The sequence below is a fragment of the Copadichromis virginalis genome, linkage group LG3 (genome assembly GCF_057382275.1).
Source record: "Copadichromis virginalis isolate Kocher_CV1m ecotype Utaka linkage group LG3, C_Virginalis_male_GT1.1, whole genome shotgun sequence".
Taxonomy (NCBI): Eukaryota; Metazoa; Chordata; class Actinopteri; order Cichliformes; family Cichlidae; genus Copadichromis; species Copadichromis virginalis.
The window spans coordinates 5,282,382-5,352,549 of record NC_140620.1 but is presented as its reverse complement, the minus strand read 5'-3'; the positions used below and the strand labels follow the sequence as shown (position 1 = coordinate 5,352,549).

The following is a 70,168-nucleotide window of genomic DNA, read 5'->3' as shown; positions in this document are numbered from 1 at the left end:
ACTGCAGCGTGTGAGAAGCTGCTGAGGGTTCAGACCTTTTCTTCTGCAGCAACACGATGCTGTGATAACTGTTTGCACTGCTGTGCACGGAGGAACAGCTGGGCCTCACCACTGACACGAGCACATTAGTTTTAATGACGTCCATGGTAGGAAGTAGGATCCCGCACAGTCTGCGTCAGGACTGTTTATCACGCCATCGATCTCTGCAGCCCGAGCTTCACACGAACGCCGACCCTGCAGTCTGTTCCATCCTGCAGGTCCAAACGAATAGAAACACAGATGTTCTGGGTCAGTTTGGTCCTCTTTGCTGTAACGTGTTCGGTGCGTCTCAGCACACACTGGCAGCTTTGTTCAACCGTTTCTTTCACTCGGTCAAAGGCAGCAGGTGGCAGGAAGAGCTAATCACGTCTCTGTGCAGAGTCTGTTCCAGCCTGTACACGTCCTCCCCCACTTGGGGTCACTGCTGTGTGATCACTTTTCCTGGTAAAACATTTTTGCTGTCGTTTGAAATCGACTGAAAACAAAAGCAGTGACTTATTTACAGTTACGGACACAAACAGTCTAAAGATGGAGAACGTGTCAGAGCGATTCCCCGTGTGTGTGAAACAGATGTTTCTGTGCACGTGTTGCTGCAGGACATCACAGGTGAGTGTAAGGCACAAGAAAAGGTGATCTGACAGGAAGTCCCGAGACAGTCTGTGTGCATGCCTCTCAGGCTGATCGGTTTTCTCATGGTTTCATTAGTGGCTGCATGTCGTGGCTGCTGTGGTAAAGCTATGAGGAGATGGGTTAGCAGGCAGAGGGTGCCACTGGACAGGCCTGACACATTCAGACCTGCAAGCAGCGTCATTCTATGGGCAGAAATCTGAAACTGAATTTGAATAAGTTAGATTTGAATTTGAATTCATGGCTTGAAAATGATCATCACTAAATTGAAATTGCATTTTATCCTTTAAAAATTCAGCTCTCGAATAATTTCAGTTTCACTTCTCACCGTTCAGTTTGGAATTTAAATTGATGGATTTAAATCCTTGTCGTCTTTTCCTCCTCAAGCTCATCTTAAGCTCTCAGAGGACCATATGACCCCAAACACAGCAGCTGCTACTCGTGGTCCCTCGGATATTTCTCTGAATAGAAACCAGAGCCTTTTGTAAGGTAAAGACCCTGAAGTAACACTGGTGTGTGAAGAAGAAACACCCTATGTCTATTGCAGCATAACTAAGGGAGGATTCAGGGTCACCTGGTCCAGCCCTAACTATATGCTTTAGCAAAAAGGAAAGTTTGAAGCCTAATCTTAAAAGTAGAGATCGTGTCTGTCTCCTGAATCCAAACTGGAAGCTGGTTCCACAGAAGAGGGGCCTGAAAACTGAAGGCTCTCCCTCCCATTCTACTTTTAAATACTCTAGGAACAACAAGTAGGCCTGCAGAGCGAGAGCGAAGTGCTCTAATAGGGTGATATGGTACTACAAGGTCATTAAGATAAGATGGGGCCTGATTATTTAAGACCTTGTATGTGAGGAGCAGGATTTTGAATTCTGGATTTAACAGGAAGCCAAAACAGGAGAAATCTGCTCTCTCTTTCTAGTCTCTCTCAGGACTCTTGCTGCAGCATTTTGGATCAGCTGAAGGCTTTTCAGGGAGTTTTTAGGACATCCTGATAATAATGAATTACAGTCGTCCAGCCTGGAAGTAATAAATGCATGAACTAGTTTTTCAGCGTCACTCTGAGACAGGATATTTCTAACTTTAGAGATGTTGCACAAATGGAAGAAAGCAGTCTTACATATTTGTTTAATATGTGCATTGAAGGACATGTCCTGGTCAAACATGACTCCAAGGTTCCTCACAGCGTTACTGGAGGCCAAGGTAATGCCATCCAGAGTAAGAATGGTTAGATTCTTACTCTGAGTCAGATGTACAGTGAGAGTAGAAGAAAGAAAGAAAGAAAGAAAGAAAGGAGAGGCCCTGGTCCATAAGATGTTCAGTTCCCACATGCAGCAGAACATCGACACCATCTCTGGTGCCCGTGGGTCAGAGTGGACCCTGTTCTGTGCCTCCATTGTTGAAGCAGCTGCATGTGGTCATAAGGTGGAGATGATAATCCCTGGAGCACATGGTGGACACTGGAGGTGAAACAGGAGATCAGTCAGGTTGGGTTAAGGCGGCTGACAGGTACCAACCTGTGGGAGGGTTTGCTGAGTCAGCGATTATGTCAGGTGACTCAGAGGCAAAGCAGTATTGCTCACATGGTGTGGATGGGTGCTGCGGACTGAGGACACAGTCAGGTGATGGAGGGAATACTTCTACATCAGCGGCCCCCAACCCCTGGGTCACGGAGCGGGATAGGTCCGTGAGTCGCTTGGTTGAGGCTCGGGTGTAAAATATATGGTTTTCAGGGTTTTCTTGTTATTTTTTGTCATTTTCCTCGTTGATCTGGTTTCCCTGGGTCTTTTCTCGTGTGTTATGAATAAATCTTTTTGGTTGTCGTGGTTCACACTGCTATGTAACGTCACATGGAGCTGGGCTGTGTTGGCAGACTAATGATAGAACTGTTATATAGCCAGAATCTGATGCGTCAGTCGATAGAAAATGAAGCTGCGCTTGCAGAAGCTGCAGCAGGTTTAGAACCTCTGCTCACTATAAAGCACCTGAGTCCCTGTCCCCTGCAAAGACTGTGAGTCACCATCTTCCACATCACCGCACACAGAGATAATGCTGCCTGCACTCGTCCAGGCCACAGTGCTAACGGAGCATCGTTGTATATCTTGCCCTCTGGTTGTTTCGGCGGCTAAACTAAACGGTGAGTGAATTTGAAATTTAGGAAAGGGGACAAACTCCTCTGATGAAAGGAGCCCGTTTACACAAACTATTTAGTCACATTTCCAAGGATCCCAATAAACCAGCGAAGAAACTGACTCGCTGTCCTGTGTCTGCTGGAACTACATGGTTGTGTCGTCTGTGTGGGAGGCTGGATAGGTGACCAAATCCAAACACACACATGTCAGCGTGCAAGGAGAGACTCAGACAACACAAGATAAGAAAGGGGGAAAATCCTGTGCAGGCCTGCAGTTCCCCCAGGCCTCTGCACCACAAACATCAGAGCTTCTAGCCTGCAGTGCCGCCTGTGTTGTCCCCGTGAAGGAGCGTATGAATGGTGGACTCTGTCTCGTTCAGCTGCTCCCAGCACATCAGTCTGAGTCAGTAGGATCAGGCTGCACTTTGCACTGATCTCCTGTAGAAAACTGTTTCCTTTCTGTCTGCTTTCAGTTTGACACTCTCTTCATACCCATCAACACTACTCACATACTCTTTCTTCAACATCACCACAGCTTCACTTCACTCCCATCTATACCAACTTGAATCCACATCCGTTGCTCCTGACCTTGCTTTGGTCTCACACACACAACATATGGCTGTTGTCCTTCTTTCTACCATATCCCAACACTCCTGCCTCTCCGCTCGTCCCTCTTCTCTCGTCTTTCAGCAACACTGACGCTCCAGCACTGGAGCTCATCACTGTAAAACCGGAGCCTGAATACAAACAGACAGGACAGAAATAATAAAGAAACATACGTTGGCATCAATCTGCAGTTTCAGAAGCTCTCAAACGCTGAACGCTTGTGGCTTTATATATAAAATCCTGCTTTATTTTTCCATTTCCTGTCCTGCTAAATGGTGAACACCATCAGGTTATTGTGGTCATGATAACAAAAGGCAGCTCTGACACGCCTGATTCACTTATTATCGAGCTTCCTGTGGGAGAGGAAAACGTAAGAGAAAAAGGGTTTTAAACCAAGAATTAGGGGGCGGTTGTGTACAGCGCTGAGCTGGTTTCAGAAAACCCTTAGCCCAGACCAGGGGTGTCAAACATAAGGCCCGGGGGCCAGCATTGGCCTGGTGAAGGCTTTTCCTTTTGATAAAGATAATAATTACCTAACAGACAAAGAATTAAAGACAAGAAAGTTCCTGTTTTTCCTCTATAACTGGGTCCACAGGGAATGAACTAAATTGTGTATAAATGTATATCTAGAATTAAAGGACGGTCCGTCCAGTTACCTTTTCTGTAACTTCACACATTTATCATGTATTTCCACTGGTCAGAGCGGGCTGTGAAAAACTAGCTATAAGTTATAAATTCCCTTAAATAATTAACGAGTGCGTTACATGAACTTTGTGTTAAAATGACACTTCAGTTTTAGGAGCTGTGTTACTTTTAAAAACACTTCCAGGATTCGTGCAAACAAAGCTCACAGCTCCGTGACTCGTGGTTTTGCACACAGATCAGTAATCATCTACATCACAGCGTGTGAGGCTGACCACATGTGCCACTGTTATAACCTGTTACATCTGTATGTGATGGTGACGGCTGTAAAAGCGTTTGAACTTGTGACCACAGTGAAACACACAGCTACACACTGTGACATGTCCGTGTTGTAGTAGCTATTTATTTCGGGGTCCATATGTTCCCCCACACTGACTGAATACATACATGATTATTCATTCTTATTTTGCAACGTGACAGGAAATGTTAGAAAAATGTTCTCAAATTCCACAGTGTCCACTGACTTTGTCTCTGCAAGGCCCACACAGGAAACCAGTCTGTGACCAGCTTAAACATTTTGCTTCATGCAGCTTGGTGAAAAACAAGTTTGGCACAGTTTAAAGATACAGATAGATATACAAGCACTGCATCATGGGACATACACACTCAACAGAGCCATGCAAAGAAAAGTTTTCTGAGGATTAGTGTCCATACAGGGAGTACAGTTAGCTTTATTCATGAAGCAGTGTTTACGTGATACTGTGTTTTTTGCAAAAGTCATCAGGCTCACCTTAAAAGATGCGCACACACACACACACACGCACACACACACACACACACTCACACACACACACACACTTGCAAAAAGCTCTTCGTTTGAGTTCATCTGTGCGAGAAAAGAAAAACTCCTATTGAGAAAAAAGACTTTTTGAATCATGGCGTGATCTGAGATAATGAAGGAAGCACTTTAATCTAGTCATAGTTGTAAATGCCCAGCTTGAAGGGTGCTCTTCGGTTAGCTTAATGAAGGCTGCTATTGCTAACGTCGGTCCTGGGATGGGTCCGGATGGATAGCTTCTCTCCGTGCACGTTCTCCCCACGACTGAACCAGCCGGAGGCTAAAACTGGGACGTCTCCGTGAAGGAGATCGCATCCGTCTTGTCAACCGTGAAGCCTCCGTTCACGTAGGACTTCTTCTCACACTCCTCGTCATCCAAAGCGGCTTCCAGGGCAAAAGGGTTGGCGACATCCATGTCTGATGTCAGGTCCATCCGTTCTAGTTCCCTCTTGGAGAGTTTCTGGACAATGCCAGCTCCGTACGCATCGCCAAGGACGTTGATCATAGTGCGGAACCGATCCCTGAAACACGACAGTCACAGTGAGTCTACAGCAGTTTCCACAAAGACAGAAGAAAGTCAGCACAAAAACACAATAGACAAAAGCTCACAGTAGCCAATCGACTGCAACGATCAGAGTGACATCACTTGCAGGTAAGCCAACAGCTGTTAAAACTATCACCATGGTGACAAGCCCAGCGTTAGGCACTCCTGCTGCTCCAATGCTGGCAACTGTGGCTGTTATACTGAAACACAAAGACACAATGTAACAATTATTCTTCATAAAGCACAAAAACATCTTCCAATCAAAAGGTGATATAAAGCCACGCCCATTCAGGGTTAAAGGGATAAAAAGAAATGATGGCTTTCTTTGCTCGTGTGCTGGGTTTGGACACACAGCGACATGAACATGAAATCTAAGCATTCTGGGTCCGTGTTTGTGAGCGAAGCAGGTGATGAACAGCCACACTGATAGATGCTGTGGTGAGCACAATATGAAAGCAAAGCTGCTGATTTACTGGCCTGGCTATAATCATACCTTCACCTGTGGCCATTAGTGTGAGTAATGACCAGAAGCACAAGATTATGGTGACAAGTGGCAGAAACGAGCTTCCTCTGTGTGGCCTCTAGGCTCAGCCTTAGAGTCCGGCTGATTGGTCCTTCAGGAGAGGCTCAAAGTGGAGCCACTGCTCCTTCACATGATTTGGACATTGAGCAAGGCAGTCACCTAAGAGGCAGACTGGATGCCTCCTTCAAAGCAACTGATGCACAGCTGCAGTTCAAAAAGTGGGAAGAAAATGCTGCATAATTCACCTTTGTAGGAAACGTTGAGGTCAACAATCAGTAGCCTGGATTTTCTGGATTTCCTTTTTGTCTCACGAAGCTTTGAATCTGGTACATTTTTCTCCTATGAGGAGTTGGAGTGAAACCAATCCATGACACTCGTGTCCACTGTCAGTTCAATTCAACTGATGTCACACCAGAAAACTGTTGCCTCAAACCCTACAATAATTCAAAGACAGCAGATAAAAGCCCAGCAATCAGGTGATCTCCTTTGAGCCCTTTAGCGACAGTGGGAATGAAAAACTCCCTTTTAACAGGAAGAAACCTCCGGCAGGCCCAGGGAGGGGCGGGGCCATCTGCTGCGACCGGTTGGGCCTACACCTACTGCAGCATAACGAAGGGAGGATTCAGGGTCACCTGGTCCAGCCCTCCTGTAAGCATGTATAGTGTAAACAGAATCGGTCCTAGCACTGAGCCCTGTGGAACTCCATCCTTAACCTCAGCGTGTGAAGAAGACTCCATTTACATGAAAAGCAGGATATTATCGAGTCCTTTTTGAAATGCAGGTTAACCAGCAGTTTTCCTTCAGAATGCTAATGTTAAAACTATCTCTATAAAGTTGTCTTTAAAGCTACGCGAGCAGCAGTAACAGTGTCGTACCTGATGGTAACAATCTGGCCTACATCCAGAGCGTAATCATTCAGCTGGGCGATGAAGATAGCAGCCACCGCCTCGTACAGCGCTGTGCCGTCCATGTTAATGGTGGCGCCAACCGGGAGCACAAAGCGGGTGATCCTCTTGTCGATGCAGTTGTTTTCCTCAGCACATCGAAAGGTGACAGGCAGGGTTGCCGAGCTGGCAGACACAAGCAGAGGCAGTAAGTATTCTGTGGTCAGACACTATAGAGCATAGGTGTCAAACTCTGGCCCGCGGGCCAAATTTGGCCCGCAGCCTAATTACATTTGGCCCGCGAAGCCATACCAAATTACTATTAGAGCTGGCCTACTGGTATTATACAGCTAATATATATATTGTTTAGAATTAAGCTTTGCTTGTTCCATATTCAGTTTTCCAGCAAAACATATTTGAGTCCATAAGAAAAGATTCATATATCTGGAGGAAGATTTTTTTTTCAATAAATATTAATGTTAGCGCGCAACTTTGTTCCAGTTTTGAATTTTGGCCCACTGTGTATTTGAGTTTGACACCCCTGCTATAGAGCTTTAGATTCATTAAAATAAAACATCCCTGTGCCCTGAAAACGTTTGGGAAGCTGTTTAGTCCAATCACAGAAATATGAAAGATTCGACTCTGACCTGGAGGAGATCATGAGCGCCGTCACCAGGGCCTGAGCCATTCCTAGAGTGAACGTATACGGATTCTTCCTCACAATGACGAAGAAGATGAGGGGCAGACAGACGGTGGCGTGGATAGCTAGACTGAGGGACAAAACACACAGCGTTATCGAGCCGTAAAGGGAATTACAAAAATATTAGAAGAAGAAATGTGAAGAAGACTCGCAGGACTCTGTCGGACTCAGAGTTGTTTAGTTTCACCTGTGTTTAATTATTGACACTGTTCTAAGCGAGTCGTGTTCTTTCTATCATTTGTAAATTTTAACATGTAGCTTATTCTAAATATTTTACTGAAGAAATACACTTCAGTCAGTCTTTTTGTGAATTCAAAATGCTTCAGTGGGCTGAATGATGAGGGAAGTAGCTGCAGGTGGCTCTTTGAAGTCTCCACAGTCATAATTCAATTTAATTCAACTTTGTCATCTTGTCATTTCAAGACGCTTTGTAATATGTAATGATGTAGTCAGAGAGCCCCGGTGAGTAGGTTGGATGCCTCAGGGCCACTTCCAATTTCCTTTGGCTGCTCCGCTCACACAGTGGCTCAGCTATGCTCCAATCACATGCGAGGATATAGGATAATATCATTGTGTGAAAAACAGAGAGGGTGATGGACGCGACAGTCAAGTGGAGCGTGCGTCTGTCCTCTCAGTGAGTGAGACAGTAACAGCGGTGAGGACGGCTGTGCGAGTGCAAAAACACAAATATGCCTGAGACCCGTAAACGAAGCAGCATCTGGCTGCAGTTTAAAGACTTTTTGGTCTCGGTCTTGATACCCTCTGGTCTTGGTGTTGTCTCGGTCTTGACTACAAGTCTACAGATGAGCCAACGAGCATACAGGAGAGCTGAACTGAATCTGTATGAGCATGAAGACGTAACGCTACGACTCTCCCATCTGTCTTTGACCAGGATGTGTCCGTTCTCCCAGAGTCTCCCAGCATCACATCTTTGAGATCTCATCTTGTTATCCCCACAGCCCGCTACACTCTGGGAGGTCAGGCTGACCTGTGGCTCCTAGAATTCCTGAATGGGAGCCGGAGCGTTGAACTGTGGGGACCAGCTGCTCGTTGACTTCTGGAGACAGACGCTCGCTCTGCTTTCATGATTTTTGCTCAAAGGGTTTCTGGTTAAAAGAGCCGAGGTTCTGTCTTTAGTATCACATGGCTGTCACAGAGTGCTTTGAAATGAACTCTGTTATCTTTACATAAACCTGTGCTAAACTGCTCCGACAGGTTTAGCTTCAACCATAACTGACGTAATGTGATCTGAGTACAGCGTGAACATTATTCACACGCGTAATTATTCTCTGCAGACATGCTTCTATCAGCTACAAGCCCCGAGTGCTACTCCTCTTTATAAGTGATGCATTTCCTTCATACTGGAACATAATCTTGTGATATTTCTTTTTTGCCCAATGTGCACACTGCACCTCTCACAGACTCGATATCATGCTGTGACTGATACACACTCACAGCACGCTGATGAAGGCTTTGAATGAAGGAATACAGTTCAAATGCTCATTTTGACACAAATAAACAGGCAGGTAGAGGACTGTCCCAGCCCCACTGTCAGTCTGCCCCCGCTGGCCGTGACACTGTCCCAGCCTCACGGTTCCACACGGTGACGAGTTTTCTTCTGCTGCATTTGGAGCCACAGGATGAACCTTGTGGGTTAACTGAGAGGATGTTTTATGTTACAGTCGTTAATTGTGCCTCGTACATTTAGAGGCGTGAGTGAAGCTTTCATTACTGCATTCTTGCAGGTTGAGCAGTTTTAAATGTCCTTCGCCCTTATCAGTGCTCACACAGAGCTCAGCTTTTATCGTACACAGGAGGGGGAATCGGTCCAAATGTCAGCCATAAAGCCCGGAGTGTGGAACGGCCGGATGGAGAGTAATGGGAAAGCTTACCCGCTCAGCACCGTCACCATATAAAGACCCATCTTCCTGAAGATCTCCCAGTCTTCTACCTCGATGATCTTTGCAGCAATAAGAAACAGGATCCCTACGGGCATGTAGCTGAAAAGACAAAGGTGCTTCAGTTCCACGATGAACACATCCTCCTCAGACACGCGGCAATAACAAAGGTGACCTGCAGGTAGAAGTTAATGATTTGAAAATGATGGAGTTCCTACTGAAATGTAGTTAATCTAGCAGGTTTACACAAACAACGAATGCTACACGTTTCAGTCAGAGTGCATCATGTCAAACCCCTGCAACACTGAGCTGGTCAGTTAGCAGCACAGGGGGTCGGCTTCATAATGTTCAGCCTTTTTCAGCTTTATTGACAGATACAGAGAAGAAACGACAGCAGAGAGAGGGAGAGAGGGAGGGGGGAGAGAGGGAGGGAGGGAGGGGGGAGAGAGGCAGGGGGGAGATCAGCTGTGGATCAGCCTCGAACCTGATGAAATGAACAACACAGGAGGGGCCAAACAAGCCAACACTACAGAGGTGTTTGTAACATTGTCCTCGTCTCCTCTGTTTTTGCACCTTTTTCACTGGTTTGGTGTCACTATGAGGACAAGGTCCAACTATCACTGCCGTTACCAGAAGGTTTACTGCGTCTCCCAGCACAGTGAGCATGCAGGAGATTCAGGACACAGTCGCTGCAGACGGTCCTTCAGACATCAGCGGGACTGGCATCTGCTCCTTTGTGCAAGCAGGACCAGGAGGAGCACTGACAGAGCCCTAAAGAGTGAACTCTGTTCGGCCGCTGATGTGAACGTCTCTGACCAATCAGAAACAAACTTCATGAGAGTGGCCTATAGTAGGCCCTATGACTGTAATTTGCCATAGAGCACCAGAACTGGCAGGTCCATCAAGTTTTGGCTTCCACAGATGAGAGCAAGTTTACCTCGAGCACGTGGGACAGATGTGACAGATGTGACAGATGTGTGTGGGTGTGGAGCGGCCGTGGACATTGGCGTGCTGCCTGTAATCGTTCAGCATGGCTGGTTTGGTGGGTTAATGATGGCTGAGCGACGGCCCCCCGACTGCCATCAGGTACAGGAATGAAATCCTTGGACAGCCTCGACTAACTGGGTCGGATGAAGTAATAAAATTATACAGGAACATTTACACCACCCGATCATCAGTTTTCTTAACTGCTTATCCAAAGAAAGCTTCCTCTGTGAACCTGAACCGCAAAAGTGATCAGGAACGGTGGTTTCACCGTTTCACCGTGTAGTTTTAGGGTGTAGTTTACACACCGGTTTACAAACTGGTGTAGTTTACATACCACATAATTATCTGGACCAGTTTCATTGTTGCTTCATTTAAGGCATCAAAAAAGTCCAGCAGGATCCGACCCTTTTCTCCCATCTTCCCAATGACGAGGCCGAACGCAACACAGAACACGATGAGCCCCAACACATTGATCCCATCGGAGTACGTGCCGACGATCTTGTAGTCCTTTGTGATGTTCTGCCGAGAGAAGGGAAAGACCATTCATGAAAGCTGCCTCCACAGACACACAGATCCACTCATGAGCTCTGCAAATGTCATGTCAGCACCACAGCTGCCTGAGCTCAGCCTGCTTATAACTCGTTATTGAGCCAATCCATTAAACGAGACACTGGCTGCCAGCTGCCGACACATGAGACTAATGTCACCACAGTGGAACGAGCACACCTACCTCCATCACAGTCATGATCGTGGTCGTGAGAGGGGGCACGGTGCTGCTGTTCACTGGAAGCTTTTCAGGCTCCAGTTCTTTGCGTTTTGTTTTGTACTAGAGTGGAATTGGACACAGTGTCAGAATCACACGATGACAAGCACCAGAATCGAAGGTAGGCCAGAATAACAGGATGTGTGGTCGTCTTACCTGCTGAAAACAAGCCTGCACCAGATTTTCAGGAAACATGTTTCTGTCAGTGGAAAGCACAAAGCTGCAGGTGAGCAGCAGAACGGATGCATCTCTGTGGCAACTCTGAAGTTAAATATCTAGCAAAGCATACTTTTCATGAATGCAGCTATCAAACAAAGACCATGCCTCAAATATAAACTCTCATAGTGTGCATTAAAGATCTTTTTTAAGTCCATGCTTTTCTTCTTGCACGACTCTGTCATAGTTGAGCCACATCAGTAACAGTAATGTCAGAATTAGTCATAACTTACCAAGCATGTCAAAGACAGGGCAGCGTAGCGCTGCAGTGACTCGTCCTACATGTTTACCTGAGATGTAACCTGACACCAATAAAGGATGCTAGTACGACGCTACCCGAACCAACTAAACAGTGTTTGTTGGGATATTGTATGATGAAAGTTTCCATTTCAGGCCATCTAAGAAAGATGCAACTCTTTTCTTCCATCCTGATATTCCCGAAACATTTCCACTAGAAACTCACCTGAGCAGGTCCAACAGTGTGTCGACTGTGGTGACATTAGGAGGAGTCCCAGCTCTGTCGATGTGCTCAGCTGTCTGAGACACGCCCGGTTTGATGGTCATCACTAGAATAATTCCTGTCAACAAAGATGCCACTTAGTAGCTATATTTATATAAAAACATCAACCATTCGTTTTATACACTGCATATAAAATGAATTATTAATTCAAATGGGACTCACCAAGAACAACTGCAATGATAGTTGTTGAGAAGTAATAAACGACAGCTCGCAGACCGATCTTTCCTGACACCTCGGAGTCTAAGGCTGCAACACCTGTTGGTAAGAAACACATTCAGTGTATTTAAAACACAGGCTCAGCCCACACATCAGGGTCCAGGCTGATCCAGGTAGCTGCAGGGTGAACTCGGGGGTACTACAAAGCTGGTTCGGTTCTTACCAGGATGAATCACAGTGAGTGACTAAGACAAAGGCCTTTGCTTAGGCAGAGGTTGTCCTTCTCTCCTGGATCGGCTGCAGCTTTCTTTAGGAGCCGTCCCAGCTGTGACAAACGTCCAGCTGTGATAACCACATTTACTCAGGGCCTTCCTGATGTTCTTCTGCCTCCCTGGCTGCTGTGTCAGTGGGGATGGTGTTCGCTCTGTGTGGTAGCGTCCTGATGACGCCCAGTTTGTGCTCCGGAGGATGATGAGAGTCAAACCTTAGATACTGATCCAAATTTGTTGGCTCTTGATAAATATTGACTTTTTATGTCGCCCATCCCTGATGAAACTTTTAGTCTAAGAAAGCAGTTATTTTTATATCCTCCCTGATGAACTTCACGTGTTTGTTAACCCTAGTGTGGTGTTCATATTTTTGTTACTCAGCCAGTGTTCATGGGTCTGGTGGACCCGCAAGAGTTTTGGCTTTCCAAATTAACTCTATCAAACAATTTTATGTTAAATTACTCAACAGATGTTTACTTCATCCCAATTACAAGCCATATGAACAGCAAACATGGTTAATTTTTTCCCTTTACCTTTGTTAGATCACATTTATGAATTAATGTGCTTCTCGTTTTTTTTTATAAAATGTTATAAAAAAATAAATCAGTTATAATCAAGTGGAGTGAGTGGAAAGACACAACACATTTACACGTGAAGCAATATGTTTCACAACTAAATGACATCAGCTGCACATCAATGGTGACATTAGGCCCAGGGTTGTAAAACAGGGGGAGGTGGTGCACACACTTATCCCACACTGTCCTGATGGCAGCTAGCTTGTCTCACTGCCGTCGAGCTGGTCTGTCGTCTCGGTTATCAAAACGGATAATCCTGGAAATTTTGTGGAAGTTTTCCAGAGACATTGATGCACGGAAAGGTTCGTGCCGGTTTCTGCATCCCACAAGATTCTGTGGATTCCCCTTTGGACCTGAAAACTCCTGCAAGGATAAGAACCCCAAAGTAGGCCTGTAGATCAATTTGGTCCATCTCCTTCCACCTCTCTCCAAAAACACACCTTCATTCTAGATTACTGCAAACTAGAGATGGACCGATCCGATATTACGTATCGGTATCGGTCTGCAAATCGGTATCATGCTTGATCGTGCTGCAATCGGTATCGGTCTGTAAACCAGACCAGAATCATTTTCTGGATGGAATCTGTGATGAAAAGCTCAATGAAGACTTGATGTCCTGCACATGAGTAACTGCCAGCCGTGTTGGCCCTGGCTTATCACAGTAACAGCTCTGCAGGGTGGCTCATTTCTTGGGCAAGAAGACCATTCAATTTCACCAGTTATTGACGTCCATATTTCTTCACTTGCTGTCTGGTGGGCTTGTTCTGGTCCTGGAGCTGGCTGCTGATGGGGTGCTCGTCTTCGTTTTGTTACTAAACGGTGCTCAACCTCATCCTCTTCTTCAAAGTCACTGTCAGACTCTGAATTTTCAGAAATGTGAAATATTCTGAAACCTCTTTGTCAACATCATCATCCAAAGCTCCTCTCTCTTCCAAAATCAGTTGGATGGCCCTCGCAGCAGATAATCTTTTGCCATCTTGATCAGTTGTGATAAGGAACCACACTGGCAAAGTCTTATTTATAGTATTATGCCCCTAATTTGCAGGTGGGACAGGGTATGAGAAAATAAAATTTGGATCCCTCAAGAAAGAGGGTAAAATGTGCAGGAATGTAAGAGCAGACGGTGTTGATAGTTGAATTTTCAACAATGTTGCAACTTTGTGCGGGAGCAGGAGGGGAAGAAAACACTATCAGCAGCACCAGAAAGGAGGAAGACAGAGTGTGGGAACACAGGACCTGCACTTTCAACACTTTTATTAGACCTGGGTCCAGTGGACCCGAACACCTTGTATGTAATGTAAATGCGTGGGGGGAGGTACAGTATGAGGTCATTGAAAATTAGTCCGGATTTATGTTCTTCACAGAAAATAAGCCAAAGCCAATGAATTTCAGGTTGAAAAAATAATTAATTGTTTCATTTTTCTTTTGAGAAAAACTGAAAACGGGTCTCACAGACCCGAACACCATACAAGGGTTAATGTGATCAGTGAATTGCAGTGCACCCTGAGCCTACACAGCCATAAACATGCTGACATCTGATTTTCACCCAGGTGTTCTCTACATCAGCTTTCTGCTGTTCCATGATTGGACAACAGATCTTTTTCAGTTCCTCCAGTAAAAACTGGCCACAGCTGATGAAGCTGGGAACCCACGTTCTTTCTGTAGGACTGACCCTGTATGTGAAGACACAGTTCAAACACACTTGGTCGGTGCTGAGAGCGGTCCTGCTGCTGAGGTTGGGCTCATCCTGCCATCTCTTACCAACTACCTCCAACACTTCTTTTTGTCTTTACACATTTGAGTTATTTAAACAGTGATTGTTAAGATAACATAGAAAAATGTTTCAGAGGACCTGACTGGTCTGACAGGTGCATTAAATTCCACAGAGCAATAGAGTTTCGTAGATTTTATTCTGTCGGCAAACTAGATTTGATCCATTTTGGATTGTTGGGAGTCATTTCATCTCAACACCTTCTGTAGTTGTAAACATTCGATCACGTACAATTTGTTATTTTACATGTTTTATCCTTCCAAACATTCGCCCAAAACCTCGTCTTCTGTGACTGCTTTCAGGTGTGCTCCCTGGTGTTTCCCATGTTCCCGTCATCTTGCTCATAGTCTTGGCCTCCCCACACTTCTCTGTCATCTCATACCGTTTGGAATCTGTTTCCTTTCAGTTATTTGGTTTGATATGTGTTTCAGGTCAGCAGAGCAAACACTTCTCCATCACAGCAGCTGCCCAGCGGTCAGGCCTCACTACAGCAGCAGCAGCTGGGTGAGTGCAGCTCTGGTTGGTAGAAAGGCAGTCAGACGGTCCAAACCTGCCTTGTTGACTGAACCGGAGTCATTTCTCACTGCTTGCACATGAGCGACAGTCAGAGGGTCTGATCTCCATCTTCACAGCTGCTCACCTGCTGAGCCTTCAGGTTCTGCATCCTCCATCTGCTGCTCTTAGCAGGATCCAAACGTGGCACCTGGACACCTTCATGGCCCCTTAGATTCTCCGTCTCTGCTGAGCCCACACAGCCACCCGACCACCCTGAACTGTTGCCTTTCTGCAGGTTCCTGGGCAGAACCCCGGAGCTGTCCCTGATGTTTGGAAATGTTTTGTTCCCTAGTTTTCTGCACCCAGGCTCCTCCCCCCGCCCTGGTCATGAGACAAGAAACATCGAGGAAACAAATGAAACTCTACAACTAGAACTAAATTACAACCAACTCTGACCAACTCTCCATCACAGAACGAGGGGGAGAAACCAGACAGACATGCTGGGAAACAGGAAACTGGGGACAAAAGACTTCACAGGGAGGACACACAACCAGGACACGAAAGGGACCAGAGCAAATGAAACTCAGAACAAGAACAACAAGCGATGACACTAAGAGGCACAAGAACACTAAACAATGACAACATAACAACAATAAACGAGGTCCAAAAACCAGACCAGCAGGTACCCGAACACCAACCCTGTCAGTGACATCTATTAACTTACAAAGTCCAAAAGAAGGTACACAGGCGACAAACCTCGGGAGAAATGCAAGAGGCAAATCTAGAAACAACAACAGGCAGCTCAGTAACTAATGAACAGTGGATATTTGAAGATGCAAAGTGTGATCGTCATAAGCAGCTGTGCTCAGCTGAAATCACTGTTTCAGAGGCAAAACCAATCGAACAGAGCTGAGAAATATTTTGTCTTCATTCATTTCACGTCTGAGCGACAAGACGGAGCTATTTACTTATCCACTGCAGCAGGGAGCCGTGATATGACGAACACAGAGAGAGATCAGTCAGAGGACTCGTTCTGCTACAGTCAGCAGGGTTTCTGACTGAGGAGTTAGGGGAGGGGGACAGGACAAAGACATGCTGTGAAAGAGAGCCAAAATGAATAATAACCAATGATTAAATGCAGAGTGGTGTATAAACACAGTGAAGGCATCATGTCCCCAGCAGCCTACACCAGCGTCACCTGATCCTGCCCCAACTATAACCTTTATCCAAACAGAGGGCGTGTCTCCCAGCTGAGCTTTGAAGTACTTGTTTGATTATTGCCACCGTACAGGTCTGAGGTACGTCCCCCTTAATACAGACAGGCTGATCAATGTAAAACAGTTATTGATGGTAAGCCTTTGGAGGAAGTGATTACTGAAGTTACCTTGGAAACAGGAGTCAAACCCCCACATTACAGTCAGCAGTAGCACTGCAGTGACAGACATCCTGTCAGAGGCTACCGGTGCGGTTATGACACTCAGTTAGCTGAGGGCAACTGCTCTTTAAGACTGTGATAACAGGAAGGTGGGCCTGTAGCTCTGAGAGCCAAGTCATGGCTGTTTAAGTCTCCTCAAAGGCCTGTGAGGAGTAACAGAGTTAGCTCGATCATAATTAAGACTGAAGCATTAATTAATGGCAGGACTTCTTTGAGTGTGTGAAGATGCAACAGGATTCATGATAATCAGCCTTTATAGGAACAGAGCAATACACACACGAGGGAACAGAGGAGGGAGACACAGCTGAACCCAATTAAACATGACAAGACAGGGAGGAAGCAAACGAATACAAGACATGGACCTTCAAAGTAAAACAGGAAACACAGAACACAGAGAACACCGAGCACAAGGACCAAAACCTGAGAACTAGGAATGCAAAACAGAAGCACGACACTAGCAGTGAAACCAAAGATGAACACAAAGATCAATGATATAAAACACTGGGTCACCCACCCAGGACTGTGACACAATGAATCAACCAGCAGATTGTAGACACCACCTGCGCTTCAACCTAAGACACAGCAGACTTGTTCCCACAGTCAGAGGACAGAGCAGAGTTTGTTATGGAGAGCACAGAGCCAACCTCTAGTGAAAGGATAGGACAGGTGTTTCACTATAGATGCAGACTGAGCTCAGACTCAGGAACTCTCCCACCCTCCTAGTTTAGAAGAAGCTTCTACGTTTGAGGCTCAGCCCGTTACAGGACAGGACAGACAACCTTACAAATTCTATACATGGCAAATGAAAACTTATCATTTCAAGTTGATTTCCAGACACAGACAAGAACAGGAAGACACCACAGTCATGAGCAGCATGAAAAGATGGACTGGGTTTCTCCACAACAGCTGCCCACAGTGATCTTATCACAGCCTGAAGGTTTCAGCCACCCTCCAGTCTGACCTCATAATACAGGAAACGCAGGCTCCTCTCGACAACAGCACCCCACAGACAACTACACAACAACAAAGTCATCAGTTACCGCCCTACGGGACACCGTCTGTACCCCGGGGGTGCTGCTTCCACAAAGAAGCAGCCCCACTCAGACCCACTGTCAGCAGCACCATCCAGCTGTCCCTGTGGGGAACACGCTCACATCAAAAACTCCACCGACTTCACCAACAAGCTCCAGAAACACCAGATCCAGATGAAACCACCGACAACCGAGACAGTCAGAAAACAACTACAGCAGGACGGTTACCGAGGAAACAGAAGCAGCTTTACCCCAATTGGATCTGGAGGATGCCAGCATTTGAAAGAGGACTGAAAGTATCCGAATACTTTACTAATCCCTGAGGAAATGATCTACAGCTGCTCCTTCCGAGCTTCTTAGATATGGCTCAGCAAGCTGCGTATAACACAGCCCAGCAGACACTCTATGCTGCACTTCAGACATGTTTTACTTTTATTCCTTCATCTGCAGACGGTTTGAGGGTTCTGGTTAAACCTTCCTGATGAACTCTGATCTGTGAACATGACCTGCTCCTTAACAGGTTAGTAAGAAGGGAACCAGCTTTGTAGTACAGAAGGGTTAACCTCAGAGTTACCTGGATGGGACGAACTGCACCGGCAGGCCTCTGTTACCTGTTATCATGCTTGAAATGATCAGAGGAAGAATGACCAGCTTCAGCATTCGCATCAGGATCTCTCCTGGGAAGCCAAAGTACTGCTTGTAGAGATGCGACAGGGATGCGTACTCTCTGACCACAACACCCAGACTGATCCCTGCAAGAGCCAGAGACACGGTAAACTCCACTTCACCTGAAAGAAAACTTTCCAAAGAGCACCAAGCACTGAACAAACACTCGTGCTGGTTTACATGTGTGACATGAAACAGGCCAGACAAGCACATCCAATCAGGACATTTCAGCTGATGCTTTGTCATCTAAACGGATACAGAATTGCAACGACTTTCATCATCGTGTGCGTCAAATCCTTCACACGGGAAACAGGGTGTGTAGTTTGTCCCGACCCTGACAATGGGCTTCCCGGTTTTTACGTTTAATTTGCTTTAACGTTTAATTCTTCGTCCTCTTTCAGGGCTCAAAGATGTGTGTGAATACTGCCAGCTCTGTCTGCGCCCCAGATGCTCCACCTGTGGCTTTACAAAGACCTCCACCTTCTTCCAGACGGCCTTAGTCAAAAGTATCGCCCTTCACTTTGTCATCGGTCTGTATCGTGGCCCTGCCTACACGTCCTATTCTGGTGTTGTGCCTGAAAGTGATTTCTGGCATTTAAACTGTTGTAAAGACTTGTTGGCCTAAAACCTGTCAAACTTATTTCTCATGAACATTTCTATCACAAGCTGCAGTCGCATGTTGGTGAAGTGACTCTTTTAAACCTGTCCAGTCCTTCTGGACTTACCTGGTCTCACCTCGTGTGTTATATTCCTACCTGTGATCAAACCTCTCTGTAACACATCTGCCTTTAAGTCCCGTCCTGTGTTCGAGTCCATCTTGAGATAAGCCTTGAAGCAGAGTGACATCTTAGCTCCCATACAGGAGCTGTTATGAGTCCAAAGGGACACCTAATAACATCTTAGTATCTGTGTTTCCTGGTTGGGAATCCAGCTGCTGCAGACGGATGATTATACTGTTTATTTTATTTGGATGTTCATGTTGCCTCATATATCTGCTAGTTGCTGTGTGGCTGTGTTAACAAAGGCTCAGCTGTCGTCTCCCTCTGCCTGAACACAACCCTCAGACGGCGCAGTGCACACTTAAAGCTCTAAGGTGTAATTAATGACACAGGAAATGTGTTTAATATTAGCTAACACATGCACATTTGATCTGAAGTGGGTCAGCAGGCTGATATGAAGCAAAGCGCTCATTCCACGGTGCACAGTGCTGCCTCAGCGTGGACAGCCTCCACAGCCGCTGTGTCACCTCAGTCTGGTCACGTTTGACGGAGACACAGACAGATGGATGTCCCCACAGTGAAGCATCCTCCAGTCTGGACATCAAATGAAAACGCATGCACCCCCTGCTGAGCCAAACCAGCGAATGCACAACAGCGTTGGAGTAACGAGCAAATAGAAAACAATAACCGGACGGCAGTCAGCAGAAGCTTGCACGTACCGAGCACCACCGATACAATCGTAGACATCAGGAGCCAGTTCCTCTTCAGCACGGCTTTGATGTTCAGCACCCGCCGCTGCTTGTTGCCCATCATATCCATGCTGCTGCTTTGTGTTTGATTGTTCTGGAAGAAACACCGATGCTCGGCTGCAGACACAAACCACTCCTCTAAATGTCAGCTGGAGGAATAGCAGGACGGACGCGCAGCTGAAGGATGCAGCCGTCAGACGCTGCTGATGCTGTGAGAGAGGGTGGTGTGATACAGGCGGAGAGGGGGTACGCGCTCTCCCTCCATCACCCTTCCCCCATTTGTTCTTCTTTTCACGCGAGTGCCGGCTAGATTAAAGCCCCTAATGTGGACACGGTGCACCCAGAGCAGGGATTTTACTGCACGGCTGCAGAGAGATGTTTAAAAACACTCTGCAGGAGGCTTGGCTGTGGCGGGTAATTATTAGTTACACGGCACAGACGCCCCCAGCTTAAACATGTAAATTACAAATACACGGCTGATCACAAACACGGACACAGATGTGACGCTTCATGTTCAGCGCCACCTTCCGTCGGTGCGGAACCTGGCGTCACGTGATTGAGTGGTTAGTTTACGTTTGTTAACTAGTCACGGGGTCATAACTCAGAGCCCACGAGGACTGTGGGGAGCCTGTCCTGTCAGGAACTCTCGTTTCTGCATCCTCGCTGTCTTTACGTACATCAGGCCTCAGCAGGGGCGGGGCCTTGTTTTGTGTTGTCAGGGGCAACACACACGTGATCAAAACACAAACGTGACCCCGGTAAACAGAGTTTACGTCTTTATATTTCCGAGTTATCGATTCCGTCACTAGTGAGCGAACGAGCTACTGCACGGCTGTTAGCCAACCACGTGACGTCAGGTCCGCGCAGACGCCAGATGTTGTTCAACCTTTAAGCACGTATTTGTTTAACCCGGGTTAACATGGCTGGTTCGGGTTAGGGGCAGATGTTCACAGACAGTTGCATCCGTGTGCGTTGCTGAGAGCAGGGCTCCGTGACGTAAACTGTCATTTTGTGAAGAACAACCCTCAGTGTGCGCTGATGTGTCACGTGTCTGCGGCCTGTTGTGACTCTACTAACGGCTCAGTCGCCTTCACCTACGGGCCTGGAAAGACACCGGCATCTTACAACTTTGTTTTAAAACAAACAGCAAACAGTTTCATAAGTCTTTGATCATACTCAGAGACAGCTGCTCTGCTTTTGCTTCTCACTCTTTATGATTGATCTTTCATGTGATAGCAGCACGTTTACACACAGCACATCAAACAAAGTGTTAACCATTCCTCGCCGTCAGTCCCCTGACCGTGGTCGGGAGACACGAGGGGAGATGCTTCCTCCAGGGCCGAAGTTTGTCCTCCTTCGGGGTTAACTCCCTTCACTTTTGTGGAGTAGTGAGGCAGACAGAAATCAGCCGAGGCACCGGAGAGCACTGAAGAGACGAGGCTTTAATAACAGTACTGCACACTTTGGAAACACACTGCATAGCCTGTAGCCCGTTAGAGCGCTGCTCCCGGTCGCCCTCTCTACCCACGACACACTCTCTCACTCTCCTTTTCCTCTTTCGCTCCCCGCGTTTCCTTCACGCGCATGCTCACACACACATCACATGCACTCCTTACTGCACCCAGTCACACACAAGACAGCAATTCCCGCAACAAAAGTATTGAGAACCAGCTCGATTGGTCCCTTTTTCCCATCACTACAAAATACTGACCTTGCAAGTCCATTATGTGAGTATGCTGCCATCTACTGTCACCAACTCACTCAGTTCATATTCACACTCTCAGCCACTTTAACAGGCTCAAGTGTTTTTGAGCAGGTGTGTATATATCTATATCTATATTGTAAGGAAGTGGACTCCCTTATCATTTGTATTATAACAGCACTTTAGGAGCATCCTGGCACTTTATTAAAAGCACTTTAACTAGCACTTTGTTTAGCGTCACACTTTAAGCATAGAGTTGCACATCAATAACATTTGCACACAAGATGATTAATTGTTGTGGTTTAAAATGTTTTTATATATTTATTTAGTAAAATGGTTTAGTCCAGGGGTGTCGAACTCCAGATGTGTCCTTGATCCATCACAGCTGATTTAAAAGCCTAAATGACCTCCTCAACATGTCTTGGAGTTCTCCAGAGGTAATGGTAATGAGCTCATCATTGAAAATACAGGGTGACGTCACAGAATAGATGTGGTAAACTGAAAAGAGAGGGCGGAGCCTGTAATCTCATATAGGCAAGGCAAAACGCCTTTAGAAGAGCGTATATAGCTATGAACAGAAGTTCAAACCCTTCAACAAAGTGACTGTAAATTCTCAACTAAGAAATACAAATTCAAACATAAAGATAACACAGCCACGAGTCATCTGATAAATGCCACAGCAAACACTGTGAGGCTGAACGTTCCTGAACGTTACAAAAACTACATTACTAAAGAACAGTGGCAGAAATTTCAGGCAGCTCACCCAGATCTATACCCTCTATAGATTCAATATGCACACACACCCGTTCTCTGCTAGCCATCGGGGCGGGGGGGCTGGGAGGAGATGTTGGCTGTCCGATTGGCCTCCCTGCTGCTGCGGAGCCTGGGACGGTCTGCTTGCCTCCACCCCGGGGGGAAGGGTAACATCTCTTGGGTCTGGGTGCTGTTTCCCCCTCTGGGGGCGAGGGTACCTGGACCCGGGGTATAGAGTATGTTTGGGGAGTGTGATTGTGTGTACATGTCCATTTATGTCAATCCTTACGTTGGGTGAGTGCTGAGTGTTTGTATATGTGTGCATGAGGGTGGGATGCATGTTTGTGTCTGTGTGTGCCTGTTTGTCTGTGTCTGTATGTCAGGTCGGGTCTTAGACTCCACCTCTCTGGGAACTCCCAGGCCCTCCAAGGCCTGTCTCCCCTCACCACACTCCCTGCCGGTGACTGATGCCCTCAGGGGTCGGTGCGTTGGTGGTTCTTGGTGTCCAGGGCTGGGCGCTCAGGTATGTACCAGCTCACTCCCGGTGGCTACCTGGTGGGGCCTGGTGCCTGTTGCTCGGTCAGGCCTCTTCCGGGGTGCAGGGGGCCCTCCAGCCTCTGGGCCTGCAGCTCGGTTCACTCTGGCACAGCTGACTGCCGGCAGAGCCGGCGGGCACGCCACTGCAGCCCCCTCTAGCTTCTGCTCAGTGGCTACTGGGTGACGCCTCGTCTGGGGATCCTCAGCTCTTCCCATGAGGGTGGCACGGATGCCCCTCTGGTGGTCCTCCTTGGGCTCTCGCACTCTGGGGCCTCTGGATGTCTGGGGCCTGGATCTCCTCCATGCCTGCTTCATGCCCTGGGGGACGGGGCTATGGCTCGCTACACCCTCTCAGACCATTACATGTGGAAACCATTTGAATACAAGCGCGCTGATCCACAGGTGTGCACACGCGTGTTCACTGCTCGTAGACTTAAATTACACCTTTCTTGGCTGCTACTTCAAAGCACATTGTGCGCTGTCGGTCCTGCGTGCTGCACAACAACATTGAATATTCAGTATTTACTGCTGTTTACACTTAGCTAGATTAATGTGATGGCGTTGTGTTTAGTATGTTGCTTTGGTTTTGTTTGTTTTTTGCTTGTTTTCTATTCTTCTTCTCTCAACAGGTGATCCAGGAGATTTTTCTTTCTCCCCCCCCTCTCTCACTGTCCCTCTCCCCTTCTGTTTTTCTTTTCCTTCCTCTTCCTCTCTCCCTTTCCTATCCCTCACTCATGTCTGTCCCGTCTGTAACATCTGAAAATAAAATATAATAAATAATAAAAACAAAGGTCGATCAAATGGACCAATACGGCAATGCCACGATGATCCATTTGGCAAAGTAAATCCGTTGGGTATCCTTGTTGGTCTTCAGACAACAATTCTGACGGCTAAAGAACCAAATGGGACAGGCCAAAAAAAAAATAGATTCAATATGCAACATGTTGGACCTGTGCTCGGATTTGGCAGGTGTAGCACTGAGGCCTGCCCAGGAAACAACCCCCCATAAACCAGTGGCCCTCCCTGCTAAAACCTGTCACTGCAAGGGACATATGCCCCGAAAATATAACAACATGAGGAAATTACCTTGCTTTAACGATTGGAGCCTGATTCCCATAAATATCCACCCAAAAGCAAAAGAAGACAACAAGACTGCCTCGAGTAATCCAGACCCTGTCAGCAGTGATGACACAGCAACCTCTACAGAAGTCACAGCACAAAACATCAAAAATGGGGGATCAGTCATTGTGAACAAAGGGTTAACCAATTTAATATCTATCAACTAGAACTGCAAAAATACTGATTTTTGGTGGGAAACTGTCTGGAAGAACTTGCTATGCGGGTTGTAAAAAAGTCAGGCCAGGTTATTAGTCAGGACAGTTTCTGCCATCACCAACAACCCAAATCTGTGCTGAACTCACGATGAATCTTATAAAATCACCTTAGAGAAGTTCAAAAACTCCCACAAGGGGATTTTCAAAGCCCTCTGTAAAAGGTGGAAACATGCAAAAAGAATTCTGGAATTCATGGAATTGGATTGTCCAGACCACAGCATCACAATCGTAACATTTTCATAGACGAGGCAGCCAAACCATCTAAAAAGTCCCATACCTTGTTTTTTCGCATTTACAGGCCGAATGTTCACCAGGAAACGAAATAAGGTTTCTGTAATGTAGGGAGATCTTGATATAGACTCAAAACATGTTTATAAAACTAATTAGAGACTTTAAATTGGCTGGTTATAAATCATGATAGCTCTTTAATCCAGTCATTTCTGAAAACCATGACAGGTTGCAGCAGATGGCCCCGCCCCTCCCTGGTTCTGCTGAAGGTTTGTTCCTGTCAAAAGAGAGTTTTTCCTTCCCACTGTCGCCATGTGCTCGCTCAGAGGGGTTCGTCTGTTGGGTTTTCTTTTAATACTGAGGCAACAAACTCACAGTAATACATAAAGTTGTTACCTTACAGTATGAAGCGCCTTAAAAAGACCATCATTTCATTTCCTTTGGCGTGATACAGTTTGAAGTGAATTGAACTACCAACATAACTGATTCAGCACTTCAAGTTAAAATCAATAGAAAAAGGAAGATTTTTCGCCTGATTTCTGTTCGTTTTTATTTCTTGTGTGTTGAATTTGTGCTATTTAACCTACTTCCTGTTTCCTGCTAACGTGTAACCTTTTTTGAACTCTTTAAACACACTAAACATGGCAGAATACATACACAGATACATTTAATAAAGGAGAATGTGACAGTTTGTTTCAAAACACACTCTCGTTTATGTGTTAATGTTTTTTAAAAAAGAGGGAAAAGAAACGAGCCATGTCATGTTTGGGCTGTGTGCAGGCAGGAGAAAAACGCAAAAACAAAACTCACCACACAGGAATTAAACTCAAAAAGCTGCTTTATTGCAGAACGGCACAAAAACATCAAACTAAACTGGGACACAGGGAAACACAGCCATGAGGGAGACTACGACACTGACAAAGAGAAACACAGGGCTTAAATACAGGGATGAGACACAGAAGGAGAGCACAGCTGGGAGTGATCAGGCTGGACGAGACGAGGGAAGCAAAACTAGACTGAACTACCTTCAAAGTAAAACAGGAAACACACTGACTGAACTATAGACATGCAAACTGAGCAGCAACTGGGGAGACAGAACATAGGAAGCTGAAACATGGGACAGAAAGGCGCAGTAGACACAGCATGGAACACAGGGAAGCCACATTATAAAACCTAAGAACTAAACCTGTGATAACCAGAACTGAAACCACAGGGAAATAACAAACACAGTACAAAGGACTCAAAACATAAACCATCAGAAAGACCCAGAACTGTGAGAAGCCAGCAGAGTTTATTACTGTTATCAGACAAGAATATAACCAATTTTTAAATGTTTATATAAGAAATGTTGTCATTTGACAAGGTGATTAAGTTAAATGTTTTGGGTTTACTCAGCTTTAAACGAGACAATTTCCTCAAATTAAGATGTGATAAAGATAAATGCTAAACATCGACATGGAAGAGAAGGATACAGGATGCAGCTCCTTTGGAACTTCACAGCCACCTTAATAAGGCTGCTGCCCCTCACTGGCCCACAGGACACTGATCCATGTCTCAGCCTTGGCTCTTTCTCACTCCCCCTGAAGGGGTCAGGGAATGTTCAGGGTCGCTCAGAAGGATGCAGGAGATGTCTCCTGTGATGTCTCCTGTGATGTCTCCTGTGGGGAAGCTGTGGGGATGGAGCAGAAGAGGTAGGCAGAAGGTGGAGGGGGCAGAGCCACAGAAATAGTGGAGGTGGAGGGTGCAGCAGCAACTCCAGGAGTGTAAAGATCACCCAAGTGCAGAGAACAACAAGCAAAAAGGCCAGAGCACAAGGTGGAACTCAACACTTACATATACAAACAGTTAAACATGTACAGTAACATATGCATCACTTATAACACTGATTAAAGTGAGTCAGAACTGATTCATACTCACATTCATACTCTGATGCGTTCATGTGTGAATGTGTGTGAATGTAGATTAGTTTGCACTTGGGTTTAGAAGTGCTTGTATGAGTGGGTGTGATTGGGTGAATGAGGCATGTTGCATAGAGCGCTTTGAGTAAAAAGCGCTGTACAAGAATCAGTCCATTTACCATTTAACTAGAAGAGCATCTTTTGGTGCAGATGCCCATAAACTGTGCTGGGGGTAACATTTTTTCAAATGGTGATCATTTCAAGTGCAAAGTTCGTCAGCACAGTGGCACAGTGGTTAGCGCTGTTGCTGCACAGCAAGCAGGTCCTGAGTTCAATTCCACCATCAGGCCAGAGCCTGTCTGCGTGGAGTTTGCATGTTCTCCTCATGTTTGCGTGGGTTCCTTCTGGGTACTCCAGAGACATGCAGTTTGTAGGGATGGGTTAATTGATTGTGTGTGAATGGTTGTCTGTCTCTGTGTGTTAGCGACACACTAGCAACCTTTCCAGGGTGTACCTTGCCTCTCGCTCTATGACAGCTGGGATAGGCTCCAGCACCTTGAAAAGGATAAGTGGAAGCAAATGGATGAAGTTTCTCTCAGAGCAACAAATACTGGCAAGTATTTGTGTTTTGACAAAGTGTTTCTGTACAGACTTTTAATCTGATTTAGTTCTGAGCTCAGATAAAATAATTATTGTGGGTGATTTTAACATCCATGTAGATGCTAAAAATGACAGCCTCAACATGGCATTTAATCTGTTATTAGACTCAATTGGTTTCTCTCAAAATGTAAAAGAACCCACCCACCACTTTAATCACACTCTAGATCTTGTTTTAACATATGGCGTAGAAACTGAACATTTAACAGTGTTTCCTGAAAACCCTCTCCTGTCTGATCATTTCCTGATAACATTTACATTTACAATAATTGATTACACAGCAGTAAAGAGTATACTTTATCAAAGTAGATGTCTTTCTGAAAGCGCTGTAGCTAAATTTAAGAATATAATCCACCCACTGTTATCATCTCCAATGCCCTGTACCAACACAGAGCAGAGAAGCTATCTGAACGCTACCCCAACAGAGGTCGATTGTCTTCTTCTTCTTCACACACTGAGGTTAATTATGGAGTTCCACAGGGTTCAGTGCTAGGACCAATTCTGTTTACATTATACATGCTTCCCTTAGGCAGCATCATTAAAAGACATAGCATACATTTTCACTGCTATGCAGATGACACCCAGCTCTATCTGTCCATGAAGCCAGATAACACACACCAATTAGTTAAACTGCAGGAATGTCTTAAAGACATAAAGACCTGGATGGCCGCTAACTTTCTGCTTCTTAATTCAGATCAAACTGAGGTTATTGTACTCGGCCCTGAAAAGCCTAGAAATATGGTATCTAACCAGATTCTTACTCTGGATGGCATTACCTTGGCCTCCAGTAACACTGTGAGGAACCTTGGAGTCATTTTTGACCAGGACATGTCCTTCAATGCACATATTAAACAAATATGTAAGACTGCTTTCTTCCATTTGTGCAACATCTCTAAAGTTAGAAATATCCTGTCTCAGAGTGACGCTGAAAAACTAGTTCATGCATTTATTACTTCCAGGCTGGACGACTGTAATTCATTATTATCAGGATGTCCAAAAAACTCACTGAAAAGCCTTCAGCTAATCCAAAATGCTGCAGCAAGAGTCCTGACAGGGACTAGAAAGAGAGAGCATATTTCTCCTGTTTTGGCTTCCCTTCATTGGCTTCCTGTTAAATCCAGAATTGAATTCAAAATCCTGCTCCTCACATACAAGGTCTTAAATAATCAGGCCCCATCTTATCTTAATGACCTTGTAGTACCATATCACCCTATTAGAGCACTTCGCTCTCGCTCTGCAGGCCTACTTGTTGTTCCTAGAGTATTTAAAAGTAGAATGGGAGGCAGAGCCTTCAGTTTTCAGGCCCCTCTTCTGTGGAACCAGCTTCCAGTTTGGATTCAGGAGACAGACACTATCTCTACTTTTAAGATTAGGCTTAAAACTTTCCTTTTTGCTAAAGCATATAGTTAGGGCTGGACCAGGTGACCCTGAATCCTCCCTTAGTTATGCTGCAATAGACGTAGGCTGCCGGGGGGATTCCCATGATGCATTGAGTTTTTCCTTTCCAGTCACCTTTCTCACTCACTATGTGTTAACAGACCTCTCTGCATTGAATCATATCTGTTATTAACCTCTGTCTCTCTTCCACAGCATGTCTTTATCCTGTCTTCCTTCTCTCACCCCAACCAATCACAGCAGTTGGCCCCGCCCCTTCCTGAGCCTGGTTCTGCTGGAGGTTTCTTCCTGTTAAAAGGGAGTTTTTCCTTCCCACTGTCGCCAACGTGCTTGTTCATAGGGGGTCATATGATTGTTGGGTTTTTCTCTGTATCTACTGTACAATATAAAGCGCCTTTAGGCGACTTTGTTGTGATTTGGCGCTATATAACTAAAATTGAATTGAATTGGAGTTTGACATACAGTGTGTCTTTCATATTTCCCAGTGAAATAAGAGGGTCAGTCAGATGGACGAGATGAGGAGGAAGAAGAGAGGTAAGGACTGCTGTGTTTGAGAAACTGGAAATTTAAAGCTTTTTAAAAAAAAAAAATCAGATACTGGATCCATATATAAAAATAAAATGCTATGCAAAACAAACAGAGGTATGTTAACTGTGTAATTCAAAGGTTGGATCAAAATACTGACCTTTATGACTTTGAGTACATTTTAGAGCCTGTACTTTTTAAAATTAAATTAAATTGTTCTTAAGTTAAAAACATGAGGTCTGTACTTTTGCCACTGCTGCGGCTCCGCCTTTGACCTTTGAGTACTGTTTTCCGCTGTTGCGGTCATGAAATCTTTTGCATTAGGCTGCAGAAACAGTTGTAGTCCGTGTAGGACCGTCCTAAAAGACAGCGAGAGAGAAAATAAGGACTCTTTTAGTAACGGAAGGAAAGTACGTGCGCTCTTTTATGCCACATTTTCCGTTTTCGGGCAGCGATGAGCACCATCGACAGGTCTCAAAGCGCTGCCAAATGTTTTAAGCTGAAAGACCGGAAGCCGCAGCGTGAAGCCCGCCCGGCTACCTTGACAGTGGCATGTCAAAGCCAGTCGCTGATACGAGACCCAGCCTACACGTCGTAACTGTGAAAGTGGATGTGAGAGGAAGTCAGATCTATTAGCCTGACCTACCAGCCCTGTGGCTGTGGTTGCTATTTAAAGTGGCTAACGAGCTAGCTAACCTACACCCGCTAACTTCACGATTCTGAGGCAGTTTAAAAGACGAACGGCGGCGCTAGTACTACTCTGTTTACGGAGCTGAACACGCCAATTTCTCTTCCACAGACACGTCCTGCCACGATGGGTGAGTAGACTGCTAGCTAGCCGACTCCCTCTGTGCCGGGTTTGCTAACCAGCTCGGCTCTCGCCATTCAGTCGGGGCATCCTCAGATGCTTGTTATGAAAGCGGCCGCAACATGCGACGTGTGTCTGACGGCGGGCGTTGTGTGTCGGCGTTGCAGCCACTGCGTGTGCTGCTCTGCTTCCACCGTGTCCCGTTTAACGCTGTTTTTAATGAAAAGCTGAGTGTAGCTGGATCGTGTGCTCGGCTGGGTGGGTGGGGTAGCGTTACCCACTGTCCGCGCCTCCCTTTGTAACAACGCTTTAGCCGGACGAGTATTACGTTTGATCACCGCTTCCCCGCAGCGTAGCTGGGACTGGAAAGCGGTCGAAGCAGCGCTCGGTTGGATGAATGTGCATCCTCTGAAATGGCAGTGCGCTGCTGCTGATGGAGCTCATGGCACTCTTCCATGTCCACAGCTGTTATGCAATGCATCCAGCAGCCCACTTTGTGCTGCTGGATGCATTGCACTGCTCTATGTGACGTTGTTGTTTCTGCATCTTGTTTGTGCACAGACTGAGCACAGAGCTCATGTACCACTGCATCTTTGTAGGTGTGTGTGTGAGCTGGCCTTAAAGCATGCTGTACATTCACTGTGTGTTACTGCTTACCTGTCAGGCTTCAAATGCAGCACTGCTGTGAAGAAGAGGCGTCAGTGATTGACAGCTCAAGCAAGCAAAATACTCCACCAACTGTATATTTGGCATCATGTCCATAATGTCTGTTCATGCCATTTGTGTGGGTTGTGCAGTGCATTAGCAGCTGACAGCCAGATCACTGCATCAGCACCTGTGATACTTTTTAAGGAACTGTTTGTGTGCACAACACTTAAAGCTGCCCATAGTCACTACTACACTAACTAATGACGAACATCCTATAATCTGTTTTAGATATTAAACAAGTGGTTTGTTGCTGCGTGGGACTCAGTTTGCGTGATCAGCAGATTGATGACTTGTAGTGCTCGTGATAGTCGGGGCTGGGTCAGGTGACCCTGAGTCCTCTGTTAGCTAGCTGTAGGCTGTGGGGGCTTCTCCACGCTGTGCTGAGTTTCCTCTTTTCTCACCTTTTTTCTTTACTCTGGTTCATTAAATGCTGACAGGTGTAATAATCAGTTATTACTCATCTCTGGTTCTCTTCCACAGCGTGTCTTTTGTCCTGTTCCTGTTCTTTCACCCGTAACTGGGCACAACAATAAGCCACTCCTGCTGGAGGTTTCTTCCTGTTAAAAGGGAGTTTTTCCTTCCCACTGTCGCCAACTACTTGCTCATAGTTGAACTGAATAAAATAAAGAGAAGAAGAATGAGCGAAATCAGATCATTAAACATTTTGGACAGGAGGCTGATGAGGTCAGTACGTGACCAGATCCTCAGGGATGTTTCATGTTGACAGTTTTCCTTCCTGTATCAACGCCTCCATCCCACTCTAAGCTCTTACTCTGCCTTTGTCCTCCTGACATATTGCTCTCTCTGCCCACCAGTACTGCATTATAGACCTGATACTGATGTTAATATTTAGTCGTTCAAGCTATCTGAATAGCATATGTCAGAATGGGACACTTTGAAAATGATATTAGCTCAGGCAGAGGCAGACGAGGGAGCAAAAAGAAGAGTTATTAGAATTAAACCCTAGATGACAAACACTGGCAGTTGAATTAGTTTTGTATTTCTGCTTTTATTGGCGCACTCGACAGGTGAGGAGCAAAAATGGAATAATATGGTAGAAATCTGACTTACAAACTGTAAGTAGATGGTGGACGTCTACAGGTAGACGTCCACTGGAAACATGTGTTGGGGAGTCTGGTCAGCCATTCAACGATGGTTCTAACTGAGCTCCAACATGACCAACACCTAACCACACAGCCTCGTGCTGTTCACCCACTTTCATTATACCTCATATGTAAAATGAACACGGAGACAACATGTACACTTAAATCAGTCTGGAAAAGACATGAGCAACATTACAGTTACTCTGTTTACTCTTGGTTTCATTCACTCATGAATGGGGCCCCGTATACGACAATTTTATTTCTTATATGATTGTTATTCATTTTAACTGTCATGAACAGTAAGAGTGATAATAACAATAACTGTACTGCATTAAAACAGGTGGGATATGCAGTCAGTAAGTGATGACGTATGAGTAAACTACACTACGTTTAAAAAGGCTGTTGTGTTTTAACATGTTTTAATACTTTGCATTAGAGCAGGGCGATATGACCAAAAACATTTATCACGATATACATTAGAAAATTTGCGATAACGATATAACTGACGATATAATTGACACGAGACAAAATACTTTACAACTCCACAACTTTATTAGTGCAAAAAACAAACAAACATCAATGTATTTGCACTTAAACAAGCAGCTGTTTTTATGTGTATTAAAGTTATATAAAAATGTAACAGTGCAAATTCCTCGCTGACAGTTTAACCAAAAGGCATTTCCAGTGGAAACTGGCCGACATATCCTCAGCACAACCATGTATAATATCCACAACACTTAAAAAGAGGTTATACACACACAATACGGTAACATTATGTTGAAGCACAGTACGTATCACTCCGCGAGGCTCCGCCTACGATAGCCGTAACGCTCCAACAATCCATCAAGCGGTGCAGCTTCGTAGCTTAGCAAAGTCGTACTGAAACATGTGACAGAGTGTCAGGCCAAATGGCAGATGTGAGGCTGCTTCTTCAGAGTAGACGTGACTTTGTTTTAGTTCTTTATCAGCACGTTTTGAACTCTCGCCACTTTGTGGTTGCATCATGTGACATAATCATCAGCACACCACACAGATGATGTTGATGTTATTGGAAATATAGTTGAGCTGTGTGGTTACAACTCCCAGTCTCTTCTCCCACTGAGCATTACACTTGCATAATTTAACAGTGGTATTAGATTAGTACTCGATGATGGCAGCACTGGAAAGTATTAGTAATCTGTTGTATTTATGGGTTGTTTGTACCACACTTAAGCCAACTGGTGTACTGTCCAGAGCACCGGTGAGGTGCAGTTACTGTAGATCCAGAGACAGAGAAGCTGCAGACATAATATGAAACCAGTGTAAAATTAAAAAAGCAATATCATGTGTGTGGTGTGGAGACGTGCAGTCTGCAGGTACAGTACTTTATTAGCTTCGAAGGCTGAATGTTAAACTTCATTCAAAGCTTTTTCCCACAGTTCCACAGTCTACGTCTGCCTGTCAGACCTTTGGTGATGAAATGTTTCTGCTTCCAGACAACCTGAGTGACGCCCTAGAGAAGCTGAAGATCGCGTCAACAGACAGCGCGACTGACAGTGTGGAGAGCTGTTTGGACTGCCTGCTGAAAGCCCTCGCCAACAACAGTGAGTACAGGCGTGTAACCTCCGCGTGCATCTGTCAGCACGCCTCCCTTGGACCACGTTTCTGAACTACAACTCAGAAACGTGAATAAATATCAGTCTTCATGTTTGGACTTGAGCTCGTAAATCCGTGTGTTTACAAATGAACCGTACTTAACCCGTCCTCGGTTTTTAGTCTTCTGCATGTCCTCGCAGAATGATCACTTTTCAGATGTGCTCTGAATAAATGAATTGATTGGTTGAGTTACAGTACACACAGTTTCATAGATGGACCACTATAACAACAAGCACTGATCAGCGTGACTTATTGCACAGTGCCATGTTTGGTGGGGGTGAAGGGTTGATTTATAGGAGTTGGACCTCTTAGTTCCACTGAAAATAACTCATTTCAGCACACTGAGACATTTTGGACAACTTCAAGGTCCCAGCTTTGTGGGAACAGTTGGGGGCCGGCCTCTTCCTGTTCCCACACGACTGCTCACCGCTGCACAAAGCAGGGTCCGTAAAACACACGGAGGAGTGCATTTGGTGTGGAGCAACAGTCCTGAGCTCCACCCAGGAGGACCTTTGGGATGAACTGGAGTGAAGAGTGTGAGACAAATACAGCCCTAACCCGGTGCCGTCCTGATGGACCTGTTATAGCTGCGTATTAAACCTGTGGATTAAGAAAGGCTCATACGTGAAGGCAGACAAGCAAATACTTTGTTATACTTACCTGTATGTGTGCCTTTGAAAGTTGTTCAGGGATTCGATCATTAGGACAGAATCATAATGTGAGCCTTTCATTAAAGTACTGCTGTAGATGCTTGGAGCAGCTGTGCACGCCGAGCAAGTGAGACCAAGCGATGCTCGCACTCGGGTTATGCTGACATGGAAGCACAGCGCGATTATGTCATTGCTCCGATTATGTTCTTAGAAAATGCAAAATCCAACGTGTGCGTGTTTCTGACAGGAGTATGTTTCAGGGGTGAATAAAGTGCGTTTAGGAGACGATGCTTACAGCTGCTCACAGAAGTGCTTCTGTCTTATTAATGAGCCACAACAAATGTTCAAAGAGAAAAGCAGCAGGTCTTTCAGAATGAACGCTCATTGATTTACGTTTCCCAGTTTAGCTTTAAGTTCTAAAGTTATTGTGTTATCTACATGTGGCCTAATAATGATCCTTGTTGCTGTTTTAGAGGAGCTGCTTCATAGCTGCAGATTTCTGTCAGGATCTGCAGATTATACAGAACAAATAAAATGTTCACGTTGTCTTCCCAGCAGTTTCACTGGATGGAAGCATTCGCGATGTCTTCTCCGGCGCTGATAATTGCCGTCTGTCTTGTGTCAGTGACATAAAAAATGGATTTAATGTGACAGGACCATCACACAGCAGTCGCTTTCTGAAACATCAGCTGTGTATCGGATTCAGCACCACATACGAAAGTGACCCAGATCGGATTTGAAGATATGGGATTTGTGCCGTTCACACTGTCACCATGATGGATAGATGGTCGCAGAGGGTCAGAAAAGTCGGATTTGATGCGCTTTCGCCTGCAGTGTGAACGTAGCCTTAGACTCGGTCTGCTCTCAGAGGGGTTCATTGTTAATCGCGTCAGTCGTGATGACGGCACTAAAAATATAAAGATGCCCATTTGAGATGAACGGTGCTGTGAGGAAAAGATGACTAACAGTGATGAGAGACGGACCATCACAACACTTCTAGATGCAGGTCTGTGCTGCAGACAGATGCAGACAGAGTGGAGGTGTCAGTGAGTCCAGTTTCCTGCACCATCAAATGCTCTGAGAAACAACCTGTGACAGCAGAGGTCTGCAAAATAAATAAGACGTATCCAGTTCCTTTCTTTCCCAGTGGACCTGCCCTCTTCTGTACTGGGCTCACTGGTCTGCCAGTGCAGAGAATCTGTCCAAAGCTTTATTTCAAAAACTTTCATCAGGCTTTGTCATTATTCTGAAATGCAGCCCAGAACAACCGTGGAGTTGGTGGAGCTGTAAAGACTCAAACATGTTCTCTAAAAGAATTTAGCAAACGAAACGTGTCCCTGATCTTTGTTTCTGCTCAGCTGCTGCAAACATCACCGTACGACACAACACAGGAACATTTCCTAGTCATCGTTTTTGCACTTGCTGCACAATAACTCACAACAATCCCTCTTTTGATGCTGCACAGCAGTTTTGTGTTAAGATGGTAAATAATTGTTCACTGGACACAAAGATTTCTTCCCTCACACATTAGTTCCACATGCACGAGTCAATGCAGGATGTTTGAAGCAAAATGACCATCCTGACAGTATCTGGTTGTATAATTCAGCAGTGTTCCAATAAACACTTAATGTTTGCCTCTGTAAGAAGCAACAGTAAAGCTGCGCCTGATTTAATGTCAGTGCAGGCAGAGAAGTGCCGCAGTAGATATGGAGCTACGTTAACCACTGTTACTTCCACATGAATGCTTTACATGAATAAAGGTTTTCAGATGCGTTCACATGATTCGACTAAATTGTGTTTCCTTCCTCAGGCACTGAAGCCAGCATGAAGATCCATGAGATGGGCGTCCTGCCCCTGTTCCCCACCCTGTTACACCCACAGTCCTCCTGCACACCCAAAGTCGCCAACATTATAGCCGAGGTGGCAAAAAATGGTGAGGTTTGCTTTCTAGGTTTATTCCCCCACTAACACGATTCTTTCCTACATCTCAAAAGAGGGAGCGAGCTGCTTCCTTCCTTCCTTCCTTCCTTCCTTCCTTCCTTCCTTCCTTCCTTCCTTCATCTACCTGTGTAGTATCCTGGTGGTTTTAGGGCTGCGCTGCACACAGACCCGATGTCACGCCTGGACCCTGCTCCTCTGTTGTCGGGGTTCTTAACGCCGTATATCTGGTTGGTTAGCAGCTGCTCGACTGTGCGGGACCTGACGTCACGCAGGAACACGTAGGAGGAGGAGCCCAGTTGTTCTGAAGCAGCTGTGGTGGCGTCTTGGGGACCTCGCGTCGTATGCGGCACAGATGTTTCTTTACCAGGGTGGGAACTCCAGGCCTCGAGTGTCCTGCAGGTTTTACACATGTCAGCTGAGTTAAATGCTGAATGAGGCCCTGAACGTGTGTTGAGCGGGCCTGGTAATGAACTCTTCACCTGATTCAGGCGTGTTCAGCAGGGTGATCTCAAAGCTGCAGGACTCCGGCTCCTGAGGCCTGTCCCAGCCACTCTGCTGGCTCCCAGTTTGGATCTTCTGCTCTGCTACTGTGTGTAGGATGGTCTCTGGGGCACCTTTGTGCAGGGATGATGAAGATCATCCTGGACCGTGGATCTGACACTCACAGCCCCTAGTCTTGGCATCAGTGGCTTCTTCCTCCTGCTGTGGGCAGCCTGTCGTTCCTCCTGGGTGTCTGCATTCCTACCTGGCTTCTCTGCGGATCAGTTCTGACACTCGCGTGAGCGTTGTCGGCGCACAGGGGTCACAGGGGTCACAGGGGTCACAGGGGTCATGTTTATGTGGATTTCAGAGCCAAACTGTCCGTGCAGGTTATTGTGTGAGCACAGGATCCATGCATGGCTTCTGTTTCCTGAGTGTGGTGTAAAGACAGACAATGATCAGAACAGGAGAAGGTCAGGATGATGGCTGGCTTTCCTGCAGCTGATGATGAGTCCCCACCAGTTTGCCAAGCCTGGCAGTGACCTGCTGGCATTTATGCCACTGCTTCTGGAAACGTCTGCTGGGCTACAGACAGTCCAGCAGTTTCACCTGATCATATCAAGCTGCTGCTGCTGCAGCGTCTTATCCACTCGACAGCCCAAATGATCCACACTGACTGATGAGGCCTCCTTCCCACAGACAGGATACGACGACTGTCAGTTGTTCATTCAGCAGTCAGTAATCTACTTCCTGTTTCATTTCCTGGTCTCTAACGTAACATTAGTAAGTGCTGGTACGAAGCCATCCCTGACCACTGCCTAACAGAAAGTCTGATTGTGTCTGATGAAAGGACGATGTTTCCAGTCTCTTGGTTGGGCTCAGCTGGTTTAAGCATGTGAAGATGAAATAACGGCCTTTGTATGTAGCTGATGCTCTGAGCTTGGTAATCTGACACAGCTGGATGCTGACCTGTTTTCTGCTTCCAGAGTTCATGCGGAGTCCCTGTGTGGAAGCCGGCCTCATCCCTCCTTTAGTCCAGCTGCTCAACTCCACCGATCAGGAGGTGCTGCTGCAGACTGGCCGAGCTCTGGGCAACATCTGTTACGACAGCCGTAAGTAGGAGTCTCACACACTCAGTCTTCACAGCACGTGGTGCAGAAGGATTTGGAGTTTAGGTACGTCATTTATTTATGGATAACGTGATGTTCACATGTTCTGACGACACACTGATTGACTGTCCCGCCTCCTGAACCTTGAGTGTTGCAGCTGTACCGTGTCTAGTTAGAAACATTAGAGGGGAAGTGTGTGAGCGCTGTACTTGTGTAATTAAGACAGCTTATTCATCTTAATGATAGTGTTGAAACTGGTACATGTAGCCTGTGTCTGAGGGTCGGGCTCCTGATTGAGCTCTAGAAGCTTCAGGCCTCGATGACGCTCTGCTGCAGACACTGCAGCTGCAGTGCTGACGGCTGCAGTGCAGATGCAGTTGGTACATGTAAACAGTGACATGTAAGTCACAGCTGTCAGGTCCGTGCATATTCTGTTGTGTTGCTAACAAGCTGGGTGTGTGGAGGAGTGAATACCCCAACCTTCGTACCCAACAGGACGCGTGTCCAGCACAAACCACAGAGGAAATGACCATTAAAGAAATCTCATCGTCCTTCCTGCAGCAGGGAGGATCTGTGCTGCGACTCATGCTAGTTGTGCTTTGCTGTGTGCGCACGTGTGTGTGTGAGCTGACTTTAAAGGCCTCGCAGGTGCTGTGAGAGGCGCTGTGGGGCGGAGCCTCCATGTTGTGACAAACTGCTGCTTTCTTCTTAAGGTGCCTCGTAGTGTCGTTGCTGTGTGCAGCTGTGTGCAGCTGTGTGCAGCTGTGTGCAGCTGTGTGGCAGTTTAAAGCACAGACTGCTGTACACTGTCTGTATGGCTGTACGCAGCCTCAACGATCCTCGAGGGCCGCGTACTCAAAGACCGCTAAGGCCGGAAGTGCGAGGGACGGTCTAGCCTCCGTTGCGCTGCCCAGGTTGCCTAGCAACCATGATACTAACAGCTGGAAACGTGTCATACAGCTGTGTTTGACAGAGATGAAGGAGACAATCTTTTGTTCATTTGTTTGTTTCTACCTGAGCTTTGATCATTCTCTGATTAAGCTCAGCTATTGGACGGCGTATATTTAAAGGCTTTAAAACCAAGTTAGTACAAACGTCACTAATGTCACATGACTTTGTGTGGCCAACAGTAATGTTTAATGTTCTTCGTTATTAAACATTTGCACATAAATAAGTGACATAATATTCAGTACTTAAAGTTTACTCTTCGGCCGCCCATCATCCGCCGTTTTTTTTTCGGCAAATTTATCCACACCCACCGCCGCGCTATGCATTCTGGGATATGTTGGGCCACGAAGTCTACACCGCCACATCCTTAAAATTCAGGGAAATGAAGGACGCATTTCGAGCAGCCTTTGAATTGGGACAGCCTTCGTCGCGCCGCTGTGACGTAATCGGCCTTAAAATGCGGCCTTTGAGGCTGCAGACCCTGGATTGGGATACAGCCGTTGTGTCAACAAGGTGGGTGACAGCATGAATCACCATGGAGGCAGAGTAGTCAGGGTGAAGTTTAGATGGGATTCCTGAACGTGGGAATCACCAGTAAATCTCTGGGAGTAAGCATTCCTGCCAGGACGGCACGTCGTTGGGCGCGTGTGCAGAGAGCTGTGACGCTCTGTTACCTCAGCGCCGCTTCATGCACACTTTACTTTGTGCTATATTATGTTGTCCAAAAATCCAGATTTTATGTGTCATACTGCAGTACGGTTGCTATAGCAACGCCACACGTGGTCACATTTCCGAGCACGCATAACGAGACACGGCCCGCCATCAGTGCCAGCCTCTGATGACCGTCTCACACCAGATTATATGCACTTGCTAAATGTAGGCTTACGGTGGCAGTTTAAGTCCTTAAAGGAGAAAGGCTTCAGGTGATGGAGGTGGTGGAGGTGGTGGAGGTGATGGAGGACTGTGGGTCGCACAGTGTTTTAATGTCGGGTCTGTAGTGTCAACGCAGTGGAGTACAGACGAACCTGAGGCGCCGGACTGACCCAAAGTTACTTCAATGCTCTGAGACTGCTGATGCTAAATATGCCACACGGTGTGTGTGTGTGTGTGTGTGTGTGTGTGTGTGTGTGTGTGTGTGTGTGTGTGTGTGTGTGTGTGTGTGTGTAATGTCACATGGTGTCAGAGCTCAATCAGCATGAAACCGTTTGTCAGTGTAATAAAAACAGATGTTTGTTCGGTCAGTGATGTATGAAGATAACTGTCTGATTGGATGGTCGTTGCTGTCCTACGATGATGGGTCAGCATCGTCATCCCTCGCTCGCTGCGTTCTTCAGCCATGTTGTTTTAAACTTCAGTGGACAGGAGGTGAAAGTTGTGCCTCAGGATGGTCAGAAGAACCAACACCTCCGACTGCAGATGGAAGAAGATCGTTGGTGATGTTACCTGACTCCTTCAAGTTGGAGTTCGGGTCACCTCACTGATCAGATTGAGGTGGTTTGTTGATCTATATATATAAATAAAGGGCGACTCTCAGCAAAGCCTCTGTGCAGCTGTGACACCATATCCAGCCCACAACTGTCGGTGTGTTCAGGTTAAATGTCTCCCTCCTTGCCGTCTGCATATCAAGAAAGGACCTGGGTCACAAAAACGCCTCGTCCATGGAAGCCTGTGCGCTCTTTATAAAGGCCAACAGTACGTGTTTTATGCCCAAACCCAGTTTAAACTGGTGTCACACAGGACTAAATGTGGACCCTAGCACCTACAAAGGCTCTACCTCAGCAACATCCAACAATACAACACAGAAACCAGTTCTGCAACATGTGGAAACCACAGTTTGACTATTCGAGGCAAAAACACAGCAGGAGACCAGTCCAGGTAACTGGGGTGGCTTAGAGCCCAGCAGAGGCCTCGGATGTGTCACCTACACTCGCAATCTTGAGTTGTTTGTTTTTTCCAGTGAAATCACAGGATACGACTTTAAGAGAACACACATTTGGTTACACGTCTCTTTCTCTGAAATATAAATCCACTAATGTGTGGATCCTGACCTGGACCAGGCTTTGCCATCAACAAACATAATCCCAGCTGGATATTTGGCCTCTTGATTCCTGGTAGGGAACGCTTTATGACAGTCGGTGGATGCTGGTTTTATCTACGTGTGGAGGCGAGTGTCCGAGTGTCTACAGCGTCACACAGTGATGGGCTTCAGTCCAGTCAGTGGTGTTGAAGACCAGCAGCAGCGCAGACAGGTCTCTGGTGAGCGGCACATGGTTCCTGTATCGCACTGAAAGCTCGGGGATCGATGTCCTGTCTGAGGACGCTTTGGCTCGCTGGAGCTTTGATTACATCTGCAAAGCTGCTGATTCGCTGCGTCTTATTGCTGCCACACAAAGCGAGCTGGGTTACTTACATGAACGGTGGCTGATAAGCAGAACAAACAACATCTATGAAGCCTCGCTGAACCATGACAACGACCCGTCTGCTTCGGACTGGACCTGAAGCGTCGCCGTAGTCCTTTCGTTTGTCGTTCACCTTTGACCTTTGACAGCCGTGGTTTAAATGGCTCTATGAATGCTCTGATCACTTAACCTTGCTTTTCCATGTTCCAGGTTGTTTTTGACCATCTGTCTTTGCTGTGTGGCTGATTTGTGTCCCGGCCTCTTTGTTTTGCAGATGAGGGCAGGAGTGCAGTTGACCTGGCAGGAGGGGCTCAGATAGTAGCTGAACACATAAAGTCCCTCTCCCAAAATACTGAGCCGGCAAATGAGAAGCTCTTGACTGTCTTTTGTGGCATGCTGATGAACTATAGCAATGATAATGGTAATGACCATCTCCCCCAAAGAAGCACTCTAACTCATCCTAACTAATGAGCGGATGTTCTGTTTCAGTGCAGACACAGTAGAATCCGACAGATTCTTTTCTTGCCTGGTTTCTACTCTCCTGTGCTCTCTCCTGTTCTTTGTTTCAGCTTCACATCTAATGTGCCATTATTGCTGCGAGGCTAGCGCTCCTCCATGCCTCATGTTGCTCTGCCTGACTCCAGGGGGCGTGTCTGTCACTGTCATTCGGCTGTAATCCTTTGTTGACGTTTGTGTATCGGCTGGTCAGCAGCAGCTGCTTTGTTTGGTTACAGGTAGCTTCTATATGCACACAGACGCTGTAAACATGGACGTAGCTTTCTGAAAGGTGACGCTTTTCTCAGGCACGTCCGGTCACACTGACTCAAACATGTCTGTTTGCAGCCGTGCATCACGAAATCTGATTGTAAAACATTCTCCACACAAACTCGATGCTCAGTTTGATGCACAGCGCTGCCACACCTGCAGCAGTTTGTCAACGACACTGATAGCACAGCAGCGGTGATGACACGAGCACAGTTTAACACACTGGATTATTGTTAACATGAACAGCTACACTTCATGACGGCTGGCTTTCAGCTGCACCAAAACTTTGGTCACAAAGGTCAGGATGCTGACAGGCTCTTCATCGGCCTCTAAAGTCTTACAGACACGAACAATCATTCACACGTAAACACGCACACGTGGAAATGTTGGCACATGAATGCGATCAAGGTGTTCATGTCTTTTTGATAGATGTTAAATGCAGTTACACTTTAAAACGGGACGATTTCTAACATGAACATTTCACTTTGAAAGACCAGTGTTGTTGTTTTTATTGTCGCTCATTAATAAAATGAGCGCCCCCGCTGGGTGGTGTAGGCGGCGCCCCGCTGGGTGGCGTGGTCACTCGAGTTTGTGAATGTGATTACATGACAGTGAGGTGACGTAGGTCTTTATAAATCAAACCAGAAGCGAGGTCAAAGGTCACGTTTTCTAAAAATCCTGTGACTGTGAATAAGGTTAACATCATGGGTGCTTCTACTGAAAATGTTTGACCTCAAGGTCAGAGGTCATGGTTTCTAAAGATCACATTTATTTGTAGGTGACCCTAGATGGAGGCTGACAGGTGGCACTGGTGGGGTTGACTTCACGTGTAGCTGCTGTTGAAGCAATGACACAGGGTTTGATCATAGCCTAGTGTAATGTGCAGAGACGGGTTTGAACAGGATCGGTGGCGTCTAGCTCACCTTCAGCGTGACAGTTTTGGCAGCTGGAATGTGGACCGGTGGTTTTGGTAGCGCTCGTTTTAATGGTTGGTTTCTGACAGCGATGAACCAGTGAGACTGACCAATAGTAACTGCATTAGAGGGGAAACAGCCTCGAATGGCTGCAAGCTGTCCCCATCAAAGGGAACCATGATGGCACACTGGTTTCCAGCCTCCACATAGCTTAAGATACTCACTGACTCACTGGGTGGTTCAGGCCTGTGGGATATATCAGCTCATTGGTTTGGGGCATTTCAGGGATGTCGTTGGGTGGCTGTGTTAAGTCTTCATCCACTGCTCTGTCACTGTAACTGTGCCTCATCTAGTTTCATTACTCTTCTTCCTCCTGCCATCGTGTCCATAAACTCACTGCTGTTTCCACTGTGCTGCAACCTCTGCAGCTCTGACAGCAGCTCACACTCATGCTTACTGCACTGCGTGTGTGCGTGTGCGTGTGCGTGTGTGTGTGCGCGCGTGTGCGTGTGTGCGCGTGTGCGTGTGCGTGTGCGTGTGTGTGTGCGTGTGTGTGTGCGCGTGTGCGCGCGTGTGTGTGTGCGTGTGCGCGTGTGTGAGTTTTAAGACATGTATGTGACCTACACTCATAATTTCAGAGTATCAGTTTAGTGGGGGAGTTGAACTGTATGGGTCATAGGTCACATTTAAAGGGGAAAGTTTTTAAAAATATTTTTGTGGTATTTTAATAAGGGTGTGTATGTTTGGATGGATAGAAAGATCTCGAATAATAATAATAATAATAATAATAATAATAATAATAATATTAATAATAATAATAATAATATTAATAATAATAATAATAATAATATTAATAATAATAATATTAATAATAATAATAATAATAATATTAATATTATTATTATTATTAATAATAATAATATTAATAATATTATTATTAATAATAATAATAATGATAATAATGATAAATAATTATATTAATATTAATATTAATAATATTATTATTATTAATAATAATAATAATATTAATAATATTAATAATAATAATATTAATAATGATAAATAATAATGATGATAAATAATAATATAATAATAATAATGTATATTTTATTAATTAATGTGCTCAGTCCTCTGCACTTAATCCGTTCATTCAGTGAAACAGTGGGCAGCTCTTGCTCAGGGGTACATCACGGTAGCCCTTCAGTGGATTTGAACCTATAGCCATGGAGTAGCAGAGCTGGGAGGTCCAGTGCTTCCAGTCTGTGCCTTTCACAGACGTGACTGGTTTGCTGGTGGGTCAGTGATGGTCTGGCTGATCCATGGAGCAACACACCGACCTTTGAAGGCATGTGACTAAACACATGGGAGGCCATTCACATTACTGAGGGGCATTTTGAAGAAGAAGGCTGTACTCTGGAAGGTCGGCAGCGTCATGAAGACGACAGTCTGCCACAAGATCCTCACCGAATCCCTGATTGGTCAACAAGACAACGGGCGTGAGCTTCAAAGCTGAGCAGAAACACGTCTACAGACAAAAGGACGTCCTGGAGCTGATGGACAAGTCAAAGTCTGGACTTGAGCCCTACTGAAGAGGTTTGGTTTGAGTGTCTGGACCAAACTGTTTGGACTCAGAATAAACACATGTAGTTTTCTCTTTGCTGTCTCATTGACTCAGGCTTTGGCCTCTTCTTGTTGAAGTATAAATTCAGTGACTTCACCACCTTCTTGTGAGTTCCTCCAACCACAGCCTGGTCTGATTACTGTTTCACTTAAATCAGTCTGACCAGTGAAGCGACTGAAGAGCCGATGAAGAAGTCTGAGAGCATTATTACCAACAGTCCAGCGTGGCAGTGGTGATGAGATGATGTGGTTCAGGACTGTGAGGGAACCATGAAGTCTGCTAACAAAGTCTGAAGGAGAATGTGTGGCCAACAGTTTGTGAAGCCCAATGATGTCCATCTCTGCATGGACAGACAGCAAGAAAACCAAATGACCAAGTCTGAACTCCAAGTCAGACACGTGGACGTGACCTTAGACAGGCCACGCCTGCTCACAAATCCTCGGTGTAGCTGCATTAAAAGTACGTTGGAAGAAGAAGTTTGTCCTTCCCACTGTGGCCACAGTGCTGCTCAGAGGGGGTCATGTGATTGTTGGTGTTTCTTTGTTATTAATGGCTCCACCTTACAATAGGTGCGGCGACCGTTGTTGTGATTTGGCGCTGTGTAAAAATAACATTGAGCTGAGTTATGTAACACTGACAACTCTGTGCCTCTCTGCTTTTACAGATTCCCTACAAGCCCAGCTGATCAGTATGGGTGTAATTCCCACTCTGGTGAGGCTGCTTGGCATCCACTCCCACAACACAGCCCTGACAGAAATGTGTCTAATTGCCTTTGGCAACTTGGCCGAGCTCGGTGAGTTCATGTACACGTGCATTTAGTCTGTGACAGGACTTTAAAAACAACAGTAACATGTGTGGCACCAGTCTGAGCCTTTTCTAAACTTCACATGCTGAGTCCATGAATAAGTAGCAGCAGCAGTGCTACAGACCATCATTTCCTCCTGTCACATGTGACGGCTGTTCCCACTTACGTTTTTGTGGTAAAGAGACTTTTACTTCATCAGTGTTTTTTCTCTTTAACAGCTTAAATAAGCTGCACAGTACGATTTTAAGCAAATAGACTAAATATGGAAATTAAAATGTGGTTTGTGTTTAATACAACACAAACTGACATTTCAGCCCCCCCCCACACACACACACACACACACAGTAGCAGTCTCCGCCTCCCCATGATATTGATGCATAGCTTCCAGATAGTCCCATGTGTACTAGTCCTTCCAGGCCTGGAGGATCGTGCACCATGTCCCACGTGGTGCGGTGGCTCGTCTGGCTTCATGTTCCAGTACAGAGTTTAACCTGTTAGACACGCTCTCATGAAACACAGTTAGCTCAGTTAGCTGCAGTGAGCACACTCGGTGCACTAGTGAGCTTTCTCCTGTTGTGTTTTCCAGAGTCCAGCAAAGAGCAGTTTGCATCCACCAACATTGCTGAGGAGCTGGTGCACCTCTTCCAGAAACAGATGGAGCACGAGAAGAAGGAAATGATTTTTGAAGTTCTGGCTCCGCTCGCAGAAAATGGTAACGGGTTATTTTCTTTAACAGCGTTGTTATTCTTCAGTCAGGAGGAGGCCGTGGAGGCTGCAGGGCTTCACATGGACATCATGCTCACCACCTCCTGTATAGTAAACGATGCTGTGACTCATCAGGCTAACTGCACAGTCATGGCAGCTCCTGTGGGTCTCAGCTGCCTGCTTTCACACACCAGTGTGTGAGCAGCACAGAGCTGACTGTTATCACCATTGCAGGCACACGAGTCCTCCCACACTGTCAGTCTCCAGGACAACGTCCTACTTAACTCCAGAGACGCTCTGCCTTTTATTTGTCATGCAGCTTTTCATTGGACAGACAGCGCTGTTCTGTAATAACCTGAACGTCAGCGTCCTGGTGGCGCACGCTTTGAGCCACGCTTTCAGTGTAGCATCGGCTTACTGGGAAAATGCTGGTTACTGCATGCAGGCTGTGCTGGGACAACACGAGCCTTTAGCTTGAAGGGTGGCTCAGTGCTCTGTGAGACAGAGGGATGGTTGCTTACGACGTACTGGCGAGTTCGTCTCGTCTGCACGGACCCGAGCCTGTTTCTGCCTCTGTGGCCTGCCTACAGCAAACAGCCTTTCTGTTTAGTTGTCTCTGGTTGCCACGGCAGCCGGCTCACTGGTTGCAGCATCACCTGTGTGGTGATTGGTGATTCTCATTACTTTTGATCTCATTTGGGGATAACTGTTTGTTGTTAGGGTGCATTGTGCCATGTTTGTCTTGTTTGTGTTACAGGTGAAACGAGTCTTTCAGAGGAACCTGGTGCAGCTCTGTCTCCTGTTCCTGGAGCTTTAAAATCATGCATGATTTAATTATCTGCATTGATCCGGCTGTGACTGTCATTAGCCTCAGTACCAATGATCTGATTAAACCAACACTGTGTCCTGAGTTCATGACCACAGACCTGCCACTTCTCATTGTTTTAGCCAGTTTGGCTCCTTCTGGGGTACAAACCGCGCTGGGTGGGCTGAGGGACCGTAGCAGTTTAGACTGATACAACAGGCCTGTCTTAAAACGTTGGACCTGTTTGAATCTCAGTGACCTCCAGAGCTCAGCTTTTCTAGCTTCTAGGAGGCTGAACAGTAGCGCTGGTGGCCACCAGTACTTTTCATGTAGGCTCCTGAAGAGCTCGGGCCAGTCAGGGACAGGCTGCAGCAGATAGTTTCAGGCTTTGGTGCTCTCTGAAGGTCTTCTCTGCCTCCCTGTGCCAGATGTCATAAAGCTGCAGCTGGTGGAGGCGGGCCTGGTGGAGTGTCTGCTGGAAGTCGTGGCTCAGACGGTGGATGGAGAGCGGGAGGAGGACATCGCCCAACTGAAGACCGCCTCTGACCTGATGGTTCTCCTGCTGCTCGGGGGTATGGCTCTCCTTAATACAGTTGTTCCACAGCAGCCTTCAGAAGCTACGATAGCATCCTCGTCTGTATGTGATAATGTCTCATATTGTGGTCTCATTGTGTTTACGGTCCCTAAAGCTTAAAACAAGGACACGTGTCGGAGCAGCTGGAGCTGCATGTGCTCCTCTAGTAAAGTTCTTATAAAAACACAATGCTTTGCAAAATATGCAACCAGATTGTTCTTGGTAAAAGTAGAAACAGCAAACTGGAGGCAGAAACTCTCTGAGGCCAGCACGCCAGAGAAGAAGCAAGCAGCGAGTGCTGCAGACGGCTCACGTGGGTGAGAGGAAGAGCAAACGCTGGGAGGAAACCACTGATCCCAGTTCAAATGCTGGAAATGGAACTAGCTCCTGATCACGTGATTCATTTAGTTTAGCCCTGACATCTCTGCTGCTCCATGCGTGGTCCTGGCTCTCTGCAGTCTTGCCACACATTAGCAACCCAACAGTAACAGTGCTGACAGCTGCTCTGTTCCTGCCTCCTTTCTTCTTGTTTCCTGTCTTTGTGCAGACGAGTCCATGCAGAAGCTGTTTGAGGGAGGAAAGGGCAGCGTCTTCCAGAGGGTCCTGTCCTGGGTACCATCCCACAACCATCAGCTGCAGCTGGCCGGGGCGCTGGCCATCGCTAACTTTGCTCGCAATGGTAAGCTGTGAGTCGCTCTATGTTTGAGGAAGTCAAAATGTGAACTATGGAGTGACATGATGCCACACTGTGGAACGTTGTGCCCTCCAGCACCAGCGTTAGACGTTTCATCACTGAGGGGATGGGAATCTGGAAATGTCAGCCCTGTATCTTAGTCCCAGTGACTCTGGAACTCACACCAGTTTAATGACACTCACTGGTATCCCAGTTGAACGATGGAGTGAAGAAAGAAACGCGCTGACCTCCATGTTTTTCTCCCTCACTGAAAATAAACGTCAGTAATGAGGAATAAAGCAGCACAGAGTGTTATTAGCATTACCGAGGAGGCATCGTTGGCCAGACTCACCTGGTAGCTGATAATAAAACACTGAATCCTTAATGACCTGGTGATAGTCGGAGCAGCCTTCATGCACAGAGTGCAGCACACAGATCCAGCACCTGTGATGGCTGCAACATTTCAGTCACATGTAACAGAAGCTGAAGCTTCATCGCTCCCACGTGTTCATCGACTAGGAGAGAGCGGCCGTTCTTTCTGGAGATGAACTCCTGGCGTTACTCTTACAGGAAGTGATGTCATAGCCACGTCCTGAAACTCACAGACAGCAGCACCTAAATATCAGTTAGCACACTGCTACACCAGTATCCCCAGTACAGACACACAAAGCAAACTTTAGAAACACCAGTTTCACCACCATTATTCCCAAAAGTAACACAAATCAGAACAACAGTAAACCAAGGCCATGGTTCTCATACGTAGACCTGCCAGAGGCCCCGCCCACTCTGTGTGTTTATTAACCCATCAATAGACATCACTGAGAGGAAGTCGAGCGTTCTGCCACTTTGTGAGGATGCTCACAGTCAGCACCCTGAACTAGATTTAACCTCTGTTACACGCTTTAGTTGCATCGACCCTCCATTATCACCAGTTAGAATCCAGACTAATGATTTATCCTCAGTACTCCAATAAGCACCAAATGCTCACCACTGTTTCACCTCGTTCACAGTATTCGATTCATATCCTTCAACACAGAGTTGGAGAAAAGCAGTTTCTTCAGTAGCAACAACTAAAATCTATGATCCAGTCTCCCAGTTGCTGGGAGGGTTACACCTGTGGGGATCCATTACACCAGTATCACAGGCTCCTGTCTGGGGCTGTTTTCATTTAGGCCACATTCATTGGGTTAGAGTCTGGGGGTCGTCTGCAGCTTTAAACAGTGCAGTTAAGGATCATTTGTACCCACATAACCACACAATGTGTTTATGCACCCAACTATACTGTTCCTGCTGTTTGCAGATGGCAACTGCATCCACATGGTGGACACTGGCATCGTGCAGAAGCTTCTGGAGCTGCTGGATCGGCACGTTGAGGAAGGAAACGTCACTGTTCAGCACGCAGCCCTGAGCGCCCTGAGGAACCTGGCTATACCTGGTGGGTCAATATATCAGGTTACACCTCCTGATTGATGACAACCAGATGTGGACACTGCAGCTACATAGTTGCTCTAATGATAAGCTTTGTGAAGTCTTCATGCATGAAAATGGGATTACAAGTCCGTGCACACTACACGTGCACACTACACGTGCACACTACACGTGCACACTACACATGCACACATGCACACTATATCACCAAACGTATTGTCTGCCTGCACACGATCTTGGGTGATGTCTCATCCACAGAGTTTAATATGATGTTGGCCCTCCCTGTAACAGCTTCAACTCTTCTGGGAAGGGTTACGATTTCCAAGTGTTTATTCAAACTCTTAAACAGTCACACAGAGCGCAGGCAGACATGTACCGTCTGGGGACTGTGTGGCTAAGCTGCTGTCCTTCCCAGTTACCTCCACTAACAGTTGGCTGGAATATTCAGACGTTTCACAGTTTGACAGTTGTCCACTGAGCTCCAGAGATCGACCCATTCCTTAGAAAATGTTGAGAAAAAGTCCTGAGAAAAACTACGTACACCCTCACTGTGGCAGCCAAGTGCTGCCAGTCTATTTGACTTCACTTATAATCAGCAAGTAGGTTTGAAAAGCAGTTGGAAATTTCGAACGTAGGATTTCACAGGATACCTGGAGTTGATCTTTCCTCCACCTCCTCTCATCACGGCGGCAGACACGTCGTAAGGCGCGTAGAGTCGTTTAACCAGCGTTGGGAAAAGGTTGTAGGGCGCTTCATTTTAGGTGCAACAGCGTCAAGGATAGAAGAGCATGTGGATAACAAGGTGTTTGCAAAGTCTTCAACCATATGAGAGGCAGAACAACCAAAAGTAGTGGATGCAGAATTCAGGAAAGACAGAGAGAAATCTGCCGCAGTTTCAGCATCAACTATTCGTAAAGTCCAGTTCAGTATCTAAGTCACCATGACTGGGGCGTGGTCGGAGATCCCAACGTTGTTTATATCCTTTATGCGAATGTCCAAGCCTCAGGAAAAGACCCAGTCAAGGGTGTGGCCCTTAGCCTGGGTAGGTTCATCTACCCACTGAACGAGGTTAAGAGTCAGTTAATGCAAGAAAGTCTTTAGCTTCAGTCTTTAGTCCTGAGGGGAGGCAGTCAGGACTGAGGATTTGCACAAGTCATTCCCCACAAGCACCTCTTTCCATGTTTTATCGCTAAGTTCATACCCTGATGGATGCATTGGAGAGCAGTTAGTATCTTCCCCAAGGATATTTGACCAAGTGGCCGGCATAGTGTACAGGAACATCTGTGCCGAGTATAACCTGGAAGTCCCGAGGTCAAAATGGGAGATGCCCCCAAGACCGAGCTAAGATCCTGTGGGACTTCCAGATACAGACGGACAAATGGTGGTGGCTAACCAACCGGACATAGTGGTGGTAGACAAACAGAAGAAGACGGCCGTAGTGATCGATGTAGCGGTTCCGAATGACAGCAATATCAGGAAGAAGGAACACGAGAAGCTGTAGGGGTACCAAGGGCTCAGAGAAGAGCTGGAGAGGATGTGGAGGGTGACGGTGGTCCCAGTCGGAGGACTCGCCCACATGCTCGTCAAGAAGTCATTCATGAACAAGTTCATTTTATTTTCAACAAAACAATCGACAGATTCTGAGGGTGTAACATATAATCTACTAGTAAACAAACTGTAAAACAAACAGCATGATACATGTTATTAGATTATTCTGTTATTAAATGTTACCTTACCTTATATGCTACCTCATGCTAACATCTCAATAAATAAGTTACTGTAGAAAGAGTTTTAGAAAAGCTTTGGATAGACTCGCTCATTAGCTCTGAGATAAAGACGCTGAGCTCTCGCTGTGGAGGATTGAACACTGCCTGCATCTTCACACTGACCACGGAGCTGCACACGGCAACATAAGGACTGACTGATGTCACCGCTCCGTCTGCAGCTCTTTACATCCTCAGCTCTGCTGCTCAGGCCAGGAACTAGTCTGATCCTGTGGCTCTGCTCTTTGTGTGTGTTACTGCACACTGTGGGCTCTCTGCTGCGTTCAGCTGTGGATTTATGGCACACTTCTCCCTGTGATCTGCTCCGTCATGATCCACCTGTGACTCATCCAGCCTGCAATAATCACTCAGCTCTTACCAAATACTGTCTGGCAGCCACGGGTTTAATAACAGCATATTGCTGATGTTCTCTTTGCTGGTAGTTAAAGAGCTGATGTTTCCTCGTGAGTCAGCTGATGGATCTTTATGCTGAAATGGGAGTTCTTCCCGAGCTGCTTCACAGTGAAGGAGGAGCGGTGTGCCTGATGCTGTCAGCGCGATATAACTTTGTTTTTTGTTGTGAACAGTGTTTGTTCTGTTATTTCCTCTGCAGTGGTGAACAAATCCAAGATGCTGTCAGCTGGAGTGGCAGATGTGGTGTTGAAGTTCTTGCAGTCGGAGATGCCTCCAGTGCAGTTCAAACTGCTGGGAACGCTACGCATGCTCATCGACACCCAAGGTAAACGCTGGCTTCTGTCTTTAATGTTCAGTTTTATTCATGTTGGAACCGTTGGTATCAGCCCATCATTATGGTGATTGCTGGAGTTCTGCTTGTGCGGGGCAATGAGGAGAGGTTCTTAACAGCCTTCATTTTGAGTCATTAAGACAAATATGAAAGCAGCTACTCACGTGTGCAGCATCAATGACGGCAGCCTTGCCCACTGTGTGTTGGCTCAGCTGAAGCAGCAGACCACCTGGGAACCAATGGGAAGCTGGTGGAAAGGCTGGTGGAGTGGTGCGAAGCCAAGGACCACGCAGGCGTGATGGGCGAGTCCAACAGGCTTCTGTCTGCCCTCATTCGACACAGCAAGTCCAAGGTCAGACCACACGCCATCACTCACCCTCCAACACTGCAGCTGTGCTTGTTAACTGCTCAAGTCTGCAGCCGGTCCACATTCAGGTTTCCAGAGTGGGAGGTAATCCAGGATCGCAGCCTGGCAGACGTTTGGAAGTCAAAGGCATCGATAACGACTGAGCTCTGAGAGCTAACTCCACCCACACGTGCTGATTATGTTGTGTAGTGAAGATCAGTTAGCTGGCACTGATCAGAGTTTCCCAGAAAGTTCATCCAGCATGTTTGAGCAGCTTCTTTTTAGCGTTATTGGAGCTGGAACGTCACTGTTCAGAGACCAGGCTGGTAAACACTCAGCGCTCACCTTTGACCTTTACAGAGGAGAATATTCAGGATCATTTCACTAACACTGCTTTTTATTTGGACGCTGTCACCTCCACCCATATTTGTGAATTCGTTTTCTTAGCTAATATAGGCCAATCTCCACCCTTGCTTTCATACAACTGATCTTCTCATGGCCTCTGACAGTCGTCTCTGTGCTGCTAGACCTCAGTGCAGCGTCCGATGCTGTCCACCATAATGTCCTATCAGAGCGATTAGCATTGAAGGTACTGACAGTCGAATATGCTACATACATTGAACTGAACAGTCAATGTTCAGGCCCAACGGTGATTTCTGATTATTACACCTGATTTCTGGACTCCTGTGGCTGGATTTGTTCTGCATGTGTGGATGAGAGGCCTTTTATGGAAGATGTGACTGTTTGATTTATTTTAAATGATAGAACCTGTTACATGTAACTATTATTACATGTAGTTCTCTTTAAAACAGCTCACAGTGCGCTGAACCTCTGCGTGTTTTTAATTCTGTGGTTTTGTTTTTCTCTCTTTAGGAGGTAGTGAGGACTGTCATCCAGGGAGGAGGAGTCAAACACTTAGTTACCATGGCAACCAGTGAGCACATGATCATGCAGAATGAAGCCCTGGTGGCTCTGGGTCTCATAGCAGCCCTGGATTTAGGTAAGCTCCAGGCAGGATCCATGATCCCTGTCGTCACCATCTGTGACACAGAACATGTTTTAGGTGTGAGCAGCTGTGGTTACACGCTACTGTTGAATCTCAGATAATGGACTTTGAAGGCGTTTCAGGAGCCGTGTTGCACACGAGCGTGTTTAGAAATGTGGCGCTGAAGCTTGTAACGTTTGTGCAGCACTGCAGCTGGATGAAAGTTTGCATTTCAGTTGCAGCTGAGAAGGACTTGGTGGGAGCCGGCCTGGTGTCTGTGCTTCACAAGCTGCTGTCAGATGAGAGGAGCGCACCGGAGATCAAGTACAACTCCATGATCCTCATCTGTGCAGTCATGGGCTCAGGTGAGACTGTAACCACTCACATGTTTGAGCTCTATGTTGACGGCTGATTGGCTGCAGAGATCAAATGTGTTGTGCTGATGAAGCTCTGGATGTCTTCGTGTAACGCAGCTTTAAAAATGTGAAATAACAGCAGGACAAGAAGGTAGCAGACGGACAAATAAAAGCTGAAACGGTTCAACCGGTCGGTGTTTCGGCGCCCTGGCGTCAGAGCGCTGAGGTCACTGCGTCTGCCTGAGTCTCACTGTCAGTGTGCAAGCGATGGGACTGCCTCAGCAGCAGGAGTGTTGGAGGGTCTCTGCACAAACTGCTGTGTTTAAACACGTGATTAAACACTGTGCATGCTGGGACCTGTGCCTTTGATAACACGCCTGCCTCCTGTGTTTCTCTTCAGAGCCGCTTCATAAAGAGGTCCAGAGCTTGGCGTTTATCAACATCGTCTCCAAGCTGAGGGCTCACGAAAACAAGACGGTATCACACCAGGCGTCGCTCACAGAGCAGCGGCTAACGGCCCAGAGCTAAATGACTGAGTCTGACCCCGCCCACACCTGCCCACCCCAATGCCTGCCTGATACCCACCTCTCCAGTGACACCTCACCACTGCGCTCCCCCGTGCCCCATCGTCATGTGCCAAGGTACCATGTCATGTGAACTGCGAGCCAGATGTCCACTCATGTCTCTGCCACTTCCACTAGGGTTAGACTGATGTGTAATACTTTGTGCTTACCTACAAGCTCAGCTTTTATTTTGAAGACCTCACCATAATTCCAAACTAGTCAAAGTGAAAACCTGTTTTTAGACGCGCGACGGATACAGTCCTCTGGAAGCCATATTTGTAGTTTTATTCAGACGGTTAGCAGGAGGCTTCACACACCAGCTGATGTGTGAGCCACTAACGAACGCATTAGTCTAACCCTACCCCCTCTACACGTGCATGCGTCTCCGTAGCTCCACCAGAGCGCCACAGACTGCCTGATGCAATAGATCGAAGACGACACTCCTTTATGACCATAGCTGTGACGCCATCTGCCGGTAAGCCGTCCAAGAAAGTGTGCACAGAACGTCCTTCCTGTTGTGAATCTTCTTTGGTTTTTCGAAGCAGACAGCCATAACGCGCCCAGCTGTGTCCCATGTAGATAGAGTACACGCTGACTAGGAGCTGTGCATGTTTTAGTCCCGTTCAAGGTGTGCCGCGTTTACCTGTCCGCTGCTTGCATGCTCCAGAGCATAGCCAGCCCTCTTCCTGCTGACACCTCGAGTCCTGGACTCGATTTTATTCCGTTTTTAAATTGTGCTGTTCAAACAGTTCAAACAAACAAAATACGAGCAGAGGAGCAAATTGGACGTGTGCCCTTCCTAACAAATGATGGCCTCGGCAGGAGCTCCTGGACTCTATCCAAGACATCATACTGTGAATAATGGTCTTTAATTGCAGACTCTGGAAGTTTCACAGGAATTTGTAGAGCGTACAGTAACAGCAGGAGAGGTCAAATCCCACAGGGTCAGTAGGAGCTGCATGTCGGATATATGACATCCTTCCTGTTAGTACGTGGTAGCTCTGCCTGAACACAAAAAGCATCAGTGAGCTGTTATTGTTTCAGACTGTCAGGAAACCTCAGATCAGGCCCCACAAACGCAGCCCCGAGTGTCCGTGGGGTCACTGCCGTGTACGCTCTGTGGCCGCACAGCTGGAACCGGGATTAACAGTTAATAGGACAGACACAAAGCAGCCCCCGCACGGCGCCCTCTGGAGGACACACTTGGTTTACATGCAGCAGGTTGTCGTCCGTGCTCCTCACCCTGTCCCTGTCCGGGCCCACACCTGGTCCTTTTCTTTTTTAAAGGTATGAATGGTTATTTATCAGAGTCGTGCTCTTCTATGACACATGCCAGTAGAGATCCTTAGTCACTGCATCAACTACTATAAGCATATATGTTTGTTGTACATGTCATGAGTTGTATATTTTGGAGGATTGTAACTCAGATAATTGTAATGCAGATAATTAAAGACGATAGCTGGTGACGACTCACGTGTTCTTGTTTTGTCTAGAGTGAAGCTCGAGTCCTCGAGTGAAGTCAAAGAATCTTTAGATTTGAACTGAAGATATAATTTAAGCACACAGACGGGTCACATGATGAAGGGTCGTGTGGTGTGGACCAGAGTGCCACTGAGTTCATCTGACTTCAGGACGAGTCACTTTTTATTCCCCACAAACAGTCAGTGCAGCAGCTTTTACTGCAGGACACTTGCAGGAGGTGCTGGGGGACTGAACCGCCCGGTGCTCGCGTGGCCTGTCCCCGTGGCGCTCGCCTCCTCACACATACATGTGTAATAATACACATCATGGCGTTAATTCAGTTACACTTGAATGAAAGGCTGGAGAACAGGAGCCACTGATACAAAGTGAGAGTCACAGTCTTTGCTCGTCATCATGACACTTCTGCTGTGGACACGTGGCACAGCTGTAGTTCCCTGTAGCCTAAACACTGTTACAGAGCTACAGAGGAACTACAGTCTTCTTTGCAGAAGAAACATCTTCAGAGTTCAGGAACATCTGTGACTTGTTCTAAAGCTCCTCCAGCCTCGTCTCGACCATGACCTCTGGTTCTTCTGCTGACAGTCTCAGGACCTAAGTGTTCTTCATGCTCACCGTAGTGCTCTGCTCAGAGAATCAAGGCTTTGACTCATTAGGCTGGAGCATGGCTCTGCTTCACGAACACGTCTCTGCAATATCAGCAGTGACAGTCGGCACACTGACTCATGGGAAGTGCAGTTCATAAACATATTTACTAACCATAAATATGAACAACTCAGACGCACAATGATCAGTAATGTCATCACCTTTATTAATATTAAAAGCAGTTTGAGACAAAGACATGAAAGGAGGCGGTTACAGTCCAGTGTCTATGGCGTGTTCTGAGATCACCGAGGCATCGTCACCACCTCCAAACGTGTCGCTGCAGATTCAGTAGTACTGACAGGTGTAGAGTTAGAAAACCAAGTTCACTGTAAAATAGTTATTATCAAAAACATTACTGATCCCTTTGTGAGTAGAAAAGAACTCTGTGGAGCTCCGGGGAACACTTGATAACCGCCGTGACAAGGAAAACAAGGTAGTTAGCACATTAATACAAGTACATGCTGTGAGCCAATCAAATCACTTTAAATCACCAAAGGAAACACGGAGCACATGAGCTCGTTTGGTGAACGACGTCTGTTTTCATTCAAGTGACAGGTGTCGAACTCCAGGCCTCGAGGGCCGGTGTCCTGCAGGTTTTAGATGTTATATTGATCCAACACAGTTGATTTAAATGGCTAAATGACCTCCTCTACATGTCCTGAAGTTCTCCAGAGGCCTGGTGATCTAATCATGTGATTCAGGTGTGTCGACCCAGGGTGAGATCTAACACCTGCAGGACACCGGCCCTCGAGGCCTGGAGTTGGACACCCCTGATTCAAGTGAAAAACGCTGGGTATGAAGCATTGAGGATGATCATTTTCACCAAACTTCACTCAGTGTTTAAGTAAAGATGTGGAACGAGACGGCGCGTGACGTTATGTAAGGACACAACAAACCAACGAGTATAATCAGAGTGACACCTGAAAACAGCACAAGTGTAATAATGACTCGTTTATTCACATGTGACGGAGCGAGTAACTGTCCAACAACACAAACTACTTTCTTCAAACGTCTCTGTCCTTCATCATTAGTTACTGTAACTGAACAGGTCGTTTTTAGAATCATTTTCTTGTCTTTGTATCCAAAGCTGTGACTTTACTGAGCAACAGTATCAGGATTTGTTTTGGGCGGAGTCACGTGTAGCTTTGTCTTTGAGCCCAGCTGGAGCCTCAGATCAGCTGAACTCTGTGTTTGTGATGCAAACTGAAATGTACTAACATTTTCTAAATAATTTGTCTGTAGTTTCCACAGATGATATCAAACAGACAAGAACAAAGTGGTGTCACAGTTTTGAAATCTAAAGCTGAAAAGTGGAGGTTTGGGCTGCAGCCATGTTAGGAGCCACAGCTTTATAGACGAGAGGGTGGAGGCCAGCCCGACTGTCAGCCAGTGCTATTATTTTAATCAGTTTCTTCGCTAACTCAGTTTCCCTGGGTCTTTTCCCGTGTGTTATGAATAAATCTGATCTTTTTTGGTACCAGTACTGGTTTTATTTTGTTGTATTTATCCGCGACACCTTAAAGGCCGGTCCGTGAAAATATTGTCGGACATAAACCGGTCCGTGGTGCAAAAAAGGGTGGAGACCGCTGTTCTAGAAATACTGTGAAGTTTGGTATTTTCTCACGAGTCCATGGGAACTGGTTCCCTTTGAGCCAAGCAGCACTGAGAGAAGCTACAGCTGCTGCCTTTAAAATGATCCAAGAAGATAAGAACAAATAATAAATCCTCTTTAAACAGAAGAACGGTTTCTGTTTTTCAAGTTCCAGGTCAGTCTCAACGAGCTCTAAGGTGGACGTCTTCACTAAAACTGATTTCAATCTGAAACGAGCCGATTAAAGAATACTGAGGTGTCACACCGGAGCGAGGGGTAGGGCAGTGGGAGGAGTTTAGCGATCCACTCCAGTGCTTGCAGAGCTACAAGGTGGTGATGAACGTGGCAGCAACATCCTCAAACACTTCCCTTCTTCAGTAGAGAAGGAAGTCATTGAAGTGATCCCTTCTTTCATTCGTACTGTGTATTTACAGCATGTTTAGCTGCTGTCAGTGCAGCATGCAAAGATATCCACTTACAAACAGATTCCTCCCTACGGTGCTGCAGTCAAGCGCAACTAATGCAAAGGTACAGGAAGCGAGTGGTTGAGTGTGAGGAGCATGAGCCGCAGTCCTAACGATGGCCCGTAATGACTACAGTGAAAAATATCTAATATCAAAAACATTATCAAAACTTCTACTCTAGATGTAGCTATCAAACCTGGAGCGCTGCGAATGCTAACAGTGCTCTCCTTCTTTGTACAGTAGTTACTCACAGTGTTTATATACAAGTCATTTCACATATTAGTGCCTTGGAACAAAGGTGCTGGTTCAGTAAGGGATGGTGCCGTGATCGGGTCTGATCTCCCCGACGGTGCTGGAGCTGATCATGGGGAAGAAGGACAAAACATATTACAGGTCACATCTGCTTTTATATCACCGTGTAAGTTTGGTTGAGTTTAAGTGTTTACCTTAAACGCTGCATTAGGTAAAGAAGCTGGAAAGGAAAAGACAGAAAGAGGCGTTTAGTAACTGTACGACTCGGTGCGTCACTAACAAGCCTGCTGCGGTGACAGAAGGCTGAGGCTTAGGGTGACACCACCAAGGATCTTCTGCAGGGTCAGGGAAGACTTTGCAACAATCACAGGTTACGGCTTCGAAAGCAAAGTGCCCCAACTCTGACCGCTGACCATGACTGCATCTCTGATGTACAGTAGCATCACTTCACTCAGTACTGTTAGACTCCTGAATGACGATGTTGTTCAGTAACAGACAACTGATCCTTATGAGTTTAACTGGACGCTGACAAACAGGGTCCAGTCAAACATGAACAGCATGTTTGCTCCACATGTTTGAGTTGCACCTGTACGTGATGTAACCTCTGATCTGTTTTACCTGAAATGATGCGTTTACATCGACTGCTCACAGCACAACAATAAAACGCCTGCACTTAGACATTACATGGGCTTACGGTTCATTTCAGCATTGGTCTGAACATCTTAGTGCTTATGTTGAAGGCCCTGCATTGTGCTGGACCCTAACCCTGACAGCCTGCTTTGTTCCTGCAGGTCAAACAGCTGTTTCTGCTGCAAACGTTTTTATTAATTTTCCTGGACTATTGTTGATCGTTATTTCATCTTTTTTCTTCTGTTTCTGTGGGTTTGAACTCTTTTCCATCATATTAAGGACGTCACAGGCAGCATAACATTTCCACGGCCTCTCCAGACCCTTTTCCTGTCTTTCACATATGCTCAGGGTGAATCTATGAAAAGCACAGGGCCCCACTGGTGGACCTGCCAGTTCTGGTATTCTATGGCAAAGGCCAATCAGAGTCCACTGGAGGCCGCCCTCATGAAGTCTGTTGTTTGGTCAGAGCCATTACACAGTGGCCAGTTGCATAAAGAAGCAAATACTGGTCCTGCTGATGGTTTATGGACGTACAGTCCTCTACCTGTCTGCTACTGCAGACTATGCTAGCAGACAGCAAGCAGTACTGACGTGATGCTATACTCTGATTAAACGTCAGCTGCTGTGCTACCAGCACAGTAAGTAGTAAATACATTAGTGTAGTTTGACCTTTGACCTCAGGTTTGCTGAATGTTGTGGGTACAACACTGACCACAGTGAAGGCAAGCCTAATATTAGCATGCTTTGGTAGCATTCAGATGCAGCTACAGGGCTTCTGTGCAGTTTAGCACAACAGGAGCCACGTTTGGAGAAAGTGAGCTGTGACTGTGCCACTGTAGCCAAACATGCTAGCTGTTAGCTAGTTCCTGCATTGTTTTTTCAGCTTCTTGGGCACGTGGATTCCTGTGTTTCTGTTCATCATGGCGTCGTTATGTGTGTGATCAAAATCATATCAGCATTTCATTTCTAACTGTGGCACTTTAAAACCAGGACAGATGGTCTGCTGCGACAGTCGCTAACTACAGCTAGCTAACACCGCTACACTAAAACAACAGGACATGCTGCATGGAGAGCAAAGAGCCAGGCTTTGGTTTGAAATACAGCGTGTGGATGGTGGGACAGACGTACGTGTTCAAGTGCTAACAAAGCTTTAATATGCTAGCTGCTGGTGGGGGTTCTTCTACTGCCAGCTTGTAGTAATTAGTAGTAGTTAGGTGTTAATACGAAACTGAATTCATTAATTGTAATTAAAGAATTATTCATTTAATTTATTTTTATTTTTTAGAATTTTTTAAATAAAATGTATTTGTTATATATTCACATTTATTTTTAAATAATAATAATAATGAAAAATGATGAGTTTGTGGCACATTCTTGCTTCCACACAACACTGTTAGGGTCACATGACTACCCCACAGCTGCACCTTAAACAGCACACAGATCACACAGCAAAGCTCAAGAGAAGTCTCCACATGGATCCATCACACCCACCGGTGACAAACACACATGCGGTGTGTGCGAGTGTCTCACGAGTAGTAAGCCGACGCTTTCTTGCTGGAGTACGGTGGGAGTCGGCGCATGTAGAGAGGGGGGGGCACCCTGATGAAGCATGGAGGAGGAAGAATGAGTGTGATGATGGAGCTCAATAAGCCTTGTCCCTAAACAGCAAACTGAATGTTACGCTTGATTCATGCGTCAGAGCTGCAGGATAAAACTGTGACGTTACAACAGCTATGAAAACAAACACGAGTCCCAGCAGACAGGAGTGTTTGTGTGGATGCAGGTTTATTATGGAGCATTGCAATGAAGAAATGTTGCTCTTTAGTTCACACTGCAGCCATAAGCTGTGCTGATGTTTGCTGACTGTTACACTCACTAATACGACAGCTCTTACTGCAGAACATTTAAACGATTTACGAATGTTTTTGATGATCATTTGCTGCAAAGTGAACCGACTGTGAAAAAGGGCGTTTTGCACCCAGTGTGTCGAAGTCCTGTTTGGAAGTGCAGCCACATTTATCTGACTCACTGAAGATTCACAAAGTCCTGAGAACAGCAGTCCACTTCAGTACCCTGCTCAGTGAGTCTGACCTCTGACCTCCACTCTTTCAAACAGCAACACCAATCAAAGCGCAGCGTGAACCCTCCATGAGGTCGCCTAGCTGTGCGAGTGTTTAACACCTCCCAGAGGTACGTTTGCATTTCTACTGAGGCTGGAAAACACAGAGCCATCAAACATCTGTACGGTCACACGATGTTTACAGACAAATGTCATTATGGTTGGTTATTGTTCAATGAAATGTTAAGACCTGAGAGTACTTTACACAGCAAAAAGAGACGCTCTCCATCAGTGCATTTAACAAACCAGTCATAGCAACCAGTACGATCCCAATAACAGTGATTGGATATAACGAACTATAATTCTTTCAGACGTGCTGCTGCCATCAAATGAAACGAACCTTTGTTCTTTATAAAGCTGTTCTGCTGTCACATTTATGACTTTGCAGATTGTTGTGTTCTGTTATTATTCACATTTTACACAGTTTGTCCCAAAACTGGGGAAAACTGTCTCCCAGTACTGACGGATGTGTGGACACGTACTGGCCACAGCAGCTGTCTGCAAATCGTTTCATTTACTGGTACAGATGTTGCACAGTGGATCCAGCAGAGGGCGCTCTGACTGCTGTAAGGACCAGCTGCTGGGAGCAGAGCTGTCTGTTCTCACATCAAGTATGGCTATCAGTTAATAACAGAGCCCGTGTCGGTGTGGCTCGAGCTGCCAATCAGTGAAACGTGTGTGTGCAGCGTTTTCTCACCAGCTCGCCCGCACGGCCTCGATGTCGCTCACTAAGTTTTGAGCCAAACAAATTCCAAAGATCTGTGGATGAAACACAAGAAGAGTTGGACACCCGAAGGACCCGAGAGCACGATGCGTTCGCTCGACACTCGAAGGTGCGCGGCACCGACCTGCAGCAGCGCAACGCCGATGAAGATCCCCGCCACCAGCGTGAGGTTGTCCTGCAGCCACTTCTCAAACTGGGGCACGCAGCCTTTAACGTTGATGTAGTCCTTCTGCTCGGAGTCCTGCGTGCACACAAACGTGTCATTTCAGATATTCATGTCCCGGGGCTTTGGTCGTGACAGGAACAGAAATGACCTGTAACAACGAGTCTGTTTCCTTCTTTCTTTGCAACGTTCAGACTTCTGATACTCGGAGATCATCATTTGTATCCTCGATTACTAAAAGTTTAACAAACGTGGCGTTTTTGTCACGACTGCCGTGACCTGACCTGTGACAGACGGGCCTTTAACAGCGTTATGGAGCTGATGGATGAGCATGTGATGCTGGTTAATCACATGCTACATGCATGTATCACAGCCTTCACGTGTACACACACACTGACAGGAAGTCTGAAACACATTTAGTTTTATTATGATCCAATCTGCTGCCCTCGAACAAGAGGTCAGAGGTCATATATGACATGTTTTAAATCTTAGTATTATACCTTCTATATGTTGTTGTGAGGCCAATAAATCATTACGATGACCCAACTCTGCGCCCCCGCACTGGTTTACCAGTTACTCACTGGTTTACCAGTTACTTACTGGTTTGGCTCGAATGTCGTAGCCACACTGAGTGTTGATCACGTCCTCCTGAAAGCAAGAAACAATCCTGGGTTTAGCCGTGAGCAGGTGGAGTCAGCTGACCACACCGGTGACAAACAAACGCCAACATCAACAACGATGTGTGAGGAAGTCGTACCGCTGGGTCCTTGGTGCAGCAGGAGAAGGGAACGCCGCACTTTTCCCGACTGGGGTTTCCATCAGTGCAGTTAAAATAGATGTTCAGGTTCCAGTCGTCTGCTCCGAAAGCACCACAGCACTCCCACTGCAGCCAGGCACAAACACTCCTGTTAATAGGACTGCACACGATCAGCACACGCTTTAAGGTGGTCCGAGGACGGACACGTAGAAAGACGCGCGTTAAAAATGGACACTACTCCTTAAATGATCCAGTTCATGTCAAATACAAACTTTCACTACAATGAACCCGTCCAGCACATAGACTGCACCGCAGCTTTACAGCTTCATGGACACGGCACGTGTATTAGCATGCAGGCGTGACGCGGACGCTGTTACAACGACACCAATACCAGTATGATCATGTATGATGATGCTGTAATAACATTGTCACGCGTCAGTACTTACATATTCCTGAGTGAAATCGATGAGGTTCTGCAGGTCGATGTCGTCCCGATACGCCCGGATGTTGTTGTTGATGAACAGGTTGAGCTGGTCTTTAATCCAGTCCTTGAAGACAAACGCCAGAACTCCCGTCGTTAACTCCAGGAAGAAGATGATTCCAAGGAACACCGAGAACTACGACAGAAGAAGCAGACGCTCAGCACACTGAAGCCTGCTGCTTGTTGATGCGTGACAACGATTTGGAACATACAAACTTCAGTAGAAACGTGTTTTCCCGCAGCGCTCCGATGCATCCGGCAAAGCCCAGGATGAACATAACCCCCCCAACCACCATGAAGAGCCAGACTGGGTCCAGACCCCCCAGGTCTGTGATAGATGAGAGGTTGGACAGGACCCCCTGCAGAGGACAGACGCAGCACTCAGTCTGAGCCGGTTTGGTCAACAGGGCCACAAATAAATGCATGAAGTAGTTTTTCAGCGTTACTCTGAGACAGGATATTTCTAACTTTAGAGATGTTGCACAAATGGAAGAAAGCAGTCTTACATATGTGTTTAATATGTGCGTTGAAGGACATGTCCTGGTCAAAAATGACTCCAAGGTTCCTCACAGCGTTACTGGAGGCCAAGGTAATGCCATCCAGAGTAAGAATCTGGTTCGATACCATATTTCTAGGCTTTTCAGGGCCGAATACAATAACCTCAGTTTGATCTGAATTAAGAAGCAGAAAGTTAGCGGCCATCCAGGTCTTTATGTCTTTAAGACATTCCTGCAGTTTAACTCATTGGTGTTTGTTATCTGGCTTCAGTTACAAGTGTTTGAAGCAAAAACCAACATTTGACATCATCTTTCCAAAGTTGCTTATTTCAGTGCTTCGTTTATCAGTTCTGTGAACACTTCCCACGTTCAAACAGAAGTGCTGTCACATGACCCCGGGAAACACGGAGCCCTCAGCTGCGTCACATTTCTGACTTTAGTAAAGTTCACATGAAAGTCAAGTACACTAAACAACACGAACACACGTGTGGAAAATGACTGACGGCTCATTAAATGAATCAGGTTTTGGATTGGAGGTCACCTGACTTTGCTTTGAAATGCTTGGCTGTCCACGCTGCAGGACAGGAGCGTGGGTTTCTGTGCCGCTTCCACGCTCGTGAGCAGCTCACAGGAGTCACGCACACGCGTCCGTCACACTGGAACACGCTGACGTCTCAGTCAGTGTAATGACGTTGTTCTCACGTGTTCTTACCTTCTCACTCCACGCCCACAGTCCGATTCCCACTAAGGCCATGCCCAGCAGCTGCAAGACACGGACCACATCTCATTAAGGTGAAGATGCACGCGAACACAATCACATGACGTCACTGACTCAGTGTTATTTAAAGGTTTCCCCCGTGACGTTTCTCGTGTGTCACTCAGCAACAATAAGCAGTGTGTGTGCGTGTCCATCACACGGAGGCCCTCAGCTGTCATTAAAGCCGATTAGCTGTGCTGTGGACTAAGCTGCAGCAGGAACGCTCACGTTACTCTGAGTAAATGGTAAATGGCCTGTATTTATATAGCGCCTTACTAGTCCCTAAGGACCCCAAAGCGCTTTACATATCCAGTCATCCACCCATTCACACACACATTCACACACTGGTGATGGCAGCTACATTGTAGCCACAGCCACCCTGGGGCGCACTGACAGAGGCGAGGCTGCCGGACACTGGCGCCACCGGGCCCTCTGACCACCACCAGTAGGCAACGGGTGGTGGTCTGAAGTGTCAGTAACGGGATCGATGCCTCCCCCGTTACTGATAATAACACACGTCACCCACGCACAGCTGCTCACCCAGAACAGGATGTTGAATCCAAAGATGAAGTATTTGATGCAGCAGCTGACTTCGTGGCCTTTGTAATGATTCCCCGACATGATCGTGGGTGGAGGAGACACGGCCTGCTGCTGCTTCACGGGGTTCGTGCCGTGCGGGAGGGAACAGGTTCAGCGCTCCGTGGACGCATGTCACCGTGGGCTTCCGGTCCGCATAGAGGCCCTGGCACACGGACGGATGTGACCCGCTAACACGAAGGAAACACGGATAGCAAACAAACAGCGGCCCTGATCTACGCCGGACAAGTGCAGCGCATCTCCGCCGCTCCCGACAAGCGAAGGCGGCAGGAGGCGGGGCCAGTGCGACGGAGAGTCGGAGGTGATTGGTTAGAACGACACAAAGGCAGGACAGTCTACCAATAGGATCCAAGGAACACTGATGTACTTCCGTGTCGTTATTGCAGCGATCGTTCCAGATCAAACACTAGTTTGGAAAATTCTCCTGAATGTGTTTAATGAAGACGCGCAAACTGTCCCGGGATTACACGGAGAAGCCTTAAAGCGCGCGGACAGGAAGCGTTTCACCCACAGTCGTGTCAGACCCACGGAACCAGATCAAGACCAAAGCTTATGACATTCATGTTTGGAGAGAAACGACACACACATTCATACACAGTAGAAATCTCAATGCTGCAGCTTCTTTTTTTCTCTCCAGGAGCCCACAGCGGCTCATACGCTGCAGCAAAACTATAATCATAGTTAAATGAATGTTTTGCTACAGTCACTGAGTCTGTGGAGGAAACACGGGGCCTCGCTCTGTTCCGCGTGGTCCAGTTAAAACAGCTGGTGAATAAATAAAAACATGTTTCTGGTTGATTTTCAGATTCATGTGAAGTTATTGGATCATCCGATGCTGGCATTGATACACGTGTTCTTTATGCCAGCACATATTGATACATTCAGTTCAATTCAACTTTATTTATATAGCGCCAAATCACAACATCAGTCATCTCAAGGTGCTTCATATTGCACAGTAGACCCTACAATAATACATACAGAGAAAAACCCAACAATCATATGACCCCCTATGAACAAGCATTTTGGCGACAGCGGGAAGGAAAAACTTCCTTTAAACAGGAAGAAACCTCCAGCAGAACCAGGCTCAGGGAGGGGCGGGGCCATCTGCTGTGATTGGTTGGTTGCAAAGACATGCTGTGGAAGAGAGACAGAGGTTAATAACAGATATGATTCAATGCAGAGAGGTCTGTTAACACATAGTGAGTGAGAAAGGTGACTGGAAAGGAAAAACTCAATGCATCATGGGAGTCCCCCAGCAGCCTACATCTATTGCAGCATAACTAAGGGAGGATTCAGGGTCACCTGGTCCAGCCCTAACTATATGCTTTAGCAAAAAGGAAAGTTTGAAGCCTAATCTTAAAAGTAGAGATAGTGTCTGTCTCCCGAATCCAAACTGGAAGCTGGTTCCACAGAAGAGGGGCCTGAAAACTGAAGGCTCTGCCTCCCATTCTACTTTTAAATACTCTAGGAACAACAAGTAGGCCTGCAGAGCGAGAGCGAAGTGCTCTAATAGGGTGATATGGTACTACAAGGTCATTAAGATAAGATGGGGCCTGATTATTTAAGACCTTGTATGTGAGGAGCAGGATTTTGAATTCTGGATTTAACAGGAAGCAATGAAGGGAGTTCTGTTTGTCGCTGTGTATTTACCACCTCCATTAATGAAGCTTCCTCACATCAGAGGAGCCACACAGCTCCTCCTACGAGCCGGGACAATGCTGGCACATCTCTCTCTGTTCCCTATGTGTTGTTTCTGTTCCGTTAAAGTGAGTTTCAAATCTCTCCAAGGATCTGTCGTCAGCCTTAAAATGTTTCATTTCCTTTTGTGTATATCCAGGAAGGATGTGTGCACATATTGTTTCCTCACCAACTCATTTTCCCTTTGACTAGTTCCTTTAACATGTTGACTAGTTTTCCATCACGGTAACCACAGTCAGCAGAAACCAAGCACAGCCACAGTCCGTTCTTTATGCTGAGGGTTTATTTCAGTTCAGTTTTCAAGAGAGGTTAAAGGTCAAAGCAACAGTGGATAGAAGTGATGTAATAGGCAGAAGAACATTTAGGAACAGTCGTTTCATGTGAGGCGTGAGCGGCAGAGGATCTGTGCGAGTGTAAAGACCGCTGACATGAAGAAGACAGTAACAGCTTTACACCACAGAGCTCCACCTGCTGACGTAGCAGCTCCGCTGACACAGAACAGAGCCGCCTGCAGACGCTGCTGATGTTTACATCATCCTCTGATGCAGGCAGCAGTGTCAGCTCCCTAATACTGACTCAGCACACGAGCTGTTCCCCGGGGAATAATTACATGTGCATTATTAATATTAAGCAGTCTTACAAAAACAAAATGCAAATGTTACCTAAAAATCTTTGAGCACAATTTAACCTCAAAATGTTCCAGAGCTCCCGCCTCAGTGCTGCCGTGCTCCTATGTGACTGTCTGTGACGTGTAAAGTAGCTTTAAAGCCATAGGTGGGCGGCTCCACCTACATTAGACTGATGTTAGCGAGCGAGGGTGTGCCTGGTAGAGCACCAGTAAGGGTTCGCTCAGAGAGCCTCTGTGGAGACAGTACAGACTCTGTGTCAGGGCTTCATGGAGCACCAGACTCCCGCTCTCGTCCGTGTAGCGCAGCTGGAAGCCCAGAGCCTCCACGGGCTTCGCAGTCAGCACAGCAGACACATCGAAGACGTCGTAGCCAGACGGCGGCCGCTGGTCCAGGGCCAGCTGTCTCTCCTCCAGGACGGGACGTTCGTCCAGGCGTCCTCGTGAAGCAATGACACTGTGCAGAGTGACAGACACGCTGAGCGGCTGAGGGTGGAGGGCTTTCCTGAACAGGACCAGCTCTGCACCCATCATGAAGGGGCTCAAGCTGGTGATGTTGAACCAGATCCATCCCTGCGGGCCTGCAAAGCATCAAATACAGAGTGTTAGAAGGACTCACACAGCTCCGCCCGTGTAAAGGCTCAGAATCAATGAAGTCCAATGTATTCTTCAAAGATGATTGTAAATATGCACCAAAGGTTCATTCATTTGAAGAATTAAAAACAAAATAGAAAAATCAGCAGTGGATCAGGTGAGTCAGCACTGCATGTCGTCTTTTTTCTCTTGGTGGTGAGAAACTTTACAGCAGCAGCGATGAGCAGATTTCAGTGGAAACATCTGAAGATCATTCTGTCTGCATGTGAAGACATTTGAAAGCAGAGAAACTAAAGGAAACACTATCAGAGGGAGCACATGACAGTGACGAGAGGGACCATACAGGAAGTCCAAACTCAAGGCCAAACGTGCAACGTCAGGGTTTCTCGTGAACAATAAGACGTTTGTTGCTGCAGCAGAAAGAAGATGCAGCGGTTACTTCATGTCACACGTCAGTGATGCAAATTTAAAACACATATAGCAAAGTTCAAGCTGTTCTGATAATGCAGGGATGTTGCTGTGAACTACAAAGTGTCAGCTTAGTTTTATTTGTCCTCTAAATAGCATCAAAAACATCGACATCGAAAATCACTGCAGATGATAAAAGATCCGCTCGTCTGCTCGTTACCAGCCAAGGAGCTGATGCGCTTTATTATTGTAGTTTGTTAAAACATTTCTGTTCCTGTTCTGGCCCAGTTGGACTTCAGCTCCAGATCCAGATGTTACCTGTCTATGTGCAGCTGTGTTCAGCTGGAGCACAGCTATAAGCTAATGTTCACGCCTACACTTAAAGTGACCAAAGCTACAAAGCTGTCCTGTAGCCACGCTGATGATGATGAGTTCACATAACTATACTGAGCAGTGGGCTGTACTGTTGTTATTAGTGGAGTGAGGAGGATGAAGAGGAGGGGGAGGATGGTACAGAACAGTTTGCTGGAAAAAGTTATTTTATGCAGGCTTTGTGTGGCCTCCAGCAGCACGCATGGATATGAACAGCATGGCTGCCACTACGCTCCTCTCCACTCATGAAACAGGGATACATGAAGCTCTGTGGTGAGTCTGCACGACAAAGGGGGGATTCAAAAAACAGCTATAGCACCAGTTTGTTGTGCTACAGGTCTGTGGAGCAGCAGTGGGACTTTCCAGTGTCTGTGCTGAATGATGCTACTTCAGCTGATTCGCTGAACTGTCTCTGTGAGATTAACAGACTGAAATAATGTGCATGTTTCTCACTTTAGCTGCTTTGGCACAAATGGTGCTTTAACCTGTTGATAACTAAAGATTCCACCTTAAAACTGCAGGATTGGATCTGTGATTATTCTTAAACGCTACAATATCCAACTAATTAAGCTGCTTTTGAAGGCAACATTTTAATGTTGACTTGAGGTTTGCACGTGTGAAAGGGACTGACTGCATTTCATTAATATTAATTACAAGGCACTGCAAGCATGACACTGTGATTGGCAGCAGAACCCTTACAGTTCATGTGCTGTCAGCTGGCCGTGCAGGACCTTGAAGCCCTGCACGGCCATGTTTGTGGCCACAGTCGCTCTGCAAGTGCTCCAGTGAAACATATGAGCCCTTACATGACACCATGCTCCAGTTCCTCATCCACACACGGGGAACTTGCTGTTTTCTTGCTTTACTGCAGATCACGGTCTTTGATCACATCGTTATTGTCAAAGCAACATGTAAAGGATTACTGTGTTAAAGGAAGACTTTGAAATCCTTACCGCTGACACTCCGAAACCCCTGCACCAGCGTCCCGTCTGATTTCCCCAAATCCTGCACCTCCAGCGAGTCCAGCTTCTGGTAAACCTTCCTCATGTAAGGATGTGGTTTAGCATGGTGGCTTGCTGACACTTTGTTGATATGCAGCATTTCCAGAATAGCTTTGTCGAGCTCCTGCTCATCCTCGGCGTTTCTCTGCTGATCCATCAACAACAAGCCCGTTACAGAGCACAGCAGGAGGAAACCCAGCGCCACATCCGAAACCTCCAAACGTGTTCGTCCAGCCATTCTCACTTTCATTGTTTCCACCTTTATATCAGATATCAGCACTTCTGCTGCGCTGCTGCAGACAGTCCACCCGGCAGCGTAACAGTGTGTGCAGGAACCCCAGGAGCTGTCAGAGCTTAGTGAACCTGAGGAATGCTACTTCCCCTCGAAAATGGAGTTTAATGAAGCACAGTGCTGCACTCTCTGAACAACCAACCACTGGGCCGATGCACTGGAAACCATGGCCATGTGACTCACCCCACATACTCTCCATTAATCAGTCTTGATACATTTATGCAGAAATACATGCAATGAAAGCATCTTTATGAATATGTGGCTGCTTTAGAAGAGAGTTTATTAGTTACAGATCAAACATCAGTCTCTACTCACCTGATGATGGTAAGAAGGCAGGACTGCATTGTAACAGAAGAGGCCTCCAGCTTGTGGGAGCACACCTG

The 70,168-nt window shown here is 46.4% G+C and overlaps 4 protein-coding genes across 7 annotated transcripts; 1 reads left to right on the top strand and 3 right to left on the bottom strand.

The window, feature by feature from the left end:
• Positions 1-4,425: 4,425 nt before the first annotated feature.
• Positions 4,426-20,411, bottom strand: slc1a1 (solute carrier family 1 member 1). The gene is made up of 12 exons (XM_085442522.1): positions 19,752-20,411; positions 18,259-18,399; positions 12,078-12,170; positions 11,859-11,973; positions 11,336-11,378; positions 11,147-11,242; positions 10,751-10,935; positions 9,424-9,531; positions 7,479-7,601; positions 6,823-7,017; positions 5,490-5,624; positions 4,426-5,401 (listed from the first exon to the last, which is right to left on the bottom strand). Exons 1-12 carry the CDS (start codon positions 19,849-19,851, stop codon positions 5,161-5,163), a joined length of 1,575 nt encoding a protein of 524 aa, XP_085298648.1. The 5' UTR covers positions 19,852-20,411; the 3' UTR covers positions 4,426-5,160.
• Positions 20,412-29,111: 8,700 nt separating this feature from the next.
• Positions 29,112-55,108, top strand: rap1gds1 (RAP1, GTP-GDP dissociation stimulator 1). 2 transcript variants are annotated; one of them, XM_085442503.1, is made up of 15 exons: positions 29,112-29,628; positions 32,905-33,012; positions 35,525-35,647; positions 37,122-37,247; positions 40,866-41,012; positions 44,556-44,684; positions 45,283-45,408; positions 46,635-46,778; positions 47,328-47,459; positions 48,754-48,888; positions 51,258-51,383; positions 51,602-51,741; positions 52,609-52,735; positions 52,957-53,085; positions 53,477-55,108. In XM_085442503.1, exons 1-15 carry the CDS (start codon positions 29,625-29,627, stop codon positions 53,602-53,604), a joined length of 1,824 nt encoding a protein of 607 aa, XP_085298629.1. In that variant the 5' UTR covers positions 29,112-29,624; the 3' UTR covers positions 53,605-55,108. The 2 variants fall into 2 exon arrangements, with proteins under 2 accessions (XP_085298629.1, XP_085298637.1); XM_085442511.1 differs by lacking the exon at positions 40,866-41,012 and having other exon boundaries at positions 29,113-29,628.
• An 804-nt stretch (positions 55,109-55,912) lies between these two features.
• tspan5a (tetraspanin 5a) lies at positions 55,913-65,068 on the bottom strand. Of its 3 annotated transcripts, XM_085442475.1 has the most exons (11): positions 64,739-65,068; positions 64,154-64,204; positions 63,157-63,303; positions 62,910-63,080; positions 62,464-62,589; positions 62,307-62,354; positions 61,668-61,784; positions 61,517-61,578; positions 60,192-60,299; positions 58,265-58,290; positions 55,913-58,176 (listed from the first exon to the last, which is right to left on the bottom strand). In XM_085442475.1, exons 1-9 carry the CDS (start codon positions 64,817-64,819, stop codon positions 60,227-60,229), a joined length of 876 nt encoding a protein of 291 aa, XP_085298601.1. In that variant the 5' UTR covers positions 64,820-65,068; the 3' UTR covers positions 55,913-58,176; positions 58,265-58,290; positions 60,192-60,226. The 3 variants fall into 3 exon arrangements, with proteins under 3 accessions (XP_085298601.1, XP_085298616.1, XP_085298607.1); XM_085442490.1 differs by lacking the exon at positions 60,192-60,299; XM_085442481.1 differs by lacking the exon at positions 64,154-64,204.
• Positions 65,069-66,777: 1,709 nt separating this feature from the next.
• Positions 66,778-69,861, bottom strand: LOC146712403 (uncharacterized). The gene is made up of 2 exons (XM_085452631.1): positions 69,446-69,861; positions 66,778-67,699 (listed from the first exon to the last, which is right to left on the bottom strand). Exons 1-2 carry the CDS (start codon positions 69,741-69,743, stop codon positions 67,287-67,289), a joined length of 711 nt encoding a protein of 236 aa, XP_085308757.1. The 5' UTR covers positions 69,744-69,861; the 3' UTR covers positions 66,778-67,286.
• Positions 69,862-70,168: the final 307 nt, after the last annotated feature.

Coding starts and splice junctions, on each gene's coding strand:
- slc1a1 (XM_085442522.1), bottom strand. CDS start 19,851: ATGGATATGATGGGCAACAAGCAGCGGCGGGTGCTGAACATCAAAGCC. Junction 11,379..11,858: donor ACACTGTTGGACCTGCTCAG/GTGAGTTTCTAG, acceptor TTCCACTGACAG/AAACATGTTTCCTGAAAATC. Junction 7,018..7,478: donor GCGCTCATGATCTCCTCCAG/GTCAGAGTCGAA, acceptor TGTGTCTGCCAG/CTCGGCAACCCTGCCTGTCA.
- rap1gds1 (XM_085442503.1), top strand. Junction 41,013..44,555: donor GAACTATAGCAATGATAATG/GTAATGACCATC, acceptor CTGCTTTTACAG/ATTCCCTACAAGCCCAGCTG. Junction 48,889..51,257: donor GAGGAACCTGGCTATACCTG/GTGGGTCAATAT, acceptor TTTCCTCTGCAG/TGGTGAACAAATCCAAGATG.
- tspan5a (XM_085442475.1), bottom strand. CDS start 64,819: ATGTCGGGGAATCATTACAAAGGCCACGAAGTCAGCTGCTGCATCAAA. Junction 62,355..62,463: donor GCTGCACCAAGGACCCAGCG/GTACGACTTCCT, acceptor TCTTGCTTTCAG/GAGGACGTGATCAACACTCA. Junction 61,785..62,306: donor ACGACATTCGAGCCAAACCA/GTAAGTAACTGG, acceptor GTGTGCACGCAG/GACTCCGAGCAGAAGGACTA.
- LOC146712403 (XM_085452631.1), bottom strand. CDS start 69,743: ATGAAAGTGAGAATGGCTGGACGAACACGTTTGGAGGTTTCGGATGTG. Junction 67,700..69,445: donor GGGGTTTCGGAGTGTCAGCG/GTAAGGATTTCA, acceptor GATGCTTTGCAG/GCCCGCAGGGATGGATCTGG.